The 70,988-nt window shown below is 43.8% G+C and overlaps 2 protein-coding genes and 1 non-coding gene across 11 annotated transcripts in view; 2 read left to right on the top strand and 1 right to left on the bottom strand.

The window, feature by feature from the left end:
- The window catches only part of RAD21L1 (RAD21 cohesin complex component like 1), a 30,717-nt gene extending 8,166 nt beyond the window's left edge, over positions 1-22,551 (top strand). The window contains exons 6-14 of one of the 3 annotated variants that reach the window (XM_012455274.3): positions 3,720-3,890; positions 4,978-5,073; positions 7,182-7,295; positions 9,513-9,739; positions 9,970-10,069; positions 10,920-11,041; positions 13,098-13,190; positions 15,551-15,628; positions 20,418-22,551. In XM_012455274.3, coding sequence (XP_012310697.2) covers positions 3,720-3,890; positions 4,978-5,073; positions 7,182-7,295; positions 9,513-9,739; positions 9,970-10,069; positions 10,920-11,041; positions 13,098-13,190; positions 15,551-15,628; positions 20,418-20,606 — 1,190 coding nt within the window. In that variant the 3' untranslated portion in view covers positions 20,607-22,551. Of the gene's footprint in view, positions 1-3,719; positions 3,891-4,977; positions 5,074-7,181; positions 7,296-9,512; positions 9,740-9,969; positions 10,070-10,919; positions 11,042-13,094; positions 13,191-15,550; positions 15,629-20,417 lie in introns of all 3 variants that reach the window. The other 2 variants (XM_012455273.3, XM_012455275.3) reach the window with 2 other exon arrangements.
- An 8,874-nt stretch (positions 22,552-31,425) lies between these two features.
- SNPH (syntaphilin) lies at positions 31,426-70,228 on the top strand. Of its 7 annotated transcripts, none has more exons than XM_012455278.3 (6): positions 31,456-31,482; positions 59,617-59,644; positions 60,443-61,094; positions 61,718-61,924; positions 65,417-65,566; positions 68,779-70,228. In XM_012455278.3, the coding sequence occupies exons 3-6, from the start codon at positions 60,913-60,915 to the stop codon at positions 69,953-69,955; spliced, it is 1,716 nt and encodes a 571-aa protein (XP_012310701.2). In that variant the 5' UTR covers positions 31,456-31,482; positions 59,617-59,644; positions 60,443-60,912; the 3' UTR covers positions 69,956-70,228. The 7 variants fall into 7 exon arrangements, with proteins under 7 accessions (XP_012310705.1, XP_012310701.2, XP_012310704.1 ...); XM_012455277.3 differs by lacking the exon at positions 31,456-31,482 and adding an exon at positions 54,067-58,963; XM_012455282.2 differs by lacking the exon at positions 59,617-59,644 and having other exon boundaries at positions 31,426-31,482; positions 60,998-61,094.
- Positions 43,048-43,184, bottom strand: LOC135277030 (U4 spliceosomal RNA). Its single transcript, XR_010344643.1, has one exon. It is a non-coding gene; the product is annotated as a U4 spliceosomal RNA (small nuclear RNA).
- Positions 70,229-70,988: the final 760 nt, after the last annotated feature.

Here is a 70,988-nt window from a genome sequence, read left to right as displayed (position 1 = left end):
CAATAAATTTTTCCTTGCCTTTTTCTAGTATAGACATCAATGCCAAGACTCAGTCTTAGGATATACTTCTATTCTCAGTGTATAACCATTTACTGAATACCTACTATATATCAGGTGCTATCAGTAGACAAGGTAGTACCAAAATTTAAAGAAGCAGTTCCTGCCCTCAGGGAGATTCAGGGTATGAGACAGACACATCAATAAACAGTTGCTATATCAACATACATACAAGATTTTATATGTATGCTGCATGAAATGCCTTCAAAATATATTTCGTCTGATATATGATGATATCAATTGTAAAATAATGGATTTTAAATCAGGCTGGGGGTGGGGAAGAGGAAATGCTACCACACTAAATGTATATATTGATTGTGAAACAGAAACTGAATTTTAAAATGTTAAAATCTGTTTGGGCAAGGTGAGTGTACTTTATTTTTAAATTTTTTTGAGACAGAATCTTGTTCTTGTTGCCCAGATTGGAATGCATGATCATGGCTCACTGCAGCCTTGACCTTCTGGGCTCACAATCTTCCCACCTTAGCCTCCTAAGTAGCTGGGACTATGGGTACATGCCACCACACTCGGCTGCTTTTTTAAAACTTTTTGTTAAAATCAGAGTCTCGCTATGTTGCCTGGGCTGGTCTTGAACTTCTGTGTTCAAGCAATCCTCCTGCCTCAGCCTCCCAAAGTATTGGGTTTACAGGCATGAGCCACTGCCTGGCTAGTGTACTTTAAAATTGAAGCAATATGGTATAATTTATAGAGTATTTGCTCTTTTTCTTCTGGCATCTACTACTCTCTGTCTTATATAATGATATTTATACACCTCTTGTCTTGGTCTGCAAACTCCATGAGGGTAGAATCAGTGTAATGTTCATATTTGAATTTCCTATAGTGCCCAAAACAATGAGTATAGGAGAAAGATGGCCTATGTCTATCTTGGTTGGGGAAGGGAGTCAAGAAAGTAATGCTCGACCAACATCTCTAACTTCGACTTTTCATCCTCACTCTGCTTCCATAACTCTTGCTATATCTGTAGCTGTGTTTCTCAATCTGTGGTGAAGGATCAGTTTAATAATTTTTGTCAATTTTCAATCTGTATTATATTTTACTTTGTAAAATACAATAAAATGAATTATTAGAAAAATTAAAAATTTAAAAATCAAAATACAAGCTTCAAGTTTTGTTAGTAGAATCAACAGATATAAAATTGCTCTGTCAAATTTCTGTAAAACTTTCTGAACATGTACTTTTAATTTATTTTCTTTTTTTGTGGACCAGCACCAGTCTGCAGATTATCCTTTAAGTAGCACTGATCTCTTACTGGGTATAACCCCAGACCCAGAACTGTAACACGTTGGCAAAGAGGTAATAATATTCCCTACTCCCAAGACACTCTTTACAATTCACCCACTATTCTTATTTGGGCCTGAAACTTTAGGCTCACTTTTTTTTTTTTTTATGGGGTCTTGCTCTGTCATCCAGGGTTGGAGTGCAGTGGCACGATCTCAACTCACTACAACCTCGGCCTCCCAGGCTCAAGCAATTCTCCTGCCTCAGCCTCCAGAGTAGCTGGGACTACAGGCGTGCGCTGCCACACCTGGCTAATTTTTGAATTTTTAGTAGAGATGGGGTTTTACCATGTTTGCCAGGCTGATTTTGAACTCCTAGCCTCAGGTGATCTGACTGCCTCAGCCTCCCAAAGTGCTGGGATTGCAGGCATGAGCCACTGTGTCTGGCCAGGATCACTTTTAACTATACTTTCAGTCAATTTCATACTAGTGCTGTTTTTTTGTTTGTTTGTTTTTAAATTCTGAAATGTCTTTTAGGTCTTTTTTCTATTTCCTTAGCCACTGATATAGTTCACCAGTACCAAAGTCCTGGAGTATTGCAATACCCTCCTACAAATCTTCCTCTAGTCTCTTTCCATGTTTTGTACACATTTGTAAGAGCGATTGTCTTTAAATTCCATTTTTGGTATATCACATTCCTCTGCTTAAGTGCAAAGGATTGGGTCCCTATGACTTACTGTATCACATACCTCTATCTATACTCAAGGCCCTCTGTCAATTTATCACCACCTTTATTTTATCAACTTTATTTGTTTTACTCTTAATATGGGCTTTTTGCTCTAGTCAAGCAAATATCTTACCACCCAACCAATACAATTTAGTTGTTCACATTTCTCTATCTTCCTATACAATTTTAAAAGGTGGGAAGAACATGTTCTTAGTAAATGGACAGATTTGGGTTTGAATCTGAACTTTCTCTATTGATTTGCTGTGTGATATTAGGCAGATTGCCTAACCTCTCTGAGCCTTACTTCCCTTATTTGTAAAGTTGGGAAACAACTAACAACATCATAGGGTTATTTCCCTTATTCCTTCCTTTAATCTTCTTCACCAGTGATTTTTCTCTTCTTGAAAAACTGATTCAAACCTAATATCCTCTAATAAATATTTAAAATTAATCCATCTTATTCTGGATTATAATATAACATCAAAGGCAATGATTATTTCTTTTACGTAATTTGTGTAATCTGAGCTTCTCGTGATGCTCAATGCTGAGAATACAGTGTCTTCCCAAGTCTTATTCTCTTATTGACCAACGCTGGCTTTTCCTTTGGGAGCTGTCAAGCTGTACCTGGATGATGTGAATATATTCTTAATTTTTGAAAAAGTAATTTGGTCTTTTCTTCTGAGCAAGTCTTTAATCCAGCATCACAATAGTTGTTTTTTTCCCCACTCTTCCTTTCTAGAAGATTTAGGTCTATAAAAGAATTTTCAATATGGGTAATACCTCATGATTTTCTTTACTGTCTAACACTAACATGGGTTTTTAGAGGGAGGAGAGGACTAACCTGGACCCCAGGGGTTTCAGACTCCTGGACCTAGAGATTCAAACCCAAAAGAGGGAAAGAACTGATTTTCTGGTCAAGAGCTGACTTCTGGTCCTCTGGAACTATCAGTATAGTGCCGTGATTGTCAGAATGCAGGCTTTGGAGTCAGAGACAGCTGGGTTCAGATCCCGACTCTGTCATTTATTATAGTGTGACTGTGTGCAAGTTACAAAACCTTTCTGTGGTTGTGTTTCCTCATCTGTACAATGAGAATTATAATAGTATTTTCTATTATATAATACATATTATAAGCACTCAGTTAATGTTAGCTGACTGGGTTTGTCTTTTTTTTTACAAACCTCTATCACTATCCCCTAGCATATTCAATAAATATTTATTGAATGAATGTTGTAAACCCTTTCTCTAATATTTTACCTGCCTTTACATTTCCTAAGATGGCTGACATGTTCCTTATTTTCCAAACCTCCCATATGCATGAACAGTACAAGCAATTGTCCTTGAAATACTATGAGATATACTTGGTCAAGCAGAACTGACTTACCTAAAATAGAAAAAAATATTTTCCATAGTATTTTTACCTTAGGAAGTTATTAAACTATATCACAACTATAAACTCTATGTAATATTTTGGCATTTTTTTCTATTGTATTTGAAAGAGCATTAGACTAAAAATCTGGTTTCTACTGACTAACTGAGTGACTTTAGTTGAATAATTCAAATAAGTCTTTCAGCCGTTTTCTTCATCTATAAAATGATGTGTTGGGTGGCAGGATTATGCTAGATGATATCTGAATTTCCTTCTAACCTAAAATTCTGTGTTTCTGTGACTTAGTATTAATGACATATATTTATTTAGGGGAGGAATCTGAAATTCTCAGAAGACATAGCTTCTTTGATGACAACATATTACTGAATTCCAGCGGTCCTTTAATTGAACATAGTTCCGGAAGCCTCACTGGAGAAAGATCTCTGTTCTGTGACAATGGAGATGGGTTTGGAGATGAAGGAGCTGCAGGAGAAATGATTGGTATGCTGTCTGGTCATGTAGAAATCAAATATTTATTTTAATCAAATTACTATATTAGTAGATTTATTATATCAATCTAAAATTTCCAATATGTTTTTGTGTTATGTAGGTCAATACATTTTTTATTAAATTTTCAAAGCCTCTGGCATGTTTAAATATTTAGGCTAGGCCTAAGTAAATAGCCATCTGTTTAAATACATTTTCTATAGAGCTTATAAACTACTGCTTGTTTTTACTTTTACAAATTCCTCATTTTTGGTGGGAAGAGAGTGAGGTTAGTATATTCCTTATAAAATATACTAGACTATATACTGGAAAACATTGTTTTCTTTAACATATGTTGTGGGGCAGTTAAAGTATTTTTTCAGAATTTTATATGATTATTTTATATTTATATTCCTCTGCTTAAGTGCCTTGGGTCCCCATGACTTACTATATCAAATACCTCTACCTATCCTCAAGGCCTTCTACCAATTTATCACCTTCTTTTTTTTAATCAGCTTTATTTGTTTTAATATAGACTATTTCACATTATAAAATAGTCATAGAAATCGAGTAGACAAAAACTGAGAAGTCCAAATGTGCATGTTTTATTTATTATTATTATTATTATTATTATTATTATTTTGAGATGGAATCTCATTATGTCACTCAGGCTGGAGTGCAATGGCATGATCTCGGCTCACTGCAACCTCCACTGCCCAGGTTCAAGCGAGTCTCCTGCTTTGGCCTCCTGAGTAACTGTGATTACAGGGGCCCGCCACCACATCCAGCTAATTTTTTTTTGTACTTTTGGTAGAGACGGGGTTTCACCATGTTTGATCAGGCTGGTCTGGAACTCCTGACCTGCCTCAGCCTCTCAAAGTGCTGGGATTACAGGAGCGAGCCACCGCACCCAGCCTAAATGCACATGTTTTAAATATTGTTTATTGACCATTCCTATCAAATCTTTTAAAAAATTCTCTAGTTCACATTATAAGTCTGGCTATTCCTTTACAATGTAATGCATAAAGTAACATTAATAAATGTTTAGTGACAAATGACAGATTCCAGTCTGTATGAAAAAATATTCATTGTGTTTTTCAAGACAATCTATTGCAAGATGATCAGAATATCCTGTTAGAAGACATGCATTTGAACAGAGAAATTTCCCTGCCTCCTGAACCTCCCAGTAGTTTAGTGGGTATGTTGAAATTTTCCTTTGTGGGAAAGTAATGGGTACTAATGTTTAAATTGAGCCTCAGAACTTCTGAATTTAAGTAGCAGTTTAGAATAGTGAAAGGTAATTGTAGGGCTGTTGGGCCCCACAGGGTCGTGGGGTGTCCCTTATGCTGTGCTGAGGTGCAGTATCCGAGAAGTAAAGAGACAGGACACTGAGAACTGGTGAAGAGCATCTGGACTTGGTGGGGGGCCACACCACCTGTGAGCAGAGATCAGCAAGAGCCCCAAATGCCGAGAAGCATCTGTATTTATTAGATACAAGCAGGGCGCAGAGTTGTAAGTGAGGTCATCATCTATAGGCTTAGTAATAGGGCATACATGATCAAGTGAGTCTCAAGCAAGGGGGCCACCCCATTATGTCACCTGGGCAGAGAGGTGGGCCATGCGCAGTAGGGGGCCGTGCTGTGCACAGTCGTAGAGGGTTGTGTACAGAAACGGGGTCTACCCCGATTAGGTCACCGAGGCAAGGAGGTGGGCTGTGTGCAACAGGTGTCCTGCGCAACACTTCTTATCTGGGGGCTGGAGACTTCAAAGGATTTCTAATAGAAGCCAATGCAGTGGGAGCTGACAGTCTTGTGCTCTTCTCTTACAATATTTATGGGAGGATGATTTGAGCTAGCACAGAAGCAGGAAAAGACTTGACAGGGTGTACAGCCACTGTGAGTGGTCACACCAGAGGGTTTCTTCTCCCTCGGTTATTTCCATGATCTCAGGCCTGGGGCCTGCTTTCCACAGGAACTGGATGCAAGGCACTACAACTCCTTTATCAGGAGGAGAGGCTCTTGCTCCAAGCCTTCCATACAGCATATGCCCTTTCAGGCAGGGACGCCACCACCTGGATCTTTGGTTCTTGTCCTGGTCTGGCTGTTTTCCCATGTACTGCTTCTGTTCTGTGACTGCTCTAGGCATTCCTCCTACTACAAACTACTATATGGTTATATAGAAGGATTCTATAAATCAGCACTAAATGTATCAGTACAGCTCCAACTACAATACCTATATGATTGTATAGAAAGATTATATAAACTAAGTATGCTAGATATAAGAATTAAGTATGATTATATAAGCTAGATATATGTAAGCAGTAAGTTATACTTCAAGCACTGATTCTATGAATAAATATATGATTACATATAAAGGATTATATAAAGGAAATAGCTGAGTTATTACACTATAAACTAAGATATTCTTCAGGCACTAATTGTGCCTGGGGTCTGGACAGTTCTCCTTCCTCGGTGCCCATTGGGAGTGTTACCCACAGTAATAAAGAACAATGTCCTTCAAACTCTGCTAGTCTGACTGTAGACAATATAAAATAGGAAATTGGATTCTGAGAAAGGTACATTGAAGGGTATTTAGCCAGGATTGGGTTTAGCATAAGAATACTCTGCCAAAATATTATACTTTTGATTTATTAATTAAGTATTTTATTACATGGTAAGAAATTAACTAGTATGGTTTGATAATCTACATACAATTTGAGAGAAATTACAAATTGAGGATATTTTCCCTACTTGAAATTCATGTGGACGTACCTCAGATGATTTGAGGTCTTTTAGTCTGATTTTTCTTAAGAATTAAAAGTACAATTAGCCCCATTTTGATTCCACACAACTTTTGATGTTATATTTGCTTTCTAAAAATAATAGTAAAAACTGAAAATACAAAGAGCTAAGTAATAAAATTTTAGTTCATTTTTTATGGGTCAACTGATAAGTGATTTAACAGAATACCAATTTATTTAGCAGACATATAGTCAAATTTCTATTAGTCATTTACTGTAGTTGCTGCCACTGTTTTCACTTCTGCTGTGACTTTAGCCCACCCTTAGATGTCTCATGTGCAAAAGGGGATGATGATACTTGACTCACTTGAATTCTATGGGTCCCAGATCATATAATCTGTAAGCCTCTTCAACTCGATTAAATAAATGATTCTAAGAATTCAGATGTTCCAGTTAGCAACATAAATCTTCAGTTAGTTTATCTTTCCTTTTAATTCTCATACAGTTGTCTAGCCTGCATCCTGTTTTTTTTTTTTACAATTACTTTTATGTGGATGTTGCTTAAGTTGAAACAGATATCCCAGAGTGTATATGTATACCTGAAAATGAAAAAATGGATGAAACAACCTTATTATCAACTGAAGAGGAAGGATTTACCCTTGATCCAATTGATATTTCAGGTCAGAGGCATTCAGGTTTTTGTTTTAATTTTTAATACACTGTTAACTTATTTACTTTGAGATGTTTAAATAATCACTGAAATATTATAGGAGGTAGTCAATCTAGTACTAGCACTTGTAATACAATAGAGGAGAAGACTGTGAAGGAAATTTTAGATGATCCTTTTGAGGTAGGAAGCAGGACAACTCCAGAAGGGGGCTTGGACACTGGACCAGATGAGGACTAGCTACAAGGCGGAGTGGGGGAAGCTTTCAATCAGACACAACCACCAGTGTGCCATGTCAACTTACTGTTGCCATGGCAACACCAGGAGTTCACCCTTTTCCATGGCGATCACCCAATGATTACTACTCTTCCCCTGCATAAACCGGTCCCCTTAATCTGCATGCAATTAAAAATGGGTATAAATATGACTGCAAAACTGCTCTGAGCTGCTCATCTCTGCCTACTGGGTAGCCCTGCTCTATAGCAGCAGTCACAGTGCTAGAGCTGTAACACCACCAGAGCTGTAACACTGCCTATTCAATAAAGCTGTTTTCTTCTACCTCTGACTTGCCCTTGAATTCGTTTCCTGGACAAAGCCAAGAACCCAGATAGGCTAAGCTTCACTTTGGGGCTCATTTGTCCTGTATCCCTGTACCACTTTCATTATATTCAGTCCTGTTCAAACCATGTATCCAGTTTGGGAAACTGAAAAATTTAAAACTGAGTTCAATTTAGGAAGATATTGAGCCATTACTCTGCAGTGGGCATAGGAATAAAGAAAAAGACACACTTTTTACTTTTAAGAAGCTTACAAAACAGTCTAGTCAGAAAGATAGATAATCATGCAAGTGAATATAAGGCAGAATAAAAGGACCAGAAGAGAGGCACAGTGCTGTCTAGCATTTAACTTCAAGCATCATGTTTTTAGGGGTAAGCAGTAAGTATGAATATAACATAACTAATATAACTACTAGTCTATTATAACTAGGTCATTTAGAAACATCCAGTTTTAGGTAGTATAATTGATAAGAATTTCAGTTTATAAACTCAAGCATGCAAACAGTAAAGCATTTACTTCTTTTTTTTTTTTTTTTTTAACTGAATTCACCACTGAGCCTCTCTCCCACTAGGCTGGCAGGAAATTCAATCTGTATAGCTTCCCTGGCTTCTTTCCACCATGTAGTTCTAAAGTTTGGGAGAGGGGTGTGGAAGTGGAAGGAAACCTCTGGTTATCAGCCATACCAATTTGTGGTTCCCACTGCTCCAGCCTACATAGCCTGAGGATCATCACTTAGCCAACCTCTCCAGTATCTTGTCTTGTTCCTGAGATTTTACTGAGGCGCATCAACCAGCAAGCAGATTCCTGTACATTTTGGTTCCATTTGATCTTGGATCTTTATTTATTCTGAGAAATCTAACTGTCTCTCCCCTTTTACAGCTTTACTAAAGAAAAGCTTGACTTCTGCTTTCTGCCTGGTCAAGCTTTTACTCCAATAAAATTTTACTCCATTAAAATTCCCTGATGGAGTAAAATCCTATGGACCTAGTTATCTGCCTGGAATGTCAATAAAGCTGTTTTCAGTGGGAAAGGAAATGAATTTCAGTGGGAGAGGAAAAAATACACTGGACAAATACAAATTAGTGTTGCAGAAAATTATTCTATTATGTAAGCATTTTAGGGAATTTCCAAATTTGTTGACTTCCCTCTTCCCCACATTTCCTCACTTGCTCACTTAACTCTTTCTGAGCACTTCCAAACAACACCTTGCAAAATGTATCAGCTATTGGCTGCTCAGCATAATTTTCAGATCCAATGTAACACTGTAGATTGTATTGTGGTAGAAATTTATTTTCTTTTTTGGAGATAGGGTCTTGCTCTGTTGCCCAGTCTAGAGTGTATTGGTATGACCTCAGTTCACTTCAACCTCTGCTACTCAGGCTCAAGGGATCCTCCCATATCAGCCTCCTGAGTAGCTGGGTCTACAGGTGCATGCTACCACTTGTGGCTAATTTTTGTATTTTTTTGTATGGATGGGGTTTAGCCATGTTCCCCAAGCTGATCTTGAACTCCTGGGCTCAAGCAATCTGCCCACCTCAGCCTTTTGAAGTGCTGGGATTATAGGCATGAGCCACCGTGGCTGGCCTAGAAATTTCTTAAATATTTAGTGCCTACAATATGATTTTAGAAAGCCATATAACCAATCACATTTGTGCCAATTTCTTATATTTAGACATTGCTGAGAAAAGGAAAGGCAAAAAGAGGAGATTGCTCATAGATCCTGTCAAGGAGCTCAGTAGCAAAGTTATACATAAACAGCTTACTTCCTTTGCGGATACACTCATGATTTTGGAACTTGCACCTCCTACCCAAAGATTGATGATGTGGAAGAAGAAGGGAGGAGTGGATACACTTCTGTCAACTGCTGCCCAGGATTTGATTCATGCAGAACTGAAAATGGTAACAGTTTCCATCCTTCTACATGAGGGCAATGTTTGGTTATAAATAAATAAACAAACATATTTACATACATATATTTATAACAGAATTTAAACTTGCTAAGAAGTACCTCCTCATTTTGAATTAATTTTCTGGATTGTATGTATGAATTCCAGTTTTTTCCTTTTTCGATATGTGCTTGTGTTTTCTTGAATTGTTTTGCTGGTACAAAAAAATGTATATTTTTGCAGTTGTTTACAAAATGCTTTCTGCCCTCTGGCTTTAAAATTGGAGGAAAAATGATACAGAAGGAGTCAGTAAGCAAAGAAGTGGGAAACCAAAATATAGTAGGTGAGACTTCTTAATTCTGTTGATGTTGAGGGGGATGTTGTGGAAAGAAAAATTTGATGTTTTAAATTTCAAAATGAAGATGGGATCCAGTTCCATATTTTAAGTATAAATGCTAACTCTAGAAGAGTAGTTGAAATTAAATGAAATTATTACTTCAATATTGCATTTTTCTGCATTTTAGATTAATTTTTGCCCCAGAGATTTTATTAAAAAGATGAAGTATATATACTATGTAAACCATTCTTATTAGCACTCTTTCTACCTCTTCACTCCCAAAGGCAGTATTAAAAAATCCTTAAAAAAGAAAATCTTTATATGTAGCAGGATAATATTTCAATGTAAAACAACTAACATGAAAAGTCATGTAAGGATAAGAATAGCACTTAATACAGTTAACCTGAGATGGATTATTTCTGTCTACCCAAAAGGCACATGGAGTATTATAATCACTGATTATTATCATGATTGTTTTAAAGTAATAATAAAACCAAATGATGTGATGAGCGAGCCTCCACTTCCTGATGACCCTTCCTGAAGGCATTAAAACCTACTGAATAATATACCACCATGGGCTTGAACTGTCCATGTTGTCTTGTGAGTGAATGTGTGAGAGTGTGTGTAGAGGAGATGGTTGGCAGAGAATGGGGAGTGGAGTTGATAAAGAGACAGAGGATGGGAAAGGGGAGATACATATGTGAGACTTAGGAGCAATAAGAAAGTTTGTGTATCCTTTGCTTAAATTCTTGGATCCCAACTTGTCTGTCAGAAGTTTTCTTTTGTTACAAGCATATCACAATTCAACTTTGAAAGATATTTTGGTGAAGTTTTCTTTATTTCCTTGATAATTTAGAGACATCCATGATGCAAGAGCCAAATTCCCAAGAGTTAAGTAAACCCCAAACTTGGAAGGATGTGATTGATGGATCTCAGCATAGCTCTCATGAGGACACCAATAAAAATATTGACTCTGAGGTAAGTTATCCAGAGAGAATCGTAAAAATATTTTATTTTCTAAAGATATAATAAAGGAATGTTGGGACTCTGGTTTATTTTTTTACATTTGTATAGTTCTTATTTTATTTTAAATTGTTTAACAATTTGTTTAGTAAGTAGCAGGGTAAAACATGATTTTCTTCTGCAAAATTTTTCTAGGAGTTTCAGATGTAAATCACAAGATAAGGTGGTTTCATACTGAACTAGTATTTTGCATGATACATTAAATCAATGATTGTCTATATGTAAATCTGGTTATTTTCTGAGACTCCTACTAGGCCTCATATTCTATGTGTCACAGAATTTTTTAGAACTGCAGCCAGTATACCTGTTTTGCTTCTCATCATAAATTCACCCTCTTATCTCTAAGAATAATATATTTTAGACCCACCAGTTACCTCGGCCTTGAGTCTGAAAGACTATCTAAAGATCTATGACCAAAACAAAATTTTAACAACTTTTTATTTGAAGATATAATTTTTATTTGAAAAAATTACTATTTGAAAACATAGTTGGAAATAATGTGCTTTTAAATATTTTCTCAGTTGTTATTTTATTGGTTGTACAAATATAAATATTATAGCCACACCAGATAAAAATAAACCAGTGCTTTTCTGGTCGGTTCCATTATCACTGTATTTTGATAACCACTCAGGGAATTCAGTCAACCCATGTTGAAACTGAATGCCCTTGGAAGGAAAGACAACTTCACAATGCATTCAAACAGAATGCATTTTACTAAATATTTGATAATATACTGGATATTGAGATACTGGGTTACCGCTACTGCTCTCTTCCTCACTTGGGCTCAGGCATTTCTTAAAATGTACCTACCAAAAATTATGATTAGGCAAACCTGTTTAGTTTATGACTTTTTGGAAGGAAACTATAACTGCAGTTATCATAGACATAACAAGATAGATTGTCCCATGGGCTTGAAATAGAGAGAAGAGAGATTGATGTACCTCTTCTTTTGAACCTTTACTCCATTACCCTATGCTTATGCTTTAACCTTCAATTCTACTCTTATTCTGCTTCCAAAAATGGTTAACAAATGTGAAATATAGTCAAGCATGGGAGCACAAGAACAAGAGGGACAAGAAAATATTGATTCTGTTTAATCATTTTTAAATCTTCATAAAAAATAATTTTTATCTATCGTAACTGCAAAGTTGAGAGTATCAAAATGTAGAATATTCATATAAATTAAAAGAGAAAAACAAGGCTTCACAAATATGTATATTAAATAATAAAATATAGATCCTTATATTTACTAAAAGTTTTTGAAACTGAGTGGAAAAAGCAGGTAAACTATGTTAGAGGAGGCCCTTAATCAAGGTTGGGGAAGACAGCTGGGGAATGAAGCTTGGAGACAGGTTGAAGATGAAATGGGGTTGACAGCTTCTATAGCAATGAGAAGGGAAGGAGATGATAGGGACTAGGGACTCTCTGACTGTCTCTTTTTCTTTCTTCCTTTGTGTCTTCACTCCCCTTCCAGCAGACAGTTTCTTCCTCCCTTTTGCCCGTGACAACTCCAGCAGTGGTGGCAGGAATCCTGTCATGGTCCTCGGTAGGGATATTAATATCCCTTCCCTCATTCTCACTCCTTCTCTGCATGCCTATTGCAAATGCCTTTCCTCTGCCACCTGGTATTGGCATGAGAATAGAGGTAAGGGAGTGGGGCTACATAAAGTGCTTCAAAGCAAAGTGGTCTCAGTAGCACAGCAGTAGAGAGTAAACTCTCTTTAATGTGAGGCCTGCAGTAGTGAGGAAAATAGAAAGGAAAAAGATAGGAAGCAAGGAGGCAAGGGGCATGCAAGTTCTTCCTTTATGCAAGGCATATGGAAAACAGGAATAATAAGTCAAAGACTGCCTATCTGGGATAGTTCAGAGATAATATTTTAAGAATGTGGGTAGTCTTTTAAATTCGTTTGAGAAATGAGCATTCATGTGATTAAAGCATTTAACAAAAATCAGATTGTTCCTGTATAACCACTGGCAGATTTACCCAACTTTTCCTAATTTGCTTCAGCAGGATATTGCTGAAATGGTGTCTTTAGCTGCTGAGGAATCATCTTTAGCAAATGGCTTCTTGGCAAAAGAAATTGAATATAGTCCAGTTGAATTGGTAAATATATGTATAGTCTTGGGGATGTTCTTAAAAATTTTGTCTCTAAATATTTAACACCTTATTTATCTAAAACTTGGCTTTTAAAACTGTCATGTTACTTTCTAAATTTATAATTTAAATTTGTGACTACAACAGAGATGTTTGTGAATAGTTTGATAAAATATTCCAAATTGTTCTGATTTTTGTCTTTAATTTCTTTTGAAACGTCAAATACTTTTAAAGAAAAGTGTGAGATTTTTGTGTTTATCAAAAGTAGTGACAGGATTTAAAATGTTGAGAATCACTGTTTTAAATTATTGGTATAACATCTCTAGAGAAACAGAACTATATTAAGAGTATGGCGGCCTAGGGCATTTGAAATTTTATCTTATTTACCAAAAAATTGTGAGCAGTTTTTTCTTTAACATTATGTGGCACAAGTCTTGTATTTATACAAGACTTCTGGAAATGTGAAACAAAATAATCTGGTGGTCAAAGGGCCACATGTCAATTGCAAAGACAGAAGTAAAGCCTGATTTACCTGACTCCCTGCTTGTTAACTGTCTTATTTCTCTGGTCTTGTCCCAGAGTACTGAAAACATTTCTAAGATTGTAAGGAATTTTAGCAAAAGTTTTTTAGTAAATAATATAAAAACACCTAGTGAGCCTGATATTAATTTCTTTCTATACAATTATCTATATAATGAGTTCCAAGACTAGTTGATTGTTTTTTCATACAAGAAAACAGACCGAATTCTCTAGATAATCTAGGACAGAATAAATAACCTGAACTTTTTACCTGAACTATCCAAACAGCTGAGCCAGAAGTGGGTTGATTCATTTTTGCTATTTGCTTTGCTTCTATAGATGCAGGTTATTTTCATACATGGTCAAGCAAACCACAACATAGTACGAGTTCAGCTGTTTCAGTAATCCACTGGGCTTTCCACACAATGGATTCAGCTGTAGGGTGTCCAGATAGATCAAATGGACAGGCTTTAACAGAATGCACAGAGTATTTCTTCTGAGCCTTTCTCTGGTTAGTTTAGTTGTGCATTATAGGTAAAGCTAGAGTCTCATGGATCTTTAACAAAGAGGTTTTTACATTTCTAAAGCTGCATTTGTTTATTTAAAAATAAAATATTAATAAGTGGGTGTCCTCATGTATCCAACGACAGATCAGAAAATAATAATCATAAATTATAGCTGAAGGGATTTGGAAAACTCTCCAGAATAAAGTGACCATATTTTCAAATCAGTTTCTTTGGGATACAGGGAAGTATACCGCATAGGCAGGCCTAGGAAGCTGGTATAGTTGGTGGAAACGGGGACTCAGTAGTTCCCAGGCTGAGTCAAAGAGTCCCTTTAGCCTCACATGATTTAAAATGTCATGCAGAATATTCTGGTGCTTTCTGTAATTGTCTTGGAGTCTATGAAATTGAAAGCACTTTTAGCAAGTGTCTGGGCTCCTATACATGAAGGTTAGACAAACAGTGGACATGTGATGAGAGTGACACAGATGCTGTTGGGTTGAATGGTTAGAATTAGCTTAGGAAAAATTATAAAGTAGGCCAGCTTTGTGCCACTTCCCTTCCCCCAACCCTTTATAGGCCTCTTTTTTCAAATTCATGAACACCTTTCATATGCCCAGTTTCTGTTCTCACATCATAAAGTGTTAGTTTGTAAGGGATTAGAATAAATTCTTGCAAATGATTTCAACTTTACCATTTTTAAATATTGAGATATTTCTGAAAGCGGTTAAGCCTTAAATACCAAAAAAAAAAAAAAAAAAAAAAAAAAACTATTCAGATAACATGACAGGCAGTCAGGCAGTGGGTTAATCTTTTTTGGACAAGTCATCTCGAAGTCTGAAAGGTTTCTAACCTAATTGTATACAAACTACTAAACAGCAGTTGGGTTTAGAGCTTCCATTACCAGATAAGTTCAGATAAAGGCCTTTACAAAGCAGAAATAGCTGTATGTTTACTCCTGTCACCTGAATTCAGATTGACAGAACTAGGATAACCCTAGGCAAAAGTTGTTGTCTTTGATAACTTTACTTTTCAAAGTAACCATAAGGCCATAGACACATTACCAAATAAAGTCGGCAGAATGAAAAAAAAAAAGACGGCAGAATTTCCTATTTTGGAGCCTCTTATCAGAAGACACCTGGAGAATATGGGTATAATTGTGCAAGGCTGATTTATATTTGTATGTTAGCCTTATTCTCTTTATTATCAGACTGTAAGCTCTTTATTTGACAGGACCCATTGTAATAGTTGTGTTTCTTGTAGAAGATAACACTATGATTGGCAAATAGTAAGCATTTAGTAAAATTTGCATAAATTAAATATTTTATTTATCAATCAATCAAACAGGAGTCATTGAGGAATGAACAAAATATTGAGACAGAGAGATGGAATCGAAGAATTCTTCATATGTTAAATCATTTACGGGTGAGATGCTAGGGTTTGTCAACCCTATTTTTATTTTTAAAAAAGTAAATATGGACTTCAAGCTTCTAGATATCAATGAAAATGCAATGATTTTCCTTATTATTATTTTTTTTTTGAGCCCAAATGCTACTAGAGTGCAATGATTTTCAGTAGTATACCCAGGGCTACATATAGAAGTTTGGTTTTGGTACCTGCATATTCTAATCAACTTCTTACCTACCCTCATACCCTTAGATATCTATTCTGTGTCCTATCCTTGTTTTTAGCAGGATACCAACTAATTCTCAACATGAAACATAGTTTATAGCAGTTCAAAAGTGACAATTCCGATAATTTTAGAATTTAATTTATGTTTTTATCAAAATAATACATGTATATTATTTTTAAAGTTCAATAGCACCATGCAATAAGGCTGAAAAGACAAAAGGCTTTTGTCCTATCCCTCCTTATTCCTAAGTCCTGCTCACCAGAAGCAACGACACTCAGCTATTTCTTTTAGTATGTGTATCTATATTCCTAATTAACGTGCTTTTGCTGCTCTTTCTTGGTATTTCAGCTTTAAACTTTATCTACTGACTTCTTTGGACATAAAATGAAGGTTTAGCTTAGTTACCTTTCCCACCCTAGTATACTTTTAGCATAGTGTTATGTGTTTACAGTGTTATATTTGTAATAGTTATGATGCAGGTTTGCTTGTGACAGGAAGCCAAAATATTAGTGGCTTAAAAAACATAGAAGTTTATTTATCTCTCAGGTAAAAGTTCAAAGTGGTATGGCAGCTATGCTCATGGAATTGTCAGGGACCCAGGTTTCCTTTATCTTCTCAAGATCCAAAATGGCTAACTATCCACCATGTCTATACTCCAATCAGCTGCAAAATATCCTTTAAAAGTACAACCTAGAAATTGTGTCACTTTTTACACTTCATTGAGCAGCACTTAGTCACATTGCCATATCTAGTTGGGAAATGTAGTCTTTATTTGGTAAACTTAGTCCCAGCTAATAATTCTATTACTGTAGAAGAGGAGAATGGAAATTAAAGGACAACTAGCAGCTGCTGCCATAAATACTATATAAAAATTAGTTTACATTGACGCTTCATAGTATAATTATATTTCTTATCAACTTTATGGTTGTTTTGTCATTAGTTTTTTTCAAGTTAATCATTACCTCATTTTTTTTCATTTGCTCAGTGTCTCTAAACCCATTTTAAATATTTTTCCAAACTCTGACAGTATGACCAAACTGTGACAAACTCTGGCAAAAATACCATTTTATGGTTTTATAATATTTTTTAATATCTCTTATCAAATAATCCGTCAGTCCCATTTTTTTCCTTAAAGGTATCTGTCTGGGAGCTCACCATCCTCTTGTTCTGATCCAAACCAGTTGCTCTTTAGGTCTGTTCCATAGTTTTTGTCTTGGGATATTGCTTTGTCATAAATATGGGAATTTGTCTCTTCCTGTATGTATTATTACCTCTGTGTTTTTTGGTGCTTTTATCTTCCTTTATCTTAAATTTTTTGATGGTTAACATCCTTCCGTAATTTCCTGAGTTAAAGAGTCCATAAGAGATAGAGAGACACTCCATACAAGCCTGAGCATTTATTTCACCTTTAACATGATTGATTGTCTCTAGACATAAGTTGAAAATATATTTCTCTCAGATGTTGAAGGCTTTGTAACATTGCTAGGATCCTTGTGATGTTGTTGAAAGGTCAAATGTTGTCTTAGTTGGTGATGCTTTGTACGTAACCTTTATTTTCTCCCTGGAAGCTTTTGATCTTTTATTATTAATTATTATTTTTATCCCTGGCACTCTGGAATTTCATGATGTTTGGGTTTTTTTTTTCTTTCATTATTGTGCTTATCATGTAGTGTGCTCTTCTATTCAGGAATTTCATGTTCCTGAGTTTTAGAAAATTTTTTAAAATTTCTTGGACTTTCTCATTATTATTATTGTTTTTTAAAGTTTTTCATAGAGTCAAGGTCCTGCTGTGTTGCTCAGGCTGGTTTCAAACTCCTGGCCTCAATTTCCTTGTAATTTATCTGTTTTGTCTTCCTGAAGGGCTTATGAGTCAGATGTTGAATCACCTGAACTGCTCCTTTAATTTTTAACAAATATTTTATCCTCTATATTAATTTCCTTTGTATTTGTGTTTTTCTACTCTCTAGATTACTTCAACTCTGTCTTCCATACTTCATTGAATTTTTATATCTGCTTTCACCTTTTTGTTTTCCAGGAGTTTTTTTCTTAGTTACTAACTATTCTTTTGTTATATAGTATCCCGATATTTTTATTTAATTATTCAGTTAGGTTTTAAAAGCAGCTTTATTGAGATATTATTAACATGAAATAAACTATTTATATTTAAAGTATGCATTAGATAAGTCTTGACATATGTATACAACTTTAAAATCTTTGCCACAATCAAGAGAGTAAACATATCTTAAACCAGAAAAACTTGCCTTGTGCCACTTGTGAATCCCTTATTTGCATACTTCCAACGGGTACCCCCATTCCCAAGCAAGCCCTCATCTGCTTCCTCTCACTGTTTCACTATTATCCTAGCCATTTTCATGAATACAATGAAAAATTCTCTTAACTTCAGAGGTTGCACTTCTGCTCCCTGCATTAGCTTTCCTTAGTGATTTTCTTGAATGCATTTCTTTTGCTCTTTAATATTAGAGATTTTACTCAAATGTCTTGTAGATCCTAGGATTATCTGTTTTTATTTAAGAGTGAGACACCAAAAAATGGATTGGAAGTTATATATGCGTGAGTAGGGCTTATAGACTTATAGTTTTTACACTCAGGTAATTGGGTGGCAGCCCTCACCTTCCCCAGATTGTATTACATAACTGGATTTTGTTACCCCCTTAGAATAGTAGGCTTTTCCAGAGTAATCCTTAAGTCTGCTGCCTAGGAGATATAAGCAGGATGTCAGTGGCTCAGGAATCAAAAGGAGGTAAAGTAGAGGCCAGTTATCTCACTGTTCAGAGTGTAGAATTTCCCTTAATCTCACTATTCTTGGTATGACACTTCACCATCCACAGGGCTACTGTCCTAAGTCCAGAGCCTTGGTTCTTGGTATCTCCAGAAGGGCAACTCCTTGCCTTCTACTATAGGAGTAGTGGTCTCTGATTCTGTGAGGTGGTGGAGTGGACAGAAGGTCTAACTGTTACTAAGTAGATTCAATTCTCAAGGAATTCTCCTGTTTTCAGCTTCATGCCCGCTTCCCAGTTTATGACACACTGATGTCTCCAACTCCTGAGCTTTTCCAAGATACTGTGTCTCGAATTGGCTTCCTTTTTGCTGCCTTCGCCGCTGCAGCACTGAGGTTTCAGTTGTCTCTACTCTACTAAATCAGTTATGTCTTCCACTTTCTTTGTCTTTATCTTCTTCCTTTGTCACTTTTTCTTCCTTTACCTTCATTTCAGAAAGGTTTCTCAAGGGAACAGAATAAACACTTATGTTTAATCTTGCATATTTGTCCCTTTAGGGTTTTTCAAAATAATTCTTGAAATTGAAAAAGCTGTCCTTATTCTCTCCTGGGGGAAAAAGCCATCCAATTCACATCTTTTTCTCTCAAGGTGGGGAATAAATGTAGGGTGGATATGCCATCTTTGAAAGGTTACTGACCCTGGGCCACACCTTTGGTTAAGATAAAGTATGATAAAGTATTTAATTTATTAATTTGTTATATGTTATGGACAAGCAAAACCTTGTATATGGTATTTCTAAATATGCTTCACAACTATCCAAGAAGTATGATTCTCATAGGGACACTGGCCATTCACTGCAGTATTTCTTTTCTTGCTTTTTTTTTTTTTTTTTTTTTGAGACAAGATTTCACTCTGTCACCCAGGCTGGAGTGCAGTGGCATTATCTCAGCTCACTGCAACCTCCGCCTCCTAGGTTCAAGTGATTCTCCTGCCTCAGCCTCCCGGATAGCTGGGATTACAGGCACACACCACCATGCCCAGCTAATTTTTGTATTTTTAGTAGAGACGGGGTCTCACCATGTTTGCCAGACTAGTCTCGAACTCCTGACCTCAAGTGATCTGCCCTACTTGGCTTCCCAAAGTGCTGGGATTACAGGCATGAGCCACTGCACCTAGCCACACTGCAGTATTTCTAATTAAAAAACTACTACTCTAGGAATCTGATTGCAAATCCTAGTCTTCACAAAAAGAGTTACTGTCATCCGTAATTAAAATGCTTGATTGTACCTCAGCTATTTCCAGTAGGTACACAGATGCCATATAGTGAATCCAACATCTTTTTAATTTGTACAGAGAAATAGGGAGTTTTTTACAGAGTTATAATCTCCTGCCGCTGAAACTAGAGTTGGTTATAATCAACACCAACACTAGTACGTTTAAGTAGGAGAAGACTGATAGGCTTATTATTTTTATTGTATTTGAAGCCTCCCAAAGTCCCATGTACTTTTTTTTGTCTCTGCAAATTTAAACTAATTGCCCTTTCCACAGGAGCCATTTACGTTAACATCAATTTTTAAAAAGACCTGACATATGCATAACACTTTATAAATTTTATAGCACTTTGGAATTCTTTTGCATGCATGTTCTTTATGAACTAAGCTCGTGTACAGTGACTTGTGCTGTTTTTATGTTTACTAAGGAGTCATTTCCCTTTTTCCATTTAAGGATTTTATAGTCAAAATGTCAATCAAAAATGTCAATATTTTGTTGTTCATTATGCATTTGTAGCCAGCTTTACTTCTAATGATCTTGTTTCCCTTTTCTTTTCTAATTATTTTCCCAGGAATCTAACAAGATGGGAATGCAGTCCTTTAGTCTGATGAAGCTCTGTAGAAACAGTAACCGAAAACAAGCAGCTGCCAAATTTTATAGCTTTCTTGTCCTAAAAAAACAGCAGGCTATCGAGCTGAGCCAGAGTGCTCCCTATGCAGATATTATAGCTACGATGGGACCAATGTTTTATAAAATGTGAAGGAAATCCAGACATACAGATTTATGTCATCACTGGAGTTTCTGTGTAGATTGTTTAATTTAATGCAGAAGCCATCTGGAAGCAGCTGAAGGTCTGATCCATTTCATAGATAGGCTGACCTATTTCCTCTCTGTAGTTCAGAATAATCATAGCTAGAATTGGAAACCTACATACTTAACAAAGAAATATTTTAAATTCTTTTTTTTTAAGGACAGAGGTCTCACTATGTTCCCCAGGCTGGACTTGAACTCTGGGCTCAAGTGATTCTCTTGCCTCAGCCTCCTGAATAGCTGAGACTACAGGCACATGCCACCATACCCGGCTCAGAAATACTTAATTATAGCTAAGTAATTTTTTTAACTTAGCTGATTTGAATATATAGCATTTATCATTTCCCTGATTTGAATATTGCATTTAGGATACATTTAGGATACATTTTTAAAATGCTATATGCTTTTGACAAACATTCAAAGATGTTTCTTAAAAGACTATTTAAAATTGGTGTATTTACTTGAATTTTGTGGGGTTAATGATGAAAACGTCCTTATTTCTACACAGATAATTTCTTTGATTGTAATGTATATCATCCTTGATTTGGCCTAATGCTGTAGTTTTTAATCTACTATCTTAATTGAAGAGTTACAAAGCTCATCTTTGCTTTAAATTACTTGAATGGCTTTTAGTCTATTTATAGGTCATTTAACCTTTTTATTTACTATTTAATGATTATTATAATCACCATTAATGTGTCAGCAAAACTAAATCTGCTTCTATTTTTTAAAAAATTAGCAGATACTTGTTCAGCATGTTGTTTGCAGCTAGTCTGAGTAAAGATCACCAAAATAAATGTTCTTTTACTTGGTGTTTACCAAACATTTTTGACATTAAAACTGTTGTTTTTCTTTTTTCTTAATTGAAGTTTGAGTTAGGAAATTTTCATATTATGCTCTGTGAGCTCCATAATACACTGTGAAATAAAGCCTATGGTACTCTTCAACATGCTGTTGTATCTGGAATTAGGCTGCAAACAACAAATTCTAAATAGCCTCTCTAAATGTATTTAACTATACATTTTAAATGTCAAAATTATCTTTTAAAAATTTCTTTTATTTTTTAAATTAACATACAGAAAATTTGACTTCTTAATTTTGGTGCACAGTTCTATGAATTTTAACGTATGTTTAGACTCCTGTAACCATCTCCACAATCAGAATTCCAGCAGTAACATCACCCTAAAAAAATTCCCTGTGTTATCCCTTTGTGTAAACACCCTTCCCCTATGTAACATCTGGCAACCACTCTTCTCCATGACTACACTTTTGTCTTTTTGAAAATGTCATACAAATGGAATCATATAGTATGTACCTTTTGATACTGGCCTTTTTCACTCATAAACGTCTTTGAGATTCATCCAAGTGGTTGCATGTGTCAGTGGTTTGTTCCTTTTTATTGCTGAGTAATATTCTGTTGCCTAGATATAGCAAAGTTTATGTATCCATTTACCCACTGAAAGATGTTTAAGTTGTTTCCAGTTTTGGCAATAATAGAGCTGCATATATTTATGTACATTTTTGTGTGGATATGTTTTTATTTGTCTATGGTAAATATCTAGGAATGGGATTGCTGGGTCATATAGCAAGTATATGTTTAACTTTATAAGAAATTATGCAATTATTTTCCAGAGTGGATGTACTATTTTACATTCCCACTAACCATGTAAGAGAGTTCTAGTTGATTTTTTGTTTACTTGTTATTTTGAGGTAATTGTAGATCCACATGCAGTTGTGAGAAATAATACAAATATCCCATATACCAGTTTACCTCAATGGTAACATCTTGCATAACTTTAGTATAATACACAACTAGGAAATTGGCATTGACACAATCCACCCAGCTTATTCAGATATCACCAGTTGTACATGCACTCATTTTGTGTATGTATTAATTCTATGTAAATTTATCACATATATAGATTTGTGTGGCCACCACCATAGTCAAGAAACAGTACAGTTCCATCACAAGGATCACTTGTGCTACCCTTTGCTAGTTACAGCCATCTCCCTCCTTACTGTCCTGAAAACCACTAAACTGTTCTCTGTCTCTATAATTTTGTCATTAATACAATTAACTTTTTTGTATTAACCTTGTATCCCATGACCTTGCTAAATTCGCAAATTACTTCCAAGTATTTTGTTTTACACAAATGGAATTAAACCATGTTTTGCCTTTTTTTTTTTTTTTTTCTGTGACAGAGTCTCGCTCTATCACCCAGGTTGGAATGCAGTGGCACAGTCTTGGCTCACTGCAGCTTTGACCTCCCAGGTTCAAGCAATTTTCCTGCCTCAGCCTCTAGAGTAACTGGGATTACAGGCTCGTGCCACCACGCCTAGTTAATATTTTTGTATTTTTAGTAGAGATGGGGTTTCACCATGTTGGTGATGCTAGACTCGAACTCCTGACCTCAAATGATCTCCCTGCCTCGGCCTCCCAAAGTGCTGGGATTACAGGTTTGAGCCACCACTTCTGGCAATGTTTTGCCTTTTGTATCTGATTCCTTTCACCTAGTATAAACGTTTCAAGTTTCATCCATGTTGTAGAGTGTATCTGTACTTTATTCCTTTTTATGGCCAAATAATATTCCATTGTGTGGATATACCACATTTTGTTTATCTACTCATTGATTGATGGACATGTGGATTGTTTCTACTTGAATAATGCTATCAACCTTAGCACATAAGTTTTGTGTATATATGTTTTTATTTTTCTTGGTTATATACCTAGGAGTGGAATTGCCAGGTCACATGATAACTTCATGTTTAACTTTTCGAGGAGCTGTCGAACTGTTTTCCAAAGTAGCTGCACTATTGTACATTTCTACCAGCAATGTATCAGAGTTCCAATTTCTTAATATCCTTGACAATACTTGTTATTGTCCCTTTTTTTATTTATAGCCATCCTAGTGAGTGTGAAGTGGTAACTCATGGTTTTGATTTGCATTTTCCTAATGACTAATGATGTTGAATATCCTTTCATTTGGATTTGCTTATAGTTTATTTAGGGTTTTTGCATCTGATATTGGTCTGTATTTTTCTTCTGCTGTCTTTTTCTGGTTTTGGTGTCAGAGTGATACTGGCCTCATAAAGTAACTTAGAAAGTGTTTCCTTCTATTCTACTTTTCTAGGATAGATTGTGTATTTTTGTGTTATTTCTTCTTTAAATAGTTGATAGAATTCACCCATAAACAATATGGATATGGAGATTTATATTTTGTAAGGTTTTTTTTAACTATGAATTTAATTTTTTAAATAGTTGTAGGACTATTTAGTTATCTATTTCATTTTGGGTGAGTTTGGGTAGTTCTTTAAGTAATTGGTCTGTTGCATCTACATTGGTGAGTTTATGTGTGTAGAGTTGTTCAGAGGTATTCCCTTATTATCCTTTTAATGTCTGTGGGGTCCATAGCAATAACCCTCTTTTTTTTTTTTTTTTTTTTGAGACAAACTCTCGCTCTGTCTCCAGGCTGGAGTGCAGTGGCTGTGACCTCAGCTCACTGCAACCTCAGCCTGCTAGGTTCAAGCAATTCTCCTGCCTCAGCCTCCTGAGTAGTTGGGACTACAGGCATACCTACCATGCCCAGCTAATTTTTGTATTTTTAGTAGAGATGGAGTTTCACCATGTTGGCCAGGATGGTCTCGCTTTCTTGACCTCGTGATCTGCCTGCCTTGGCCTCCCAAAGTCCTGGGATTACAGGCATGAGCCACCAGGCCCAGCCATAACCCCTCTTTCATTTCAGACATTGTTAATACATTTTCTCTTTTCTTTTCAGTTATGACAGAGACTTATTAATTGTATAGATCTTTTAAAAGAATCACATTTGGGTTTCATTGATTTTCTCTTTTGTTTTTCTGCTTTCTGTTTCACTTCATTTATCTCTGCTTTTACATTTTTTATTATTTTCCTTTGGTTTGCTTTGAGCTTATTTGCTCTATATTTCTAGTTTTATTAAGGTAGAGGCTTAGATAATTTGTTTGAGATCTTCCCTCTTTTCTAATATAAACACATAAAGCTATATATTTCCCTCTAGGCATTGCTTTAGCTGAATCACACAGATACTTATATGTTGTATCTTCACTTTTGTTCAGTTAAAAATTTTCTAATTTCCCTTGAGATTTCCTCTCTGACCTGCAAATTATTTAGAAGTATATAATGGTCAGTTCCTAAGGAATATTTCCAGTAATTGATTTCAAGTTTAATTCCATTATGGTGAGAGAACATACTTTAAATGATTTTAATTCTTTTTTTTTATTATATTTTAAGTTCTGGAGGTACATGTGCAGAACATGCAGGTTTGTTACATAGGTATACATGTGCCATGGTGGTTTGCTGCACACATCAACCCATCATCTACATTAGGTGAATTCTTTTAAATTCGTTAAGATTTATTTTATGACCCTTTACTAAGTTGAAAATTTGTGTATACATTTTGACTCCCCAAAAATTTAACTACTACTGTTGACCAGAAGTCTTACCTATAATGTAGTCAGTTAGCATATGCTGTATGTTATGTGTATTATATACTATATTCTTACAATAAAGTAAGCTAGAGAAAAGAAAATATTATTAAGAAAATCACAAGGAAGAAAATATATTTTCTATTCATTAACTAGAAGTGGATCAACATAAAGGTCTTCATCTTCATGGTCTTCACATTGAGTAGGCTGAGGAGGAGGAGAAAGAGGAGGGGTTAGTGTTGTCTCAGAGATGGCAGAGTCAGAAGAAAATCCACATAAAAGTGGACACGCACAGTTCAAAGCTGTGTTGTTCAAGGATCAATTCTGTTCTGCATTTGTTAGGTGGAGTGTTCTATACATGTCAGTTGGACCTAGTTACTTCATAGAATTGTTTAGTTCTTCTACATCCTTGTTTATTTTGTCTATTAGTTCTATCGATTACTGAGAAAAAGTGTTTGTGTCTCTAGTTGTAATTGTGGATCTGTTTATTTCTCCTTTTCGTTCTGTCAGTTTTTGCTTTATATATTTTGAAGCTCTTTTATTAGGTGCATATACATTTATAATTATTATATCTTCTTGGTGAAGCGATGCTTTTATTATTTTGTAATAATTCTCTTTATTCCTGGTAATTTTTTTTGCTCTGTAGTCTACTTTTTCTAATATTAATATAGTTATTCCAGATTTCTTTTTATTAGTATTTGAATGGTATATCTTTCATCATCTTTTACTTTTACCTACCTGTATCATTCATTATATTTAAAGTGAATTTCTTGTAGACTGCATCAAATAAAGTCATTTTTTATCCATTCTATAACCTCTATTTTAATTGATGTGTTTAGATCACTTACATTTAATGTAATTATTGACATTTTTGGATTTAAGATTTTATTTATTTAGGATTTTGGATTTTTTTTAACTATTTGTTCCCTTTATTATTTTATTCCTCTGTTTTCCCCTTTTTTGCCTTCTTTTGGAATATTTGGAATTTTTTGGAATTCCATTTTGATTTCTTCTTCTTTTTTTTTTTTTTTTTTTTTTTTTTTCCTGAAACAGAGTCCCACTCTGTTGCCCAGGCTGGATGCATGCAGAGGTGCAATCTCAGCTCATTGCAACCTCTGCCTCCAGGGTTCAAGCAATTCCTGTGCCTCAGCCTCCTGAATAGCTGGGATTACAGGTGTATACCACCATGCTCACCTAATTTTTGTATTTTTAATAGAGACCGGGTTTTGTATTTTTAATAGAGACCTGTTGGCCAGGCTGGTCTTAAACTCCTGGCTTCAAGTGATCCACCCACCTCTACCTCCCAAAGTGCTGCAATTACAGGCATGAGCCACTGCCCCGGCCTATTGTGGTTTGCTTTTGTTTTTGTTTTTGTTTTTTCACTATATTTTTTGTTATAGATTTTAAAAATAGCTATTCTAGGGATTACAAAATACATACTTTTCATGCTGTACTTAGAATTGATATTTTAGCACTTCAAGAGGAGTGTAAAAATCTCACACCATATAGGTTCCTTTATACCTCCTTCTTTATATTGTACTTGTCTTATGTACTACATCTACATACATTAAAACCCATCAACAATTGTTGCTTTCAACTGTCAAACATATTTAAAAGGATCAAGAGAAAAATAGTCTATTAAATTTACCCAAATATTTATAATTTTTGTTTTCTTTCCTTCCTGATGTTCCAGGTTTCCTTTTAATATAATGTCCCTTTTGTGTGAAGATCTCAATTCAGTAGTTCTTTTAGAGTAAGTGTGCTGGCAATGGATTATCTTCATTTTCCTTTATCAGAGAATGTGTTATTTTACTTTCATTTCTGAAGGATATTTTTGTTGGATACAAAATCCTGGTTGACAACTCTTTTCTTTAAGCAATTAAAAAGTTTTATTCTACTTTCTTTTGCCCTCCATGGTTTCTGATAAGAAAACCACAGTTATTTAAATTATTATTCCTGTATTTTTTTTTTTTTTTTTTTTTTTTTTTTTTGACACAGGGTCTTGCTCTGTCACCCAGGATACAGTGCAGTGGTGCAATCATGGCTCACTGCAGCCTCGACTTCTTGGGCTCCAGCAATCCCACCTCAGCCTCCAGAGTAGCTGGGATTACAGGTGAACACCGCTACACCCAGCTGATTTTTGTATTTTTTGTAGAGATGGGATCTCACCATGTTGCCCAGCCTGGTTTCAAACTTCTGAGCTCAAGCAATCTGCCTCTTGACCTTTCAAAGTGCTGGGATTACAAGTATGAGCCACTGCACCAAGCCTATTCCTGTATTATTAATGCGTCATTTTTCTCTGACTGCTTTCAAGATCTTGTTTTTAATTTTCAGCAGTAACTGAAAACTATTATTCTTATCACCATCATCATTTGGTTTTTCCTCTCTGGGTTTTGCCAGAATGCTGGAGTTTGGAGTTTTATTTACTCTGTTCTGCTTTGCTCCCTACTTTCCACAATTGAACTTGCATCTGAGACCAGGTGGTAGGAGGACAGAGACAAAAAACAGCTGGGGCTCACCCTCCCTCAGGACTACAGTCCTTTTCTTCCTCAGAGTTTTAGGCACCTGTGGGTTCCTACTGTCACAGCTACCACTGCAGGATGGCCTAGGGACTGGGCCATGAGAGAATGGAGAAAAGATTTGAAAGGAAAAGAAGAATTATATCTCTCATTCACTCACTCTGAGCATCAGAAGTCTCTTTTCCTGATCTTCAAGTCAAAACTAGGGAGATTCTTTGGGAGCTTTCTCTTCATTGAGCCCCAATTCTAGATTTTGATTTGCCTTGAGACCAGGCCAGGAGTTATAGGAAGAAATAAAAATGTAAATTTACCACTAAGTGGTAGGGTGTGTCAAATTCTGGCTTCTTCCCCAATATGACTGCTAGAATTTTGTGTTCAGAATCCTCGAATAGCTGCTACATGAATTTCGTTCAGGTTTTATTGCTGCATTCAGTGGGAGGAGTATGCTTACCCAGAATTGGAATAAAATTGTTTTTGAAACTAAAAAAAAAAAAAAATTATGTATTTTCAACTAGTCTAAAATAAAACAAAATTGCTAATTTCTTTTTTTTTTTTTTTTTTTGAGATGGAGTCTCACTCTGTTGCCCAGGCTGGAGTGCAGTGGTGCTATCTTGGCTACTGCAACCTCTGCCTCATGGGTTCAAGCAATTCTCTGTCTCAGTCAGTCGAGTAGCTGGGATTACAGGTGACTGCCACCGCGCCTGGCTAATGTTTTTTGTATTTTTAGTAGAGACGGGTTTCATCATCTCTAGAGCCAGGCTGGTCTTGAACTCCTGACCTCATCATCCACCCGCCTGGACCTCCCAAAATGCTGGAATTACAGGCATGAGCCACCGTGCCCGGCCTTACTAATTTCTTAGGGATAATTTCATTTTGTTTTATACTTACAATCCTCATGTGTTGTCATTTATATTATAACTAAACACCAGTTCCCTTCTCAATCATCTGCTTCCTAATGCTAAGAAGAATTCTTTACTAGCTAACACCATTCCAGGTGAGAGTAATGTGAGTGAAGTTGCTCTCTTGCTTTGGGGATGTTCCTTGCGGAGATTTCTGGGAAATGTAGTCTTCTAAGTATCAAGCAAAAAAAAAAAAACCCAACACCACACAAAAACCCACACATACACACATGAGGATGGGACAGCCAGGCATGGTGGCTCAAGCCTGTAATCCCAGCATTTTGGGAAGCTGAGGATTACTTAAGCCTAGGAGTTGGAGACCAGCCTGGGCAACATAGTAAAGCCCCATCTCTATTAATAACCAAAACACCATGGGAACAGATAAAAAATATTTTAATGGCAATCTCAGAAATGTTCTCCTGCTAAACATGTAATAATTACATGGCTTCCTTTTGTTTTGCTTTAAATGTAAAAATGTCACTTATAATTTCAGTGAACATTAGAGCAGATAAAACATTTTATCAATTAATTTGCTAATATAGCATTAGATATTTTGGACAGAAGACCTCAACATTTCACATGGCTCTTTCAACTAGTTTCCTATTCCTGCTACAATTGCTCTCCCACGTTTTTCTAGAAAACATAATATAATGATGGCTATCTGATAGGATACAGTTTAACTGAATGGAGGACAAAATATAATCAATGTCCCCTCTAAAATGTATTAGCATTTGTTGCAAAAAAAAAAAATGGATTTACTGCAGCTCAGAGATACAGAAAAAGATTTGACTGTGAAAAGCAACAGTAAACTTAATTATTTTTTCATGTGCATTATCAATATTAACTATTTCTCACCAGGCCAGTACTGCAGAGTCATGATGTAAATCAGTGAAGTCACTTTACAAATTCTTTGGAAAGTCAGCTTAGGGCAGAGAGTAGAGGGTACCAAGTTCAGCACTGGCAAGAGTAAACAGACTTAAGGACTTAAGAGCCTTAAGAGACTTAAGACAAAAGGACTTCCAGGATGGCATCTGGCCGAATGTTCTCATGGAACACTGGGGCCTGGCACAATGTGTGCTTGCTTTCTCATTCACTTACTCAATATTTATTGAGCTCCTACTATGTGTTAGGCACTGCTCTGGGTATTGGAAATACAGCAAGGGAAAAAACAAAGTTCCTTCCCCCCATGAAGTATACATTCTAGTGGGAGTAATAAATGACAAATAGTAAATATACACTATGTCAGCTGGTAATTAAATATAGCAAAACTAGGGGCAAAGTGGGTGGAGAGGAGGGAGTTAGTATTTTATGTAGAATAGTTAAGGAAGGCCTCCCTGACACTGTGACATTTGAGCAGAGACCTGGAGGAAGGGAAAGATTGAACCGTTCAGCTCTCTGGTGTATCCTAGGCAAAGGAGACAGCAAATGCAAAGGCCCAGCAGTGAGGCTTCGGCAAGAAGGACAGCTTGATGGGAGAAAAGTGAGTGATGGGGAGAGCCACACAAGATGAAGTAAGAGAGCTGAAGTAAGATGAGGGCATGTGGCCGAAAGCGATATGGAAAACCACTGGATGGTTTAGAGCAAAGTAATGACACATCAGACAGGGCTGGTTCAGAAAGAAGGAGCCCAGTCTCACTCCACCTACTTTCCCACACATGAACAGAGGCTTAAGACAAAAGGACTTCCAGGATGGTGGAACCAGGCCCAGAAAGTGAGTTAACTTATCTAAAGTTGCATGGCTAGAAGTGGAAGGGCTAGGCAGAAAATCCAGTTTTTTGGACTTTTTGGTCTTGTTTCCCCTGTGATATCAGACGGAAGACAGAGGGAAAAGAGCCACAATGAACATTTTAGGTTGTGATTGCTTATCTCTCTGAGATCTTTCCAATGATTCACCTTTTCACTACTTCAAAGGAAAACATTTCCATTTTCAGATATTTAAGATTCCCGCTATCATTTTTCTTAGTATCCCAAGTGCTGCTTGCCATTCACATTAAATAACCCTGGTACTCAGACTTCGTTTGGGCAGTGAAAAATGTTCCTAAAGGCTTTTGGATAAAAATGACTATTTAACTAGAGCCAACTATGTGCCAGGGAGTGAGATTGGTATCATCATCCCACGTTACAGAAGAAAAAACTGAGGCCCAGAGAGGTGAAGGGACTTGCACAGGGTCACACAGCCTGTTAGCTGACCAAGACGCTTTCCACCATGCCCGACTGATCGCCCAGCTCAGAGTATAGGCTGGTGTGTAGGTGGGAGAGGACCCGCTCCCCGTGTGCTCGCATCTCTGCTCCCAGGGCCTCTAGAGCAAGATACCAACTATCTCTTTAAGAAGGAAAGTAAAGACGGGCCGCTTACGCAGCTGCCGGCGAGCCGCCGACTGGCTGGTCCCCTCCATCCACCTCACCCTCCCCGCCCCTCCCTCCCGGCAGCCCCAGCCCTGACGAGCACCCAGCTAGCCGCCTCCTGCAGGGGCTCGGGAGAGCAATTCGGCGGCCCCGGCAGGGCAGCTGAAGCCATGGAAGCCTCCGCAGGTGATGACAAGGACCCTGGGGACCTCCGGGCCCACCGCCCAGCTGCACCCGCCGCAGCTCAGAGTGCCAAGTGCCAGGGGGTGGGGTGGGGGCCGCGGGCCGCGAGGAGGAGGGGACCGAGCACCCGGCAGGCAGCCTGCCCTCCAAGCCTTCTGGCTGCAGCGGCCCAGCTGTCAGCGGCCGGGGGCTCAGCTGCCCGGGTGTTCCCCGCCTGAGCTCACCCGCCCCTGTCTATCTCTTTTTCCTAACCCCGTAGGTCGCTGATCAGGGCCTGGCGGCTGCAGCAACGACTGCAGAGACGCTGCGCCAAGCCGGGCCGGAGTGGTGCGAGCCGGCGGGGCTGCGGAGGGCGAGTGGACTCAGGTGAGGAGGCCGCGGCGGAGCTGGGAGCTGGCCCTGCGCTACAACGCGGCAGGTGGGGGCCGATTGCGGTAGAATCCCTTGGAGGGCACCAGCCTAAGAGGGGTTAATCGTGACTCATTCTTACCCTCCCTTCGTTCCCCTACATCCCTTTAAGCTCTTCCCTCCCTTCCCTTCTGTGAAATTTACGAATTAGAGGGTGCTGATTGCAGCAGGGAAGATGCCCAAAGTGGGAGATTAGGAGGTTTTTAGGGAACCCACCCCTCCGGATTTTTATTTGTCTTCCTCTTCTGGCATTTGGCAAACATTTAAGCTTCTCTTTTCCTTCTTGGAGGAGGAGCAAGGGTACCTGGGGGTGGGAGAAGGATGGAACCCCACACCCACCCCAAGGTCAAGTGCCAATGACTGCTTCCATCCCATCTTTCCCTCTGAGAATCATCAGGGCCCTGCAGTAGATCTGGGGGAAAATGCCCATAAGTCCTAGAGTGGAAGAGCTGAGCCTTAGTCTCCCCTGAGCTTCCCTGGGATATGAAGCCTTCCACTCCCCAGTGGGGAGCTGGGCTGTTTGCAACACCTACTGGCCTGGGGAGCCCCATCTTCCCTTCCCCAACCCTGCAGACTGAAGAAGAGGCCGGTCACATGCTGCCTGTTTCCTCTGCCTTCTCTGCCCATCTGGTGGTGTGGGGATGGGTTGGAGGCTTCTCAGAAAAAGGTGGTCTCTGCAGGCAGAGTCATGTAAGGAAAGTGCCAGAGATTGGGGTTCTAGGCCCTTTGCTAATTGGCACAAGTAGCCATCTTAAAATTGTTTAGGTGTGGGTGTCTGCTCATCTGTTAAATGCAGGAATTGGATTAAATGATCTGTATAATTTCAGTGTATCACTGAAGCAGCTTTTACGTGTCAGGGGGACCCCTTGCTAAGGCAATTTAAATTTAGGTCCATGAAATAATTGGGGTTTCCTCAGTTTATCTCTTTCAACTCTGGACTTCTCAAGTGAAACACTGACCTTGTGGGCCTCAAGGAACTGGAGGCGCCAGACAGCCCTATGGTGACATCCGTGTACTGCCAAGTGACTTCCCTTCTCCCATCTTCAGTTTCTGCATCTGTAAATCTAGGGGTACACCTGCAGAGGGCTGATGCGAAGATTAAGTGAGGTATATGTGGAAGCACCTAAAATAGTGCCTGTGCCTGGCACATAGTAGATTCTCAGGAACTCAGGACTTAGGAGATAGACTGGGGGAAGGGAGGAAGAGGTGGCTGCTTAGAGTCGTCTTCTCCTCCCTCTCCTCTCCCAGTCTCCTCCACACCCCTGAAGATGGTGTCCCTGCCCGGGGTAATGAATGCTGAAGTGTGCTGGGCCACCAGGCTCAGAGCCTAGGCAGCAACATTTCCACTGCAAGGACTGTGACATCATTCCCAGCAAATGATGGTCCCAAGGAGACCTATAGCCCAGCATTGAGTTTGGAAAATCCTGGCATCCAAGGGCGGAGTCTCTGAGGGAATAGAAGCAGCAGAATCTTGTGTGCTGGCAGCAGGGCAGGGATCAGGTCTTCCGGATCTCATACGAATCCCACTGCGGCTCTCTTGCTCTCCCTGGAGTGTCTCCTTAGAGTCACCCTGAGGCCAGGAGTCACGTTTTTGGTGCCTGAATTTTCAATTCTTTATCTTCCTTCCTGCTGTCATTTTCAGCCTAGCATGCAAGTCTTTCTCCTCTCTATTCCACAGATACCTTCTGCCTTTTGACAGAATGATAAAGGAGGTTCCTCATAGGGCTGGGTGGGGGATTTTGCTGCTGCACCATTTGGGCCAAAATAAGTTGTCGTGTCCCCCTGCCTCCACCCTCAATTTCTATTTGGCACAGGCCCTGTCATTTTCCTTTCTATGTCTCCAGCCTCTGGCCCATGAGTCAGCCCAAAGTAGGTGCTGTAAGTATTGAATGAAACGAATTGAGGAAATTATGTCCCTAGTCCAACTAGGTTAGGGAGAAACTGTGGGAATGTGTTGATTGTAGAGGTGAAAGCCCTTTTAAGTGTAGAACATCATACAGGTTGTTGGTTGTCATTATTATTATTTCTGCTACTGTTATTACTGCTATTACTGGTGGTGAACAGATGCTTTGCATACCCTCTAGGGCTCCTGACTAGACCAAAAGGGGCCAGATGTGCCTGGGAGGGTGGTGATGTTGGCAAAAAGGGATCCAGATGGCACTGGCTGGTGTGACATGACTGTGAAGGCAGGATTGGGAAGGAAATGATTCTAGTTATTTTCTGTGTTTGAGGGAGGGGAGCAGATAATTAGAATCAAGTGGCCAACATGGATATGCAGTAGAAAGTCATGAGACCCAGGTCCAATGTCCCATTCAACCACCACCTTATTACATGACCTTGGGCCAGTCAGGCCTCCCCTCAAGGCCTCTGTGTGGCCGTCTATATAATGATGGGACTGGACTAAGTCATCTCTAATACCCCTTCTGCTTCTGACATTCTGTCAAGTGGATTTTGTTAAATAAAAATCAAACAATTATTATTACCCTCAATGTCATTTATGAAGTCCTAGACCATTAACTATCTCAAGTAATCCTTATAGCAAATAATGCCTATTTCAAAGATGAGGAGACTGAGGCTTGGAGAGATTGAGTGACTTGCTCATGCTTGCACAGCTAGACCTGTTACCTGACACCAGATCTGTCTGGAACATGCTGTGTCAAAAGTTTCGCTGCCTCTTCATGCATACCTTGCTGATGCTATGAGTTGTGTGTGCATTTGCAAATGTGTATAGGGGTGTGGAGAAGAAAAAGCTGTGAAAAATTTATGGTGAGACATCAGGCATTTCTCCCAAGTGACTGTTGCAGGGTACTTCCTGGTTGAAAACTGTGAGAGTCAGGAATGGTGAGTTTTCCTTTCAGCATGAGCTCTGCTTTGCTGATGGTTGGTGGATGCCCCTTTACCAAGGATAATGGTTAGGCCTGAATGACAGTCAAGACAGATACACTTTTTAAGTCTTCTTCTTTTTTGAGATGGAGTTTCACTCTTGTTGCCCAAGCTGGAGTGCAATGGCACAATCTTGGCTCACTGCAACCTCCACCTCCCAGGTTCAAGCAATTCTCCTGCCTCAGCCTCCCAAGTAGCTGGGATTACAGGCACATGCCACCATGCCCAGCTAATTTTTTGTATTTTAATAGCAACGGGGTTTCACCATGTTGGTCAGGCTGGTCTCAAACTCCTGACCTCGTGGTGATCCGCCCACCTTGCCTCCCAAAGTTCTGGGATTACATGCATGAACCACAGCACCCAGCCTTGAGTCTTATGTGTTGTGCTCTGTTTTACATGGGTTCAATTATTTACTGCTCAGATCATCCCATTATGTAGGCATCCCATTATGTAGGCACTATATATATATATATATATATATATATATATATATAAATTTACCCATTTTTATAAGTGAGAAAGCCAAGGCAGAGAGGCAAAGGGGTCTTACCTAGAGTCGTACAACCAGTGTGTCATAGAACCTAGAAAATGTTTAGCTGAAAGTGCACTGGACTTGGTGTCCAAAGGGTTGCTTTTAGTCTGAGCCCTTCCAATGACTGCGTAGCCATGGGTAAGCCAGTTTCCCTCTGAGAATTCCCGTCCCTCAAATGATCACATGCGTCTACTGGCTCTAAAAGGCCTACATGCAACCTTGTTCCAGTATTGGAGGTGGAGGAGATTCCTTAACTTGCTGAACGTTGATCAGCATTTGTTATTATTTATTAGCTAGGCCCTGGTCTAAGTGTACAGCATACAAGAAAGAGTAAATGGCAAGTCCTAGTTTTAAGAAGCTCATATCTAACAGAGGGAGACAGATATCTAAACATGTAGGTATGAGAAAACATCTGGAAGCTATAAGACATACTGATATGTGTGTGATGGGATGGGGAGACAGAGAGAAGGGAATGATCTTTCCTACTGAGTGGGTCAGGAAGGCTTTAGAGAGATGATGCCATTGACATCTCTTTATTTTTGGCATTGAGTTTGTGAATAATAATTTAATAATAATAATATAGGATTCTATCCCATTTAGAATGTTTCCAAACAGCCCTAAAGACTTGTTGGCTCATGTCCTCATCAATCTAGAAGGTGGACACAGAGTCTGGGGGACCATCCAAGCTCACTCTGTGGCACAGTTTCAATGGAACTATCCATTTGTCCCAGGTAGACCAGAACATTTCCTGTCCTTAGAGGCTTCTAGAAGCAGGTTTCTGAAATTCCTCTGAAAAAGACTGTCTTGTGCCTATAACCACCTGATAGGCTTGGGGAATTTTTCTTCATGTCTATTCTAGGCATTCCACCTGTCTGGAGGAACACCTAACACCTGAGAAGTGAAGGCATGTGCCTAAGATTATTCAGCAGGGCTTGGTTCATAACTCTGGCCTAATGGGAATTGCATTTCTGAGCCGCATGGGATCTTTCTACATTTAGGCCACCAGAGGCTCGGGACGCCAGTTCTTCATTTGATGGGCAGCTGGTGCTGAGGAAAGTCTTGATGCAGGTGATGTGAAGCTCAAGCTGAGGGCCTTGGAGAGGCAGAGGCCTGTGTATCCCAGGCTGCTTTGCATTAATCAGATATTTATGAGTGTTTGTCGCATGCTCAGCACTGTCCTCTGAATTGAGGTGCTGAGCCAACCAAAAGGGAGTGGCTGGGAAGCAGCCTGACGCAGCAGGCAGAGCCGGCACCGAGGGGTCAAGAGTCCTGGGTCCTCACCCCAGCTCTGCCATTGACCCACTGGGTGGCCTTAGGTCAGACCCTTTGCTTTTCCATGCTTGTAAAATGGGAGTCAGAGGTGATGATCTCTAAGAGCTTTTCTAGCTCTGAGTGGCTAACAATTCAGCAACTCTTTCTTCTTCCTTTTCTTTTCTTTTCTTTTTTTTTTTTTTTGAGACAGAGTCTCACTCTGTTGACCAGGCTAGAGTGCAGTGGCATGATCCTGGCTCACTACAACCTCCACCTCCCAGGTTCAAGTGATTCTCCTTCCTCAGCCTCCCAAGTAGCTGGGACTACAGGCATGCACCACCATACCTGGCTAATTTTTGTATTTTTAGTAGAGATGGGGTTTCACCATGTTGGCCAGGCTGGTCTCAAACTCCTGACCTCAGGAAATTCACCTGCCTTGGCCTCCCAAAGTGTCTTTCTTCTGTTCTGTAATGACTTTAAGGGGTGGAAGGGTGGATAGGATACATATAATTATAATTTGAGGAAGAATAAGATAAATATAATAAGAGGTATGAACAAATGTTCTGTGGATTTGCTGGAGGGAGAGAGCTGGGGAAAAGCTAGTTCAAAAGCCACTTCTGCGAAAATAGAATGATGCAGATACGGTTAGATGAAGTTATGTGTTTTTGTTTTTTGTTTTAGCCAAGAGAAGTAGCAGAATATTGCTGTCATACTGGGACAGGAAGTCTGTAGCAGAGCAGTGGGTCCTGGACTTAGATTTCACAAAGATCAGTGCATTTGCGAATCCATCCTAGGTTGGTTAGCTTTTTATTTTACCAGATGAAGACCTTCAGATGACACTTAGGTTTCTCTTTACTGTCACTACCATATAATAAGAGAAAGAACATTTTAACACTTCTATTCCCCCAAGTAAGAAAGCCATGTTATCTGAAAAAATTGGCATTCCTTCAAATTGAATACGTTTTGCTTTGTTAGAAATTCACTGCATTTTCTGTATTTTCTTCATTTTGCCACGGACTAGTGTTCCCGTGTTTGGCTCTGAAGTTGGGCTGCTGGGATTTGAATTTTGGCTCAGATATTTTTTCTCTCAGAGCCTTTGTTTCCTCATCTGTAAAATTGGGAAATGATGTTGTCTCCTAAGGTCATTAGAAAGTCTCTACAGCAAAATGAAAGATGTTAAGCAAGGGACATCAAATGCTATTGTCTACAAAGGTAAAACAGGCCGGGGTTGTAGCAAATTGGAAAGTGCTTGCTTGAAAGAGGCAGCTTCTATCCTGCTCCCACCCTTCTTGCCTACATGAACATGTGCCCAATGATGTCATATCTTCTGATTTATAAGATAGAACTCTGAATATTTGTTTGTGACATCTCCTAATTTTTAAAATTTGACTGACTAGGCACATATTAAAATGTGTATGTGGCAGGCCATCAGTCTGTGACCTCAGATGTAAAGTTTTAGATGCTGGGCACATAGTGCTCAGTAATTATTGGCTGGCCCACAAAGGCAGAGAAAGGAAAGAAGGCTGGAAAGGCAGCCTAGGCCAGGGAATGCCTTGTTTGCAAGGCTGGGGCATTTAGCCTGACGTTGGCAGCTTGTGATCTTCTGCTTCTGGCTCCCCCAGCTTCAAAGTCCCTGATGGTGCCCCTTCCCTTTTGGCAGCACTGTCAGGATTGAGTCTCTGGGGATGGAGGCCTCCAGATACCTCTGTACTCCTTGAAGTTGGCCCTAGCCACACCTCCCTACCACAGGGTCTCTGAAGCTTGATCGGCAGCTTCAGAAGAGGGAACTTGGCTAGTGGCCTGTGCAGCCTGGCACAGGAGCCACCTTTGAGAGAGAGGCGTGAAGAAAGGTGCCTGGCAGGTCTTCCGTGTGTGGGGTAGTTCCTGTGTTCCTGTTCTTTTTTTTTCGAGATGGAGTCTTGCTGTGTTGCCCAGGCTGGAGTGCAGTGGCATGATCTTGGCTCACTGCAACCTCCACCTCTGGGTTCAAGCGATTCCCCTGCCTCAGCCTCCCGAGTAGCTGGGACTACAGGCACATGCCACCATGCCTGACTAGTTTTTTGTATTTTTAGTAGAGATGGGGTTTCACAGTGTTAGCCAGGATGGTACCAATCTCCTGACCTCGTGATCTGCCCACCTCAGCCTCCCAAAGTGCTGGGATTACGGGCGTGAACCACTGCACCCCGCCAGCTCCTGTTCTTTGGAAGCCATGCCAGCCTTGCACAGGGCTGCTGCTGCCCTCTCCTTGGGTTGTGCTATGGTCTGGACAGCAAGCAGTCTCTCTGTGGACAGCTCTGCCACATGTTCCCTGCAGAGGGAAAGTTGGGATCTGGTTGCAGAGAGATCCTAGAGTGTTCTTAGAGAAGGACCTCACAGGACCTCTTAATTAGCAGAAGGATCCCTACCTGGGTTTCAGGGCCTTCTGGGATTCAGATTACAGCCACTGATGACAGTTTACATTTTTTGTGGCTCCAGTTAATCAAATATTCATCAAGCACCTATGATGGCAAGGTTCTATTCTGGCCACAGTGAAGAAATGCAAAGAAGTATTTACGTCCATTCATTCAACCAACATGTACTGAGGATCTGCTCTACACGCAGGCACCAAGATGTGGTTCCTACCCTCAGGGAGCTATTTAGCCTGGTTGGAGGGAAGGTATGTGAGTGGTGCACAGGGCCTGACACACAGAAATATTAACCACAGCTACCATTTGACTGTGTGTCTTCTGAGTATGAGGTGATAACCATCATAGCACCCATTTGGGATAGGGATAGAATGAAATCTACATCTAAAGCTCTCAGCACTGTGCCTGCCACACAGTGATAGAACTGCGTTATTGGTAGCCTGGGAAACTGGGCAGATGCGGAAGAAAGGCAACATACAGATGGGTCAGAGACAAAAAGAAGCAGTCAACCAATCCAGGCTCACTTAGCATATGTTATCCTCGTTTTATAGAGGAGGACACTGAGACTTAGAGAGGGGAAGGAATTTGTTCAAGGTTACACAGCTGCTGTGTTGCAGAGCCTATGCTTAGATGCCAGTCTGTTTGGCATCAGAGCTGTGTTCTTTCCTCTAAGCCATACTGCCTCTAAATAAGTGATTGGTGAACAAAAGATAAATTCAACTACCATTTGTCAAACACATACAACAGGTGAGGCACTGTGCTGCTTGGTAAGATAGGAAGTGTTTTAACTGTTGAGGAAACTAGGACCACTAGGAAGAAGAAACTGGCCCAACGTTATATAAGCACAGGGGTGGGGTAAGAACTCCAACACAGGTATACAGGATATGGCTTCCCACACTGTAGTGAGGGAATAGTCGTCTTCAGGGGTAAAGGTATTCAAAGTGCAGGCACAGGAGAGAGTGTGGGCTTCTGTATGCCCTGAGGGACAGGTGCCAGACCAGTCCTTGCAAGTGCCAGCAAAGGAGGCAAATTTTGGCTCCGTTCAAGGGAGAAAAGGGAGAAAATTTAAAAATCTAGTAAGAAAACAATGTGTTTTGAGAGCTAGCACCTCATCTCTGGGCTGCTCACATAGGGCTGGATGTTCTAGGAGGAATTCTTGCCATGGGATGGAGTTTGGAAAGGCTGTTCTTGACAGCTGTAACCCAGAGGATCTGGAATTCTAGTATAGGGCTGGTCACAGGTGAGGCAAGCAGTGGGTGCCACTGGCATTCCCAGGAGGAAGAATAGATGTTGGTCGGAACTATCTGAGAAAGCTTCCCAGAGGAAGAGGAGGAACTAGAACAGGATCTAAAGAGCTGGCGCTAGGCAAGGGAGCAGAGGAGGACTGTGTAAGGATGGTGAGTCTGAGGGCACTGAACTCTCTAGTCAGGCTAGGCCATCGGTCTGGTGCTCTTTAGCAAAGGGCAGCTGCCTGTCCTTTCTGGCTTTTAAAATGGTGGAAACAGAGGTACAGTAAATCCTGGGTCCTGGGTCTTTCCCAAAGCCTCATTAGGCAGCCAGTTTGGCACCACTTCCCCCGTATTACTTCCCACACACTCCCTCTGTCTGCATTGTACCATTGACTCTCCCTTCCAGCCTCCCTTTCAGAAGTGGCACTTTGGACATCTAGCCCCAGAGGGAGAAGGGGTGTTCCAAACATCTCCTCTGCTGTGAGGGAAATGTCATGGGGCAACCTAAGTCTTCTGACAGTAGCCACCTTCTTCACTTTTGGGGCTCAGAGCCAAAAAAGGAGGAGCCACAGCTCTATCCACTTAAGCGGCCCTGGGCCTTCTGGGAGCCACTCACTGCTTCAGAGTCAGGCCTGGCTCATTTCCAGTTCCACCACTTGTTAGCCTAGGACTTCAGACAAATTGTGTTACCCCCTGGGCCATTTTCTCATCTGCCAAGGAGAAATCGATTATTCCTGCCTGACAGGAGATGGGATGATCTGTTGCGGTCCCCCGTGGGAAAGAGCCTGGTATACAGCAGATGTCCCCACAAACACTGCTTCCTCCTGTTTCTATGGGCCTCGATTGCTTTTCTGACCCTCTAAGTCCCGACTCTTGTCCAGGTTAATGATATCAGCTACACTACATGTCAGGCTTAGGGGATATGTGACCTTATAACATCCTCCTGACAGCCCAGGTAAGGAAAGCATTATTATAGAAAGGGAAGCTAAACTATAGGAAATTGAAGCAATTTGTCCATGATCCCACAGTTCTTACATGGTGGCTAAGCTACCAAATACCTGATTCCAGAGCCCAAACTCTCCCTGCCCCTCATTTTGCTTTCTCATTCTCTTCTTCTCCCCATTTCTGTTCTCTTAGGCCTGTGAATGTACATTCCTTCCTCCTCAAAGCTTAGCTGGGCTCTTAAAGCAAGGTTGCTAGCCCTGGACCCCATAGGAGTGAGGTGGCCTAAGAGCTAGAGAAGGACATTTTGATGTGTTATGACTTCAGAAAAGTCCCCAAGTGACCCTTGGACATGTTCTACCCCAGTCAGCAGTATTTCCTCCCCACCATTCCTGTCTACCTCAGTTACTTTTACTTGCCCTGTTCCCTCTGCCTGAAATTTTCTTCCTACTAATACTGCTATCTCCCCATGTTCAGATCTGTCTCAAAGCCCAGCTCAAACACAATCTTTCAGGGGTCCCGCTTCCTACTCCTGCAGCACCTTCACAGAGCCCAGGCTCTTACTCACCAGCCTAAGCTCTGTGCTCTCAGAGAATGGAGAGGACCTGAGCCCTCCACACCTTCCTATTCCCTGACCTGCAGAGACCAGCCCTCCCTGGGTGGCACCCAGGGCCTAGATTGGCGCTGTAGACCATTTGAGCCAACACTCTGTTTTGTGGCTTCCTTCTGGAGAGCCCCTTCCCCCTCCACAGGAGGGGAGCTCCTCACTCTTGGACTATGTGCCTAAGGGAAAAGGCCTCAGAAGCTGTTAGCCTGACAGAGGTGGGTGTTATAAGGAATCCCTGAGGCCAGCCATCTGGACAAAAAAGACCAGGATCCAAGTCTAGGCAGCACTGGCCCCCTTGGCCCCCTTGCCCTGCTCTCTAGGTGGTTGAGAAGAGAGAGCACAGACTGGAGCTGGAGGCGCTTGGACTGTCTCCATCTCTGCCATAGACTGATTTTGTGACTGGGCAAGTTACTTAATTTATCTGACCCTTAGTACCTCAATAGTAAACGTGAGCATTATAATCACAACCCAGGCCTCCTAAGAGCAAAGCTGGCATGATAATTAAACCAGATTAGAAATCTATGTGTAAAACCCATACTTATCCCAGAGGCTTCATTTATTAGACACAGTAGGTGATTAATAAATGTCAGTACCCTTTCATCCATGTTGAATAGGAATTACTTTATAACTTCCCTACATTCCCAAAGCTTCAACACATCTTCAGTTGGTAGTGAGCTCCCTCCTCACTGGAGGTATTCAAACTGGATCAAGGTGACTGCAGAACAGGAATGTTATTCAGAGAAACAGAACTTCAGTCAGGTGGATGTTGGGCTTTGAAACCTTCAGATTCTTTCCTGTCCAGAATTTTTGTGATTCTGTGAAGAATCACACTCAGATCTCATTGGTCAATTATTAGAAATCAGTTGGGGTTCAGCTTGGATGTCTGTTTTGCACAGATAAAAGACAGAATTCTGCTGGAGTTGTGAGCTAATTGAAGGCTTTCTCCCAAGAGGTAACAAGGGTAGAAACAAAATCAGGCCCAGGAGGAAGGGCTCCAAGGGACTCTGTGAAGGGAATCTGGCTGGGATGTTAGGGCCATGTGGCTAGATGTTTAGGTTGAATTTGAGGAAGGCTATACCATGGCTGCTAGAAATAATTTCCTGGGGCAAGGATTGTTTGTCTCTGAATCCCCAGTGCCCAGCACAAACCAGGCACACAGGAAACACTCTAGAAAAATGCTGAATAAATGACAAGAAGCTTTGTTGGCCCTATCAGATGGAATCTTGGGCTGAGAGATTCCTTGTGACTAAAGGCCATGTGGGAGTTTCGTACTTTGTTTGTGTGTGTGTATATGTCTGTTTCTGTGTATGTCTATGTCTGTGTGTGTGTATGTGTGCCTGTGTGTGTCTGTGTGTGTGCCTGTGTGTGTCATTGTGTGTCTGTGTGTATGCCTGTGTGTGTGCCTGTGTATATCTGTGTGTGTATGCCTGTGTGTATGTGTGCCTATGTGTCTGTGTGTATATCTGTGTGTGTGTCAGTGTCTATGTGTGTGCCTGTGTATGTGTCTGTGCCGGTGTGTCTTCGTGTCTGTGTGTGTGTCTGTGTCAGTGTCTGTGTGTGTGTCTGTGTGTATCTGTGTGTGTGTCAGTGTCTGTGTAGGTGTCTGTGTGTGTGTGTTGTTTGTGTTGTTTGCCTGGCTTCCTAAGACGACTCCTGTTTGCTATGCTTTCCCTTTCCTTTTCTCCACTCCTTCCCCTCCTCCTCCTTCTAACTTTATTGAAATATAGTTGATAACAACAAGCTGCACATATCTAAAGTACAGTTTGGTAAATCTTAACATATTTCTTTTTTATTTCTTTCAATTAGCAATAATCATGCCTCAGATAAACCACATTGGCTACGATACTGCCACTGTGCAAAGCTATACTGATGAAACCATCACCACAATTAGGATAGTGAACATGTCCATCATCCCCAAAAGGTTCCTCCCTCCTCATCCTTAGGCAATGACTGATCTGCTTTCAGTCAGTACAGGTTACTTCACATTTTCTAGTAATTTATATAAATGGAATAATATAATATGCACATTTTTGGTTTGGCTTTTTTACTCAGCATAATTATTTTGAGATTCATGTTGTATATACCAATAGTTTATTCCTTTTTTGTCTTGCTCTGTCACCCAGGCTGGAGCACAGTGGTGCCATCTCGGCTCACTGCAACCTCTACCTCCCGGGTCCAAGCAATTCTCCTGCCTCAGCCTCCCAAGTAGCTGGGATTACAGGCATGTGCCACCATGCCTGGCTTATTTATTTTTTTTTTTGGTAGAGATGGGGTTTCACCATGTTGGCCAGGCTATTCTCAAACTCATATTCCATAGTATAAAGAAAGGATACATTATCATTTGTTTATACATTCATCTGTTGATGGGCATTTCATTTTTTCCAGTTTTTTTTTGTAGCTATTACAAGTAAAGCTGTTATAAATGTCTGTGTATAAATCTTTCAGTGGACATACATTTTCCTATTTTCTTGGGTAAGTTCCTAGGAGAAGAATGGCTATATCATTTGGTAAACATATATGCAACTTTTTAATAAACTGCCAGAGTGTTTCCAAAGCATCTGTACCATTTGACATTCCTACTGGTAGTGTTATGGGAGTTTCAGCTCTCCTACATCCTCATCAGGACTTGGTATGGTCAATCTTTTTAATCTTAGCCATTCTAATAGGCTTGTAGTGGTATCTCCTTACAACTTTAATGGGCATTTTCCTAATGACTAATGACATTTAGTATCTTTTTGTATCTATTTGACAGCCAGATATCCTTTTTGGTGAAGTGTCTGTTCAAGTATTTTGCCCATTAATTAAAAAAAAAAAAAAAGGAACTGGGCTGTTAACCTTCTTACTGAGTTGAATGAGAGTATTTTATACATTCTGGATATAAGTTCCTTGTTAAATATGTATTTTGCAAATATATTCTCCCAGTGTGTAGGGCTAGTCTTAGAGGACCTGATGGAAGTTTCGTACTCAGTGTATATGAATGGGTGAGAGAGGCACTGATAGAAAGACTGGTTTCCTGAGAGACTCCAGCTGCTGCTGCTGCTGCTGCTTCTCCCTCTCCCTTCTCCCTCCTCCCTCCTCCCTCCTCCTCCTCCTCCTCCTCCACTTCCTTCTTCTTCTTCTTTTTCTTCTTCTTCGTCTTCTTTTCTTGTGAGACAGCGTCTCACTCTGTCACCAAGACTGGAGTACAGTGGCGCCATCACTGGCTCACTGCAGCCTCCACCTCCTGGGCTCAGGTGATCTTCCCACCTTAGCCTCCCAAATAGCTGGGACCACAGGTGTGCACCACCATATCTGGCTGAATTTTTTTTTTTTTTTTTGAGACAGAGTTTTGCACTTTTGATCAGGCTGGAGCGAAGAGGTGCAATCTTGGCTCACTGCAACCTCTGCCTCCTGGGTTCAAGCGATTCTCCTGCCTCAGCCTCCTGAGCAGCTGGGATTACAGGCACGTACCACCATGCCTGGCTAATTTTTATATTTTTAAGTAGAGATGGGGTTTTGCCATGTTGGCCAGGCTGGTCTTGAACTCCTGAACTTAAGCCATCTACCCACTTCAGCCTCTCAAAGTGCTGGGATTACAGGCATGAGCCACTGTGCCTGGCCCAGATTCCAGCTTCTGAATTCAGTTCTTCCCTTCTACCATCTAGAACCATGAAAGGATAGCACTTGGACCTGCATAAAGCTCACAGGTCTCAACAGTCTTATTTTGCAAACAGGGAGCCTGAGTCCCTTAGACGCCATGAAGGTCTAGTGTCAGAGTCCACAAACAGCTCTGTTGTCCAGTGGGGCCTGGCTGTCCCTTGATACCTTTTATTCCTGTGACCCTGGGTGAGTAAGGTGACTTAGCATCCCTCATCTTGTGAAGATGTGCGGAGCAGTGACTTCCTGTGGATGAGAGGCTGGAGTAGAACTCTCCAGCTGACCCTCCCAACAGCAAGGGCAAGGGGTGTGTGTCAGCACCAATGCCATTAAAAGGCCTTTTGGAGGCAGAGGAGGAGAGGCCATCTATTCAGTAAGGAAGGTTTGTTGAGCTCTACACTGACCAGATTGGGGGAGGCACTGGCTGGAGCAGTGCCCACAGCTTTTCTGATTTGTTCTGAGTTGGGTGGAGCCTGGACAAGGGCCTTGTGACCTCTTCTGCCAGACCTCTTTCTCAGCTCACCAGCAGCACACACATATATGTTTGCACACATGTATACATGTAGGCTCAGTAACTCCCAAAAGGTGGAAGACTGTGGTCTACAGGTGGAGATGTGTGTAAACAGCCTGTATCCTATTGGAGCTCTGAAAGGAGCATGTGCCACAGGGCTGTGAACTCTGTCTCCCTTGAGGCTACACACAAGCATTCAGGCCTGGATTGAACTTGGAAGATAAGTAGGCTGAAGAGGCTTGGGAGAGGTTTCCAGGAAAGACAGCACTGCATAGGCAGAAGTCCAGTGAATTTTCAAGATGAATTGCAAAGGAAGTGTGTGGGAGACAAGGCTGACAAGGCAGACAGAGGTCAGGTTGTCACAACAGCTCTATGAGGTGGGATGTGTTATTTCCACTTTATAGATTGGCAGACTGAGGGGCAAGAGAGGTATGCCTCAGGTCTGAGTCATACTCAATGGCAGAGCTGAGTGCCCTGGCCCCAAGTACTGTGGCCTCCATACTGTACTAGGCTTTGTCCCAAGAGGTTGAGAGGATGGAGCTCTCTCAGGGGCCCTCTTCCTGGTGCCTGAATTGATGGGATGGGGTTCTCAGAACTGCCAGGTCATCTGTTTGGCTGCCTGACTTCCCTCAGCAGGCGTTTACTAAGCCTTGATTCTGAATCTAGCTCTGTTCCTAGCACCTGGGAAGACTCCAAGCCTCTGAAGGCATGATGCCCATTCCTCTTTTAGCCCTTGCAGGATAACAGACACCTAGCCAGGTTCCCAAGCCCAGGGTGCTGCTGTTCACAACTCACAGGCCAGAACTGCCACTGCAACTCTGGATAGAGTGGGGTGTGTGTTTGTATGTTTTCAGCTGGGTAAACTGCCACCCCTGAATAGGGTTCTATTATTGAGGGAGGAGGGCTAGAACATTGAGTAGGCAGTGAAGCTAACCCACACAGAGGCCTTGGTGTCATCACGATTCTTCCCTCTCCCTCATTCTCTATAGCTTGTCTCTTCTGGGGGCCCTGAAGAGTCTACTTCCTAAATTTCTCTTGAAGCTACCTTTACTTCTGTCACCTCCTCACCTCTACTCTCATTTTGACTTTTATAGCCCTCATTAAAACTTCATCATCTCTGACCTCTCCAGGTGCTTCTCCTCATCTCTTCCCAGTCCATACTTGGCAGAGCTGGTACAGGATTATATTCTATAATATAAATCTGACCTTGAGCTTTAGACCTGCCTTGACCTTGAACTGTAAACCTGACTTTGCCCTTAAACTTCATCAGAACTTTTTTCTATAGGCTCAAAAGGCACCCCTATTTCCTCCTGGCTCAACCATTCTCTCTACTTTCCCTGTGCCCTACACTGTGTGGTCTAGCAATGCCCAGCCCTCTGCAGCTCTCTTAGTCTCTGTGACTCTGTAAATGCTAACTCCTGTTCCTGCCTGGAATGTGTAATGCTCCTCTACAGGCAGCTCCTGGGTACCTGGAGAACAACTATGCACCCATCTTCCAGAGCTCTGCTCAAGGGCACCAGCTTCTGAGTTCTGCAGAGGAGTCCCTCTCGCTTCTGCCCAACCCCCCCGTGACACGTGCTTTGATTATGGGACTATTGGCAGAGGAGGAAGTGGCACACAACAGACACTTGGTAAATATTGACTGAAACAGCCATGCCAGAGCTGCCACACAGATAGGAAATGCTGTAATTAGAAGTGGGAGTAGCTTTGGAAGGCTTGCTTTCCATCTTGGAGCTAGGCTATTTCTGAGCTAGGCCTCAGTTCACCGCCTGCATTTCCATGGGGCAGAGGGTGGAGGGTGGGGGTGAAGATATTTGCCACAGGGCCGAAGAGACGTGGAAAAATCATCTTGGATGATTTATATGTCTGAGCTTGAACAGTTTGCCTTTTAAGGCTTTGGCTAAGTGCTGGTGGTTTGATCAAGTAGAAAACCCAGCTAATGGATCTACGTTATGGGTGGGAGAACCAATAGGCAATCTAACCCTTCAGGAAAGCAGTTTGGCAGCACATTCATGCTTTTTGACCCTATAAATCCATTACCAGGGAACCAGCCTAAAGAAATATTTCTAAATACAGAAAAATAATCATGTACAAAGATGTCTATTGTAACATTATTTTTGATAGTTAGAAAGTCTAAATGTTCAAGAGAGAGGGATGCTAAATGAACCATGATGGACCTATTAAATGGAATACTATGCAGCCCATAAAATACTTTTTTATAAAGGATATGCCATATGGGCAGTTCTTTTTTTTTGAGAAGGAGTTTCACTTTTGTTGCCTACGCTGGGGTGCAATGGCTCAATCTCAGCTCACCGCAATGTCCACCTCCCGGGTTCAAGTGATTCTCCTGCCTCAGCCTCCTGAGTAGCTAGGATTACAGGCAAGCACTACCACACCTGGCTAATTATATATATATATATATATATATATATATATATATATATATATATTTTTTTTTTTTTTTTTAAGCGGAGACAGGGTTTCTCCATGTTGGTCAGGCTGGTCTCAAACTCCCGACCTCAGGTAATCCACCCACCTCGGCCTCCTAAAGTGCTGGGATTACAGGTGTGAGCCTCCATGCCTGGGCAATTCTTAAACTATGATAAATTTTAAAAAGATACAAGTTATGTTTTTGTCATGGTTATAACTGTATAAACATAACCCCACGCCCCCTAAAAATATCTGTGCTTAGAAAAAGGCCTGAGAAGAGGCAGCAGTCAAATTAAACAGTGGTTCATCTTTCAGTAGCAAAACCAGAAGGCTTTTAAACAGGTATGTACTACTTTTACAACTATATTTAAAACTTTAAAATTACCCAGTTGAAGCTATGGGAGCCCATTTTAGTTCTGTACCTTTCTGGGATAAGTTATTCAATTGTCTCTGAGGCTTGGTTTATAACATACGGGAAAGAAATTACTGTTTATTCGGGAGTGTGTGTGCCAGGCTCTTTGCATGCACCACTGAGTTCGGTCTTCACAACTGAAACTCCATTTTACAGATGAAGCTCATGGTCAGTCCTTATGCTAAGAACTAGGTTTCCAGCTTGATTCTGCCCTAGGACAAAGCCCCTGCTCTCTACATCGTATCAGGGGCCCGTATGATGCCTGCTTTGGGGAAAGGGCAGTGAGCAGGACACTTGAGAGTGCTATGTCAACAGAGCCAGTGTGGGCTGAGCCTTTCCCCTGAGTTTATTTTACAAGGTTAGGGAGATCAGTGTTTGCCAGCAGGTGGGAAGAAGAGAGGTTTTAGCTGGCTGCAGCCAGAGCTGGTGCTCTCTGCTTTACCTCCTTGGCCCTATCAGCCTTTTCCTGAAAAGGATTTACCCCTCTGCCCAAGTATTCCATTCTTCTTCCCTGACAGCTTAGAACCAACCAAAAGAACATTGCAAAGCTGTGTTCTCTGCCCCCTTGTACATCCCAGTGCCCTGGATTCAGAGCCATAAGCCTGGGGTTCCAGTCCTCACAACACTGATGATTTACTTGGGGCCTTGGGCAAGTGCCACCCACCCCCATGCTGACCTCAGATCTTCTACATTTAAAATGAAATTGGACCAGAATAGAGATTCCAAATTCCAATGCCAGGCTGATAACAAACAACACAGACCAGTTATAAGAGCAAGAGCTCTGGTAAGAACTTTGGCAAAAAGGAACCACTTCTCAGTCTCAGACAATCATTACCATGCAGAAATGCAGGCACAGAGCTGAAAGATCTTTCAATTTGTTTGAGACAAGCCAGAAAACATGGATTTAAAAAAATATGAAATATCTCAGTTTATAAATATTGACTGAATTGGAATACATATACATGCAGGTTTTCAAGCATGATACGGCTGTGGGCTGCCACTTTGGAATCTCTGTAGTCACCTGTCTCTGAGAACCTTCTCACCCCGACCTTCTGGTACCTGGACTCCTGGTGTACAAACACTGCTAGCAGAATAGGACTGGCTAGCAGAATAGCCCAAGCACTGGCTGGGCAGAATAGGACTCGGGACTGTGAGAGCAAGGAGGTCAGTCTACTGAGAAGGAGGAGAAGGCCCTAAGTTTGGCCTTCCTGGACCCCAATACTTAGCCTTCAAGGCTTCTAGAAATCCTATCCCAGCTGTGACATGCACGGTGTACCAAGGGCCCCTTGTATGCTCAGCAGCACAACCTCCCTTCCTTGTCATGACAGTGAGTAACCTCAAGTACACACAAGGAAATTGGTCCTGAGACTGATGGGCCTGAGGGCACACAACTCCCAACTGAGCTGGGATTTGAATCCACCACCTGAGCTCTTGCATATAATCACTACAGCCCTTACAGGGGACCTGCTGGTGCTATTTTTTCAAAGATGAATAAAACTCTTCTAGCTCATAATCTAGCAGGAGAGACAAGCCCACTAAAATAGGATACTGTGTGTAGAAAGGACTATAATAATATAAACAAAGTACCACAAAGCTTTTTTTTTTTTTTTTTTTTTGCCTTTTTGTTGAGTTGCTAAGAAGCCTATCCTTACTTGGGTAGTGACATCAACCCAAATGATTGCAGACCCCCTTATTCATCCAGCAAAGATTTATTGAGGGCCTGTGGTAGACTGGCACTAGTCTAGGCACAAAGCACTCCTAAAGCATAAAATGGGCATCTATCCTTACCTTTCTGGAGCTTATACTCTAAAGAGATAAAATAAATACGTACATACATATGTTAGCTGTTGCTAAGGACAGTGGAGAGAAACGAAGCATGGGAAGAAAGAGGAGTGCTGTGGGAGGAGCACACAACAAAGCGGTCAGAGAAGATTCACTGAGAGGGTGAAATTGGAGAAAAGGCCTGAAGCAGGAGAGAGAATACATGGGGCAGAGACCTGGGAGAAGAGCATTCCAGGCAAAAGGAACAGCATATGCAGAGGCCCTAAGGAGGAAATGATCAAGAAGGCAGGGTGGCCAGAGCAGAGTGAATGAGGAGGAGAGGTAGATGAGGTCAAAGAGGTAAGTAGGGGTGGGGGAGGGATGCGCAGAACTTTACATCAACCAAAGTAAAGGCTTTAGCTTCCATTGAAAGGAAGGACCATTGGAGGGGTTTTGAGTAGAGGAATGACATGATCCAACTCTTGTTCTAAAAGGATCCCTTTGGCTGCTGGGTCGAGTTTGTAGGAGATAATGAGACCTGCACCATCCAAAAAAGAGATGGTGGTAGCTTGGACCAGGGATGGAGCAGTGAAGATGCCGAGAGGTGTCAGATTCTGTGACTGTGTCAGCCTCAGTCTCCTTATCTGTAAAATGCATATACTGTGCAAGGAAAGAAAGCTGACAGGCTTTTCTGATATATGTGAGGGTATTGGCCTACCTGACTGGAATGATGGAATTGCCATTAACTGAAATGAGGGAAGCTGCAGAAAAACAGATTTGTAAGGCAAAATCAGAAATCCATATTTTGGATGTGTTAATTTTGAAATACTCTTAGGCCAAAGTGGCGATGCCCTTAAATCCTGTTGTTTGGTAGACAGTGATCAGTTTGGGTTTTTTCTTTCCTTTTCTTTTTTAGCAGGTAGACTTAAGAAAGCATAAAATGATTCTGTAGTCAGGAACCTCTCAGATATAAACTAGTATAGTCGTTCAGATTAAGATTTTGGACTGGAAGAAAGATGTAATATACATGAACAACATTGAGAATAAGAATATATTTAGGCAAATAAATAATTACTGCTCTTTATTGGAGTGCTGTCCCTACGCCGGGTCCTTGGTAGGCATTTCACATATGTTATTGCTCATTGTGATTATACTTATGCACAACTGTAATCAGCCCCCCTTTGACAGATAAGGAGACTGAGGCTTAGAGGAGTAAAGCGGCATTCCCACTGTCATAAAGATGGTGGGTGGTGGAGTTTGGAATTCAAATTTCCAAATCCAGTCATATTTGATCTAAAATTCAGTCACATTTGATGCTCAAGCTGTGGTTTCTTTCTATCAGGTTAGTCTGCCTCTCAGCAAAAGGGGAAAACTCGTTCTGAGATAGATAAAGGGCCTTTAAAATAGGACATAGATGTTTGTAGAATCTCCCTTTTAAAGCATTTTAGAATGCTTACTTTGGCTAAATTAAGAGGTAGGGCAGCTTTCTGGGTAACCTCAGGCAACTAACAGGTCCCTGACTTTCTGGGTAACCTCAGGCAACTAAAATGCGTTTTCTGGGTTTCAGTTTCTTTTTCCAAAGAAGGAAAACTTACTAGGAGAGGCATTTACTAATCACCCACCCTCTTCCAGCAAGTGTGAGCCACAATAGGCCTTGTTGAAGGCCCTGGATCTTATCGAAGGTGAAAGAATTCAGCATGGCTTGGGAAGTGCCACTGGGAATCAGGTGGACAGTGACCAGCTGCGGAGGACAGCAGGGCAGCCAGCAGCTGGAGAGAGAGAGGGGAGCTGGGAGGAGAGATGAAGGAGCTGCTATGAGATGGGCTCCTGGGCTGAAACTGGCATGGTTGGGTGCGCTGGGCTCCGTGTCTCCATGCTGAGCCCCTGGGAGCTGCAGGAAGATAGATGAGACTTGACTTCCAACAGGAGTGGCATGCCTGGAATGGTTGGTGGGATTAGAATGACCTGGTCCTGCTTCTATGGCTCCATTGTGGCCTTTGGCAAGTCTTCACTTTTCTGTCTAGAAAATGTGGCAGTTGGGCCTCGATTGTCATGAAATTCCAGGAGAGAGTGTGTGTGCACGAGTGACAGGGAGAGAATACAAGTGCAAGAGACAGCGTGAGTGATTTTATGTGGTTTCTGGTTTTGTATTACCAGGAACGAGGAAGCTCTCTGATCTCAGGAGGGGTGGGGCCTTGTCCCTGGAAAGGGGCTGTCATTGTAGGCGGAAGAGATGACATCTCCACATCCCTTTAGTCCTTTGGTCCATGTTTTCCAACGTGTCCTTCAATCTCACATGAGCAAAGCACAGCACACACAGGGCAACTTGGGTGAGCTTTGAGGGCACCATCTTTCCTTAGGACCCACTTCGCAGACTCCCAGTGGACCATGGTCTTGGCCTGCAGACTATCCCATGCAAAAGTGTTTCTTTTAACATGCATTTTTAGGGAGATCTTTATTTCTTCCAAAGAACCAATTTTCTAACTACCCTCCCATAACCATGAGAACAGTAAGACTGAGCGTACTTTCCCTTTTGGCATCAGTGGCCAGGAAGCTTGGAATTGAATCTCAATGTCATTATTGCCACCACGTATTTGTGGTCAGCTTGGATATTCCCTTCTTCCCTGGGCCTCAGTTTCAGTGCATATTTTACTGCATGTCATTTATGAGCTGCCTTAAAATTGTCAGGACTTCTCCTGTTATACCCCTAGGCTTTCCTTCTAAGATTTCTTTACTTGAAAAGCTACTTTTCGTTCTTATTTTTTTGAATTTTTGCCTGGATCTAAATTGGGGGGAGGGCGAGGGTTGCAGTGCAGAAGCCTCACTGCTAAATTCAGGAGTCCAGCCCCAAGGCTAGGCTCTGTCCCTGACTTTCTGGGTAACCTCAGGCAACCAACATGCTTTTTCTGAGTTTCATTTTCTTTTTCTATAGAATGATAGCTTGTGATGAGGTCTACTCCAGATCCTTTCCATTCTATGATTCTGAGAGTCTATTAGTCCTGCTTGGTACTTGGGGTAAATGCCAGGTGGCAGGGGCATGACTCCAGGATTCTAAGAACCAAGGCAGAAATCTGGGAAAAAAAGTGAGAATCCATAGGGATGGAAGTCTTACCATTTTCCTCATCCTGTAATGCTTTAGAGCTGGAAGCTTGGGGGAGAGGGGAGGAGAGAGGAGCTGGACTCAGGTTTGACAGCTCTATCAGTCAGGAAGCCTAGGGAAGCATATGCCATGGCCAAGGTTGCTGAAGGGCCTCCATCTGCCAGGAGCCACTTGCCAGGCAGCCACCAAGCTGGGGCTGGCACCACTGCCCCTCCGTTCCTCATACTTCTCCATGGGTGTCTGCAGAGGGGCAGCCCTGGAGCAGCTGGGATGGTGGAAGCATGAGAACCAGTGTTCCCCCTGCTACTCCCAACGCAGACAGGATGCCCGCCAGACATTGCCCTGGAGAGCCATCCCAGATCTGTTGGCCTGGCAGAGGTTGCCAGTAATTTCAAAGTCACTCAAGCCTGGGCCTGTTGACTTCCTCTGAGGTGATAAAGTAAGAGTTATTTCTGAAGAAGGGAAAAAGAGAGATCTCCTTCAACAGGTAATAATGATACCAAGAAACGTTCAGTCCTCTGATGTCCCATGAACTGCCCCCATTCCTCCATTCATTACCTTGGCTGGATCCCAAAAGAGACAGGCAGGGCCAGGAAGGTGGTGCCTGAATGCATGAGATAGCTGAGACTAACAGAGGTCAAAGACCCAAGGTCACCGAGAGGGACGATGTGATACAGTCCAGAGGAGCTGAGGGTCTCTCAGAGGTGGGCTTGCACAGCGCCTGGGCTGCTGGGTGGGGTGCAGCAGTTGTTGGAAGAGGAAAGAGAAGTTGTCCTCACGGAAAGGACTTCTTTGCCTGCGAGGCTGATTCTTAGAGGAACAGGGAAAGTCACTAGTTAGGGAGAAGGCACATGAAGAATTTCCCTTTTTTTTTTTTTTTTTTTTTTTTTTTAATGAGACAGAGTCTCACTCTCTTACCCAGACTGGAGTGCAGTGGTGCGATCTCGGCTCACTGCAAACTCCACCTCCCAAGTTCAAGTGATTCTCCTGCTTCAGCCCCCCAAGTAACTGGGATTACAGGTACTCGCCACCTTGCCCAGCTAATTTTTATAAATTTCATAGAGACAGGGTTTCACTATGTTGGCCAGGCTGGTCTTGAAATCCTGATCTCAGGTGATTCATCCACCTCAGCATCCCAAAGTGCTGGGATTACAGGTGTGAGCTGCCATGGCTGGCCAAGAATTTCTTTTTAACAACTTTCTGTAGTATGCTTACCTCTTGTTTCTGTGATGTCCTGCTTTTATGGAAGCATGACCAGCCCAAAATGCAGGTGTATATCTGCTCATCTCCACTGTGGTATCTTAAAGTCTCATGGAAAAGTAAGTTTTTTCTTTTATGCAGCAGAATGATAAGTGTCCTAGGTCTTCTGTGTTATGACACCTTCATGATGCCATAGAAATACAGGTGCCTATGACCTGGAAGTCCAAGATGCAGCCCTTGGTGACTCTTGTAACCTCTGGGGCTTCAGGTTTCCCATGTGTCAGATGGACTAGTCTCCACCTGGCCTCCCTCTATGGGGAACTTGTGAGGATTAAATGAAATTTTGAATATACAAGAACCTTAGGGGCAGCCTTAGTCACCTATCTCCTCCAGGCTGACCCAGAATCAGGAGCACTAGGGAAGCATCCTGGGCCCAGCTACCTGAAGTCAGGTAGAGGGGGCAGTACTGGCCCTAGTTCTCCTTCTGCTGCAACTTGCTGAGCCATTCTGGGAGAGTCTCTACCCCTTTCTGGATCATATCTGTCTTTTTATTAATACGCAGTTCATTTAAATACACACACACACAATCTCTCTCACATACACGTGTATATATATATATAATGGAGTCAGGGGCATGGTGGCTCACACCTGTAATCCCAGCAACACAGGAGGTGACACTGGGGGAACACTTGAGGCCAAGAGATTGAGACTAGCAAGAGCAATGTAGTGAGACCCCATCTTTAAAAAAAAAGAATAAAAAATAGAGTAGCCAGGCGAGGTGGCTACTGGAGAGGCTGAGGCAGGAGGATCACATGAGCCCAGGAGTTTGAGGCTCTAGTGAGCTATGATTTTGCCACTGCACTCCAGCCTAGGTGACAGAATGAGACCCCGTCTCTTTTAAAAAATAAAATATACATGTATTTTTAAAAATTTGTTTTTTTATTGAGATTTCATTCACATTCCATAAAATTTATCTTTTTAATGACCAGATGCAGTGGCTCACACCTGTAATTCCAGCACTTTGGGAGCAGGGAGGCCAAGGTGGGTGGATTGCTTGAGGCCAGAAGTTCAAGGCCAGCCTGGCCAACATGGAGAAACCCCATCTCTACTAAAATATACAAAAAGTAGCCAAGTGTGGTGGTTTGTGCCTGTAATCCCAGCTACTTGAGAAGCTGCAGCATGATAATTACTTAAACCTTGGAGGCAGAGGTTGCAGCGAGCTGAGATCATGCTACTGCACTCCACCCAGGGTGACAGTACGAGATTCTGTCTCAAAAAAAAAAAAAAAAGCAGTCGTACTTCAGACCTTCTATATGTAAAACACATACAAGAAAAGCCTCTTCAGGTGAAATAGGGAGGGAAGCCTGAGCCACCTCTCTCAGCAGGTGCAGAGGCAAGTCCTCTTGGGTGGTTTGAAACCTAGGCTCGATGACCTTCAGCTCTGGAATCTGAGTCTAATCACTGGAGACACGTCCCGTGTAGCCGCCACCTCAGCCCTCAACCTATCCTGGTTGCCTGGGGAACCTCCTCACAGCATTTGGCCAAGTTGTGGGTCTGCATTGCTGCTGTGTTGGGGTTGCCATGGTGAGAAGAAGTCTGATGGTGCCTCATCTGTGGTCCCAGCTTTGAAGGTGGCTTGTGTGGGAAACAGGAGGCAAGCTGGAGAAAGGCCACCACCAAGTCCTGGAAGGAAGATCCTAGGTTTTGTTGACAAAGGAGGAGCATAGTGGCTGATGAGGCCATAGCCAGTGCAGGGTTTACTGAACTCCTCAGCTGTGAATAGCCCTGATAGTGCTGATCTTCTAAGATCTAGAGTGCAGCTGCTGGAACACTCCCAGGCCTGTCTTCCACTCCCACTTCTCTGCATTAGCATTCTAAGAGCACCAGGTGCTCTGCTGTCTAATAGATGGAATGTTCTGCGTTCTAGTGTTGCCTTGGCAGAGAGAGGATCCCTACCAAGTTCTGCTCTGTTGACTGCAATGCTCTGCTTTCCCCAGCTGTCAGTGGCTTGAGTCATCAGACACAGATTGTTCTGTTCCCTTGGATTTTAGGATAGCTTTCTTCTTGTATCAATGGCTAATTCTTTGAAAGAAGATAAATTATAATACATACAGGGACTTTTGATTAGCTAGAATATTAGATTAACCCAGTCACCTGTTTTTTCCCCCGTGACTTGTTTATTGAGTAAAATGCTATCATGTCTCTTTGAAGAATGCAGCTTCCTAATTTTATAGACGTGGAAACTGAGACTCAGAAGTTCTAGTAATGAAGGAGCAGAAAGCATCAATTAGAACCCCATAATTTCATTAACAGCCCTAGAATTAGAGAGTGTTAGATCCAGAACACCTTAGAGACCATCTAGCCTAACTCCTTGGTCTGTCCCATGAGCTTGTTTAAACCATCGTGTTATCAACAGCTGTGTGTTGATTGTGTTTGTTTTTATATTTTCCCAGGGGATGGTGGTCCCTGAGTTTTAGTCCAAGGCATAGCATGCTAAGTGGCCAAGACAGTAAATTATAGGAGAAGCCCCCAGTGGAAAGGCTGCGGTTGGGGCCTAAAGAAAGAGTGCAATATATGCTTGAGGACAGGCAGGGAAGGTGCTGCAGACAGGATGAACGGCCCATGTAGAGATGAGAAGTTGGCAGTGACTAGCCGGCGTCTCCTGGATGGATCAGAGGGCCAGTTGGAAGGGTGTAGATGGGAGGGCCTTACACACCCAGATCAAGAGCTTTGCTCTGATTTTTACCTAATCTGGGACTTCCAAGGAATTCTGAACAGGATCCAGGCCCTTTTCTCCATGGTTCCTGCCATAACCCTGTCCCAGGCCCTCCTAATTTCTCTCCTGGTAACCTCCTAACTGGTATCCCTCCCTCTCCACACAGCCTTGCTTCCCAGTAACTTTCTAAAATGCAAATAGGAGTGCGCCTGTTTCCTACAAAGCACTTGCATGGCTTCCCGTTACCCTCAGGACAAGGTCCTGGCTTAAGTGGCTCTGTGTGGCCTTCCCCTGTCCTTCTGCAGCCTCACTCTCAGTGTACTTCTGCCCTTTCCAGCCTCCCTAGTTTCCAAGCAGCCAGTTGTCTGTCACTCACTGCCTGTGTCCAGCCTTCTCCTTTTCTCCCATTTGCTGCCACTGCCCAGTGAACTCCTATTCATCCCTTAAGACCCAGTACAAATTTCCTTTAGAGAAGTGTTCCTAGATCTTCCTAAAGCCACCATTTTGCCTTGAATGTGTTTGTTTTGAAGCTCACTTCACATTACTTCCAAAACACTGGCTGTTCCCATGTTTTAGTATTTATTGTGTGATAGGCACTGACCCAAGCCCCATACTCACATTATTTTATGTTCTTCTCACAGTAACCATATGAGGTGCATTCCTTACAGTCCCGCTTACAGATGTGGACACTAAGGCTCAGGGAAGTGGTGTGACTTGGCCAAGGCATGCTGCTGAAGGGTGACAGAGCTGGCATTTGAGCCCAGATCAGTTCGTATTGATTTCTGCAGTCATTAGTCTCCTGCTCCCTGGACCTCCATTGTTGGGAGGGTTAGAAAGTGTTGAGCATTTGAGGGACCAGTCACAGGAGTGGGCATAGCAGGGTTGCTCTGGTGTGGGCAAGATGGGGGAAGTGGAGGGAAGTTTGGTGAGGGCCGGGGCTGGGTTTACTCTGGGGTGAAAGTGATGAGAGACTATCAGCCTAGCTTCTCACAGTTAGGGGTTTTCTATCTTCCTTTCCAAGTGGCAGCCTCTGACCACCTGGGGAGAGGCCTCTGGGACTCCAGGCTAAGCAGGTGGCATGGTGACAAATGCCATGAACCTGCCTACTTGCTAGGGCCTAGAAGGGAGGGAGAACCTGAGAGAGCATAGGGTACACACTAAGTTTTCTGAATAGGATCCTGAGAGGTGGCTCCTTTTGGGCCTGGGTGGCTTCCGCCCTCCCATGAGGGACCCTGCCTGCAAGGTCCCATCCCAGCAGGGGAAATGCCACTTCTACCTTCGTCCCAGATGAATAGCTGGCTCTGGGTTCCCAGGAGACTGTTAGCTGTACTCAGGTACAAATGCCACCCGCTTCCCTCCCCCAGGCCAGGGAGGAAGGAAGACGGAACTCAAGAGGAGGCAGACGTGGGGTTGCCAAGCAAGGTAGCAGCAGGGACAGCTGAGACAAAGCCCTCATTATAGCAAGGCCACACGCAGCTCCAAGGCAAACCAGGCATCTTGCCTTCCTCCCAGGACTGGGCCTTGCACTCTTCCTGGACTTTCCTGGCTCCTTAGAACACTCATCCATGCTGGTTTGGAAGAGCCCATCCTCAGATATGAGTCCTGCCTCTGCTGGAAAGTCCTCCTGAAGGCACAGCCTCCTTTTTGCATCCTCCCAAAAGCCAGAAGGGCAGGGATAATGGGGGAAGAGTTGTCAGTGAAGCCAGGCTGACCTGGGCCAGAAGCCATAACGTGTCACACCTGCAGCTGTGTGACCTTGGGTCCAAATGCAGTAACAAAGCCAGCCTTGAAGGATTGCTGTGTGAAGTAATGGGCCAACGTACACGAGAACACTCAGCATGGCCACCTTACCACAGAAGGCATCAGGCAATGGCAGGTGATTCTTGGAGCCCTTGCTCATGTGCCCCTCTGCCCCCTAAGTTGTTCCCAATCAAGGTCCTCCTGTGCCCAGGAGGCAGTGAGCCACTTATGGCCATCCTCAGAAATAAGGGGGTACACTGACGTCCTCCCACCCCCAGATATCCCCTTCCCCATGCTTCCTGCTCTAGGGGACAGCCCTACAGTTCCAGGAGGCCCTGCCAGGGTGACTGGGGCATGATGAGTGGGAAGCATTGCCAAGCTGGGGCAAGCAGCTCAGGTGACAGGCGTGGTGTCGGCAGGTCCTGCAGCCCAGCACCCGACACCTCCAGGCAAACAATGCTGGCTGTGTCCAGACCCTCTAGGGGAACAGGCCGTGTTCTATGTCCCCGCCAGGAAACAGGCCATCTGAGCAGTGCCTTTGTCCACTCAGGAGGCAGCCCCGCCGCTGGCTGGGATGACCAGGCTCCGGGGAGGCCCTGACGTGGGAAGGGGGTGATCCCCGGGCCAGAGACTTTGAGGTTTGAGATCCAGCCCCTCAGCATCTGATGTTGACCTGGTTTCAATATGGGCTCTGCCACATACCTGGGATGTGACTTGGCCAAGTCCCTTCCCTCTTAGTGGCTAGATTCCTCATCTGAAAAGGGGACTAATCACGGCACTTCCTCATAGGGTTGTTGAGAGGAGTCAATGGCGTGATGTACGTAACGTGGTTGGCATGAGGTCTGGCGTGGAGTGGGGCTCGGCGAATGCTTCCCTCCAGCATGGGGAGAGGTCTGGGCATGACATCCTCAGCCAAGTCTCCTGTAACTCAGGCTGCTCTCCTCTGTCCCTGCTGTTAATGTGGAAGAAGGGGACTGAGGTCTCTGGAGCTGCACAGGACCAGCACATTGACTGCAAAGAGCCCAGGTTCCCCACCTCTGCCCCAGACTCCAGTAACTCTGGGCTAATGCCCAGTATAGCCCTCATCCTCAAAATAGCCAAAATCCAGCCCAGCATGGGGCCTCTCCCCTCCTTAAACCCTGGAAAGGCTGCCCTTGGAGTCCAAGTCTCTACCCAGGAAAGAAGCCTATGGACTTGGGGGCAAGAACCAGGGGCTTGATTCTACCTACCCACTTAGCAAGAGGCCCAAGGATGGATCTCCCTAGGCATGAACACTTCTTCCTGGGTCCACCCACTGGGATACCCCCAGCGGAGGGCCTCTGCTCCCATCCACCCCAGTGCTCGTTGGCTTTGAGTCTGTACCCCTAAATTCCTGGTAGATGCCAAAACCAGCATGCAGGTTGCACGGGTGGGTGCAGACATGCTTGTGCCGCATAGGTGTTGGGGGGCCTGGCTGCATGGCCTGCGTCATGGGCTGGCTGCCTGAGCACGTTCATGGAGACACGTGTGGCATGTCTGGGAATGGCAGGGACATGGTACCTTCTCGTGTTCGTGTGTATCCATATGTTTTTCTACACATGTGCTGGTATGTTGGTCTGTCTTGTCTCCCTTGTAGACGGGAAGCCCCGAACCACGCGCCAACTGGGAAGGTGATGGTCGGCGAGACCAGCCCATCCTAATTCAGGGTTCCTGGTCCTGCTCCAGGAGTCCTACAGCCTGCAGCCCCTACCAGAGAGGGAGGACTGAACAGCAAGGGGGGTGTGGGTCTGAGTATCAGGGTCCTGGGGAAGAAGCAGACCTGGCTCATAGAGTAGAAGACTCGGTGCCAGCAGTCAGGAGGCCCTGCTCCTGAAGCCCCTGTGACCTTGGGCACGGCCTTCGCTCTGTCTGGGGCACATTCACTCATCTGGAGGACACAGGGTTGGACTGATGTTTTTTAGCCACTCCTGAGGCTCTGACAGTTGTGATTTTAAGTTGGTGGTGGGAACCTGTGCACCAGCCCCATTAAATTCATTGGTGAAGGCAGCCACGGCCTGCCCGGCCCTCACTCCTGGGGTGTCCTGCCGAAGGGTGAGAAGAGAAGCCATGCCGGGCAGTGGCCCCAGCGAGAGGATGACGTGGCCTGGCCCGGCCCTTTCTGCGGGCCCCCCAACCCGCCCTCTCTCCTCAGCCCCTGGGACACCGCCCATCCCACCCCTTACTCGGACCCGCAGCCTCATGGCCATGTCCCTGCCGGGAAGTAGACGGACCTCTGCTGGATCCCGCAGGTAAGTCTCCCCTCACTCAGAGCCCTGGCTTTGGAGGGCGGGAGGAAGGTGCGGGGCTCTCTCCACCTGCCGCTGACTTGCAGTGTGTCTTTGAGCAAATCATTTTCCATTTTCCCATCTTTAAAATGGGCTTGCTGACACTTGCCTCCTCCTGGAACTGTTTAATGGCTCAAATGACACAGTGGATGTGAGAATTCTCTGAAGGCTTAAACCACTGGATTCCTACCAGCAGTTGCCTCATCAATACTGTTTGATTTTCACAACTACTGGAGGGAAGTTGTGCAGTCATTCACTCAGGCTCACTTGGTCTCCCTTGATTTTTACCTCCGTGGGTCCCTCTTCCTGTCCCCACCCCCATCTGCCCCATTTTTCTCTACCTCTCTCTCAGTCTACTCAGGGATCTCCTCCCCTGGGTTTAGGGAACCCCAGAAGTTGAGGACCCTTGATAAGAGCATACGAGGCTCCACCCTTGCCCTGCATCCCTGCCGGCCTCCATTCTCGTCCCTGGGGAGCCAGGAGGACGCGCCTCCTTCTGGTTTTCCATCTTGATTTGCACTGTCTGTTCTGTCACCCCTGTCTGTGCGTCTCTCTTCCTGCTTCTCTCCCCTGCGGTGACCCCAAAGCGGGGGCACTTTGGGCCGCAGCGGCCTGGCAGTGTTCGCCCAGTGTCCGCAGCTGCCCGCCAGCCAGAACGAGCACCTGCCTCTTCTTCCTGCCTCCAGGCGCACCTCTCCACCTGTGAGCGTGCGGGATGCCTACGGCACCTCTTCCCTCAGCAGCAGCAGCAATTCAGGCTCCTACAAGGGCAGCGACAGCAGTCCCACGCCAAGGTAATTGGCCCCTCCTCCCTGGGCCTGGCCCTGCTGGCTAGGAACAGTTGCCCTGGGCATGGGAGGTAGGGGAGCAGGGTGATGTTCTAACCACCCCCGACAGCAGCAAAGTTGCTGGCTGTGTGACCTTGAGCAGGTCACGTCTACTTTCTGAGCCCCAGTTCCTATGTGTAAGATGCATATAATAATGTGCAGCTTTACATAAACAAATACAGTGGCTTAAACAAACTAGGGGTGATACTTACAGAACAAGGAGCCAGGCGTCGGCAGCTCCCTGAAGCATCAGGGACCCCATGTCTTCTCCCCCTGCTCCACCATCCTTGGTGTACAGCTTTCGTCTTTGTCATCACAGGATGGCTTCTGCACCTCCAGGCATCAGGCCCACCCTCCAGGAAGGAACAGGTGGAAAGGACCAAAGCCTTCCTCAGAGGTTGTTTTTTCTGAGAGGGACAGCTTGCCCTCAAATCCTGCGAGTTCTTGCTGGCCAGAACTGGGTCATGGGAATAACTCTAGCTGCAGGGCAGTTCATGTTTTCCCCAGTACAGTGCCACCCCAGACAAATGGGGTTTCTGCTAGGAAGAAAGCAACATGAGTATTGGGAAGCAGCTAGCAGTGTCTACCATCATGCACTTCTCAGGGGAACACTTTGAGAGTGGCAGAGGTGGCACTGGCTTATAAGGCGAAATGTTACAAATGCGGCAGATGCCAAGTTGTAGTCTTGGGTAAGGTGAGCTCAGACTCAAAAAGCAGGATCACGCTAGAGAAGCAGGTGTTGGGGAGAAGTGGGTCCTTGAGGACCAGGAAGCAAGAGCCGTCATGGAAGGCCTTGTCCTGCTTCCCTAGCACTGAAATACAAGAGGGAGGCTGGGGCGTGTGGGGAATGACCATGGGCTCTGGATTGGGTCTCTTCCTGTCTTGAGCCTCCATTTCCTTATCTTTGAAGTGGAGCTAATAACTCGGAAGCTTCCGTGACTTGATATCTACACGCTGCCTATGCATCCTAGTTGGTCGATAACTGATAACTGCTGTTATTAGGGCTTCTATCTGACTTAAGGCCAGGAGATGCCTGGCCTGTGGCTCCCATGGCTGGAGCACCTCCAGGAGGGCTCAGCGGAGAGAACGTCATTTGTGTGAAGCGACGTCCAAAGCCATCGAAACAGCAGATAGGAGTTTTCCATCGTGACACACATGATGGGTAACACCCGTGTGCAGGACCCGTGCCTCAGCATCCTGGCTGTAACACCACACCAGAGATGGGGGGGGACGTGGGAGTAAAGCGTCAACTTATATTTTGAAAACTATATAATTGGCAACTTTAATATTATTCCATTAGTAACAGATTTTGTAACACATCTCATAACTGCAACCCATGGGGGTAATCCCAACCCCAGGACTGAGAATTGCTCCCAGTGAAGGATCTTCTTGCCCACAACAAGGGTTGCTGCCCCTGGGTGAGCGATGGAGCCTCAGTTAGGCCCCCTCTGCAAAGAGCCAGGCTTTCCAAAGCAGGAATAGCTGAGAAATATGCATTATAGATTTTTTTTCTATTTTTAGTTTATATACATATATATATATATATACACATACACACATATATATTTACAAAGATAGAGCTAGTGACTAAAAATGTATAAGTGTTAAATTTTATATTGTGGAAAAAATACTCATGAAAGCAAAATGAAGAAAATATAAAATAGTTACTTCCTCTCTAATCCTCAATCCTCACTAGTTCAGCTAATCTTGGTTCCCCCACTCCTACCGCTCCACCCCACCCCACCCCCAGGCACGGGGGAAAGACCCCCTCTTTACTTATCACAGATCTGTGCCCCTCTAGCCAAAGCTTTTGCAGGGGCAGGAGGATGACGGTAAGACAAGTGTGTAGGGCCTGAGCACGATCTATGTGGCTTGCTTCTCTTTTGGAAAGAGATTTCTTAGACCAGAGGGAGAACCCCAAGCTCCCAACCCACGCCACTCCTCCGCCCCTTGCCAAGCAGAAAGCAGACCTGCATGACTTGGTGTGAGCTAACCTAGGGGCCATGAGGTGAGTACACAGAAGAAAACCATTTCTCATTCCACGTCCATCACCACTTTCTCTTTGACAATTTACAACTTACAAGTACATTTTCCTCGGTAAACATTATACAGCTCCACAGACTTTCAAAACTCCCTCCAGCTTGACTGCTTCTGCAAATGGTCCTCACCAAGGCCTGTCTTTTCCAGGCTCATAAAGGGGCATTGCCCCTCCCTAGACCTGGCAGTTACCCTCCCCTCAAGGAGCAGAGTTGGATGGCAACAAGGCCTGAGTCTCTAGTTGTGTGAGAACATGCCCAGATTTTAAGCCAAGATCCAAGGTTTCTTTATGAGAACGACTAGCAGCTGGGACGCTGAGCGTAGAGCTGGCTGGGCCACAGTCTGTTGTGGAATTGGGGCGTTCCCCTTCCCTCCGAAAGCCTGGCCCTCCCTCCTCCACTGGCACCTGACTGCCCTGAGTGGAAATTCCTTCTCCTTTGCCCTGGTAGGGCACCATGTCAGTGCCGCCCTGTGCTGAGAGCAGTGCACGTCCAGCCTGCTGCCACCCCAGAGTACTGCAGTGGACAGGTCCCTGCCCAGAGCCAGCAGGTGTTCACATGTGTGCTCTCATGTGCCCCCAGAGGTGAAAGTGTGAACATGGACCTGGGCTAGTGCCCTAGTACGGGCAAGTGCCCACAAGGCACAAGTGTGTATCTGCACATGCAGCCGCAAATGGACTGGGAATTGACATCCTCACATGTGCGCTCCCAGGAAGTGTGTGTCAATACAGTGCGCACCCACATGCACACAGTGCGGGTGAGGAGTGAGAGTACTGGGGCGTGGGTGGAGAGAGCTGTGTCTGTGCGTGTCTGCCCTCCCTGTCCCCCGGCTGTGAGGGGTCTTTGCTCTGGAGAGGAGAGCTTCTGCCTCCACCAGGGAGATGTTTTCCTCCTCTGTGGGGATGAGTCCTTGTCTGCCATGCAGAGCCAGAATCTGCCACTTACACATAGGTCTCCAGCCTTCAAACTCATTCTCTGGGTTGAAAGACTAGGTACCTGGGTTCTGGGGTGCACCACTGGGACTGTCTGAGGGGGTTTGGGCAAAAGCTAACTTCTCTGTGGCCAGCAACCTCTCTAAAAGATGAAGACAGTCCCTACCTCCATGGCTGCTATAAGGATTGACAGCATTGGTCAAGCGCTTGGCCTGGTACCAGGCTTACATGTGTCTCATCTCCCCACCCAGCCCTAACTAGAGGAGCCCTGAAGCCCACATCCTGACACTGTGGTCTTCACTCAGAAAAGCTCTACTAAAACCCACCTTCCAGAAGGCTGAGGGTTTTCCTGCCTTGTGTGGGAGGCCTGGCTTGGAGCCATCTGGTGGCCAGGGATGGTGAGGCTGGAGTCCCCTTGCTCCCCACAGGTAAAGCACCTGTGCCTTGCCTGACCTCTTCCTCTCTCCCTGATGATGGGCATCCCCTTGCAGGCGTTCCATGAAATACACACTGTGCAGTGACAACCATGGCATCAAGCCCCCGACCCCAGAGCAGTACCTGACCCCACTACAACAGAAGGAGGTGTGCATCCGGCATCTGAAAGCCCGGCTGAAGGACACGCAGGACCGGCTCCAGGACCGGTGAGCAGGTGGCCATTAGCAGCCCTGGGGGCACCCCACCAGCTCCACACTCGGAGGAACCAGGGCCCTGGGGCATCTCTGGGAGGAAGGAGTGGCCGGGGTTCTCCCAGCATCCATCTGCTCTCTTCTTCCCAGCAAAGCCTCGTTTGAGCCCCTTTGCAGACCCTCGCCCCCACCCCCTACCACCGCCAGCAGCTACTCACCTTGACTGCTCCACGAGGCTTCCAGGGGCCAGGCGGGAGTAGTTTCCCATGAGGGTCTGTCCCGTGGGGCCTCCCGCCTGTGCAGTCCTCTCCCAGCTTCAGCCTGACAGCCCCTCTGGCTGCTTCTTTTCCCCTGGCTCCTGTCTTCCAGGGCTTCTTTCTTACTTACTTGTCTTTTTGAGGGAAGAAACAACTCTGTATCCTTTCTCAATGGCTGCTGAGTGAGTCGCTGGAGGGCTTGTGGCCAACCTTGACTTCAGGCCCCAGAAGTCTTTCTCCTCATCTGCTTTCTGCTGTGGAGGATGATCATGAGAAACCTTTTGCTGAGCTTCTCCCCAGCCCAGGTGTCTCCCAGGAGCCCCCACAGGCCCATCTGAGCTCATTCTCAGGTGCTTAATCCCAACCCTCCCAGGTTCTACCCTCCAGCCTGGTGGCATCATCTTCGTGATGGACACTTCAGGGCATAGCTCTCCCATTGTCTTAACTATCCTTCTCTGGACTGTGTCTGTGCAAACGTGCGGCCTATTATGAGCTGGACAAGGCGCTGTGTGGGGCTGGAGCTCAGAGCAGGCACCATGATCGCTCCTTTTTTCCTTTTTTTTTTTTTTTTTTTGGTATATACAGCAGCTTTATTGCATGCAGTGTGATTTACATACCATACAATTCACCTATCTAAAGTATCCAATTAGATGATTGTTTGTATAGTCACAGAATTTTGCAACCATGACCACTATCTAATTTCATAAATATTTCTATCATCGCAAAAAGAAACCCCATTCCCATTAGCAATCACTCCCAATTTCTCTCAACCACCCTAGTCCCTGGCAACCACTAACTTTTCTGTCTCTATGGATTTGCCTGTTCTGGACGTTTCATATAAATGGGATAACACGGTATGCATGACTACATGGTTCTTGACCACAGCTCTGCCAAGCAGCTACCTGGGTTTGGATTTGTTGTGGTTTTAAACTGCAGGCAGTTATGGGTAGCATTCAGTGAGCTTCACTGTCTGCAGAGTTAGGATTTCTATTTTTATTTTCCCTTATCTTCCCAGCGATGGCCAGAATCTGCATGGCCTTTTGCACTAATGCCTCAGGGAGCAGATGGCCCATCTTCCAGCTTTTTTTCTCAGGCCAGCCCCATGGCTTAGAGAAGACCATCTGCCCTGTGTGGTTTGGGCAGGATGCCCTGGCGTGGGTGTGCCCACACCTTCACTCCCTGGACACTGTCTGCCTGTTACCCCCACAGGAACCTATGGCAGGTCTTTACATGACATACTGTTACTATCCCCACACTCTCTACATATCGAGTTCATGCCTGTGCTTCCTGCAGTGGCCCACCTTCTGTTCCTCAAAGATACCATGTGCTCATGTACCTCTGTGCTTTTGTATCTGTGTCCCCACTACCTGAGATGCCCTGCCCCCCATCTTGCTTCCTAGGCAAACACCCTTCAAGACCCACTTCAAATGTGATGCCACTGAGGCATGGACAGGGCTCAAAGCCATGGTTCCCTGGGGTTTGAGCCCCAAGGAGAGAGAGGCAGGGGCTGGCTAGCAGATCATGCCCAGTTCCTTCTTCTAAACTTAGACTCTCTCTCAGGGAGAGGTGTGAGCGAGGAGCAGGGTGAGACCTGGAGGGTTACCTAGAGCGAGCCCCCAACCTGGAGGCAGGAGGAGTGAAGACCAAGTAAATTCCACCCGCCAGTACTTGTTGCCTTGTCTGTTCTTGGCACTCTAAGCAGCTCCAGCTGTGTCCTGTTGGATGGTGGGGCCCCTTCTAGGTGATATCATTGCTGACCTCTGTGGCCGCTGCACCCCTCAGCCCCCAGTCCCTCCAGCATATTGAGGGATGAGATTCCTGGGCCCATTTCCTGTAGGAAATTTCTGATCTGGCTTTGAAAAGTATATGGTGCTTGATCTGAGACGGTCACTCTGCTGGGCTGATAAACCCTAGAGTGGCAGCCATGGCATTTGTAGATTCTATTGATGGGAATGTAGGGTTGAGGCTGAGGGGGCTCATGTGGGCTGCCACCAGGGAGTGGATGAGAATGCCCGGTACAGGGTTTGATGTCTCCTGGATGATTTTCCTCCTTCCTCGATAGTGTTAATCAGTCGCTGTTTCATCTTGCTCTGGTTTTACCTCTAGACCTGATGGGATGTTTTTCTAACTTATCCCCCTCACCTGCACCCTTGCATTCATCTGTGACTCGGGAATTTGAAAAGCCTGAGCATTTCTGGACAAGAGTCAGCCGACTGTCTTGTTCACCTGGTGCTTGCCCGCTCTCTCAGGAGTAACTCTGTGCCTTTCTCCTTGATCTTTTCAGCCTTTCCTCTTTGAGATACAAAGATACAAGGATATGCAAAGAAGCAGCTTCTAGCATGGATAGAAGAGAGCCACCCTGTTCTCATCACTCTCCCTGGCTCCACCCACTACTTTTCATCCCTCTGCATGAGGGATGATGTAAAGTCATCAGCCTCTCCCAGCATTGAAGGCTGTCATTTCTCTCCCCAGGGGTCTCTGGCCAAATACTCCTCCATTTAAATTTTGTGCTTTAGTAGGAGACGACCTCACTTTCTGTAGAGCCGAGATTTTCTGCCTAGTTTTTGTTGTTTTACATTAAGATTTTATTAGGTTTTTTATAGCAGCAGGTATAAAACTTACAAGGATCTTTGTTGTCTAATCTCTTCTCTAGATGATGGATTTGAATGTCGAGAGTCATCTGTGTTTCGGGGAGTGGTGGGGTGGGAATGCTAGTGATGTCTCCTCCTGAACTTTCTTCTCTCACCAGGTGTAGACTTCTCCTGTCTTCACCCCTCAGCCCCTCTCCCCAGCCACTCTCACTCCCCCCATAATAAAAAGGCGGTGAGTTTGTCCTTCTGTTTTGGTCTCTGAGCTACAGCAGCACAGGGCCCTTTATCCTTGGCGACATCGTCCTCTTCCTGCCTCTCCTTGGCGGTGAAAGAGCAGGCAGGCAGGCAGTGAGCATGTGTGTGTCTCCTCGACTCACAGGGACACAGAGATTGATGACCTGAAGACACAGCTGTCACGCATGCAGGAGGACTGGATTGAGGAGGAGTGCCACCGCGTGGAGGCCCAGCTGGCCCTGAAGGAGGCTCGCAAGGAGATCAAGCAGCTCAAGCAGGTCATCGACACTGTCAAGAACAACCTGATTGACAAGGACAAGGGGTTGCAGAAGTACTTCGTGGACATCAACATCCAGAACAAGAAGCTGGAGACGCTGCTGCACAGCATGGAGGTGGCCCAGAACGGCATGGCCAAGGAGGATGGCACAGGGGAGTCGGCCGGTGGGTCCCCCGCCCGCTCCCTCACCCGCAGCTCCACCTACACCAAGCTGAGTGACCCGGCCGTCTGTGGTGACCGCCAGCCCGGCGATCCCTCCAGCGGCTCTGCTGAGGATGGGGCTGACAGCGGTTTTGCGGCAGCCGATGACACACTGAGCCGGACGGATGCTCTGGAAGCCAGCAGCCTGCTGTCATCGGGGGTGGACTGTGGCACCGAGGAGACCTCGCTGCATAGCTCCTTCGGCCTGGGCCCCCGCTTCCCCGCCAGCAACACCTATGAGAAGCTGCTGTGTGGCATGGAGGCTGGCGTGCAGGCCAGCTGCATGCAGGAGCGTGCTATCCAGACGGACTTCGTGCAGTACCAGCCTGACCTTGACACCATCCTGGAGAAGGTGACCCAGGCCCAGGTCTGTGGGACAGTCCCTGAGTCAGGGGACAGGTGCCCAGAGCTAGACACTCACCCTCCGGGACCCAGAGACCCCAACTCAGCAGTGGTGGTGACGGTGGGTGACGAGCCAGAGGCCCCAGAGCCCATCACCCGCGGACCCACCCCACAGCGGCCTGGTGCCAACCCCAACCCTGGCCAGTCAGTGAGCGTGGTGTGCCCCATGGAGGAGGAGGAGGAGGCTGCCACGGCTGAGAAGGAGCCCAAGAGCTACTGGAGCCGCCATTACATCGTGGATCTGCTGGCTGTGGTGGTACCAGCCGTGCCCACGGTGGCCTGGCTTTGCCGCTCCCAGCGGCGCCAGGGCCAGCCCATCTACAACATCAGCTCCCTGCTGCGGGGCTGCTGCACTGTGGCCTTGCACTCCATCCGCAGGATCAGCTGCCGCTCCCTGAGCCAGCCAGGCCCCAGCCCGGCAGGCGGCGGCTCCCAGCTCTGAGGAGGCTTATCTGGGCAGCGGCGCCTGCAGCCTGACCACTGATTGTAGGGATGCCGTTTTCCCTCCCTTCTCCCATGGGCATCATCTTATTTATTTAGTTTTGGGTGTGGAACTGTTTCTTTTTTTCAAGATGTTAAAACAGTATCGTGGCAGGAGTAGGGGTTGGAGAAAGGCATCCCAAAGCTTCCATGGAGAGCAGGGAAGGGAGACCAAGGCAGGAGGCACAGTGGCTGGACACGTCGCAGGGAGGGGAGGAGGCGAGGGCCCCCACCCCGGCCCTTTGGACAGGGCCAGCCCTGCTCAGGAAGTCTCTGGCTGTCTTTATCCAGAGAAGCTGGGCTTGAGTTGCTCATCAGGCCTCCGCCCTGCACTGTCCTGTCCAGTGCCCGTTCACTCCATGCCTGCTCTTCCAAGCCACCTTGCCCTCAGACCCAGCTCGGGGACCAGCACCCTCTCCTCAAATGGAGGCAGCCATGGCCTAAACTGCAGATGGCTAACCCAGGGCTCAGAGCAGGGGCCGAAACCACTGGGCCGGACCAGCGTTCCAGCCTCCCCAGACTGCTCCCCACCTTGGGACTCAGGAGCTCAGTCAAGGCCACAGGCTGGAGGAGAGATGGGCTGGGCGCAAGGTGGCAGAGGGCAGTGTGGGTTCTGTGTGTGTCCGTTCATCCCAGGCCTTCCCGTCATCCCTTTCCTCTTGGCACCTCTGGGTGTGTCAATCATTATTCCTGTGAGGCAGCTAAGCCCGGCAAGCTCAGTGCTGGGGTAGGAGTGCCTGCCTGAGCCCCAGCTCCCAGCTGGAGAATCCACCAGCACAAGAAGAGGAGGCAAGCCCCCGCCAAGGGGAAGCCCCCGCCAAGGGGGCTCCCCCAGCCTTTCAAGGTGAGGCCATCTCATCTGCAGGCTGGGAGGCGGGCCTGGACTCAGGAGTCCACAGTTTACTGAATAAGCCAGAGGCCGTGACTGCCTCCTGGAACTTGCCCCAAGTTTCTCTGGGGCCTTCAGGCCCAACTTCTTCTTTGCACTATGTTCA

Source organism: Aotus nancymaae, unplaced genomic scaffold (genome assembly GCF_030222135.1).
Source record: "Aotus nancymaae isolate 86718 unplaced genomic scaffold, 86718_ANA_hifiasm-v0.15.2.pri h1tg000029l, whole genome shotgun sequence".
Classification (NCBI taxonomy): Eukaryota; Metazoa; Chordata; class Mammalia; order Primates; family Aotidae; genus Aotus; species Aotus nancymaae.
This window is presented reverse-complemented; position numbering and strand designations above follow the sequence as displayed.

What these genes read in the sequence shown, in the direction of transcription:
- SNPH (XM_012455278.3), top strand. Translation starts at nt 60,913, where the DNA reads ATGCCGGGCAGTGGCCCCAGCGAGAGGATGACGTGGCCTGGCCCGGCC. An exon ending in ACCTCTGCTGGATCCCGCAG is followed by an intron (nt 61,095 to 61,717) that starts GTAAGTCTCCCC and finishes GTGACCCCAAAG; the next exon opens with CGGGGGCACTTTGGGCCGCA. An exon ending in CAGGACCGGCTCCAGGACCG is followed by an intron (nt 65,567 to 68,778) that starts GTGAGCAGGTGG and finishes CTCGACTCACAG; the next exon opens with GGACACAGAGATTGATGACC.